At 45.2% G+C, this 58,975-nt stretch overlaps 1 protein-coding gene across 1 annotated transcript; it reads left to right on the top strand.

Moving 5' to 3' along the window:
* The first annotated feature begins 11,736 nt into the window (after nt 1-11,736).
* On the top strand, nt 11,737-53,521 carry SIAH3 (siah E3 ubiquitin protein ligase family member 3). Its single transcript, XM_005028586.6, has 2 exons — nt 11,737-12,476; nt 49,541-53,521. The coding sequence occupies exons 1-2, from the start codon at nt 12,042-12,044 to the stop codon at nt 50,132-50,134; spliced, it is 1,029 nt and encodes a 342-aa protein (XP_005028643.2). The 5' UTR covers nt 11,737-12,041; the 3' UTR covers nt 50,135-53,521.
* The last annotated feature ends 5,454 nt before the right edge of the window (nt 53,522-58,975 follow it).

Raw genomic sequence — 58,975 nt, 5'->3', positions numbered from 1 at the left:
CTTTGTGTTAACTGTATTTACTCCTCCATCCGATGTAAGCTCTCTGTTTAAACCCTCTTGGCATGTTCTCTCTCTTGGTATTTCCCGCAGATCCCTGCTTCACTCCCCTCTCTCTTGGGCTTTTCCTGCCCTAACTTTGACTGAAGTGTGATGGGAGCAGAAAAATGGCCCAAAAACTGCTGTATGGGGGTTCATTTCTCTTCATTCCCATTATTCTGTTAAGAACCTAGAGGCCTGACCTTGACATAGGGCACCAAGTCATGTCCTCTGCCCAGTGCCCCACAGTGTAACCATTGCTTTCTCTCATGATGAAGTAGGAGGGAGATTGCTCTGCCGGCTTAACCAAAACAAAACTTTTCCTTGCTAATAAAGCGAGCAGACAGGATGAGAAATCGTTCCTGGGTCCCATCTGCAGAGCTGTTTCTAGACTGCAGCCAGAGGTGATGGACTGACAATTTTTTCTCCACAGAATTAGGGACTTTCGCTGTCTGTGCTGATGTTGTGCAGGTTTCTCCTTGAGAAACCCAGAGCCTGAGAAATAGAAACATTTTGGAGCTTCTTGGCAATGAAAGACTTTCAGATCACGGAAAATTGTTGAGAATAGCATGTAGTTGAAATTTTTATTGAGTGGAAATGCTGTTTTTCATTGGAAAATATCAGGGACAATTTTCTTCTCCACTCTAGCGGATCGAGTCGCACCTGAGCTTGAGTTCCTTTTCCACATGGCTTTGTTTCTGTTGATTTCGCCTCCTTTTCCCCAAAATGTCCCTGTTGCACTAAGGCTGGCAATGCCACGACGAGGCAGCAAGGGTGCTCACAGTGCTTTCAGTGCACAAGGGTGTTCAAGCAGCCCAGATAATGGTGTCATTTTGTGGTTCCCTGGTGTTGGGATGAAACCACCTAAACAATTCCTCATTTACTTCTTCGGTCTGAAATGCAGAGTGACCCAAATGACTGCAGGGAGCTGTGGGCTGTCTTCCAGGCTGTCTTCCAGGCACCACCCAGGTTCTGCAGGCAGCAATAGCTCACGTACTCACCACCAAGCTGCCCCCATGCCCTCTTTGTCCCATGCACTGTCACTTAAAAAGCACCAGGACCTTCATCTGAAGTGCCATGACAGCATGGCTAGGGTACAGGTGGTCCCATTGCTCCTATCTCATTAAGATCCACCACCTAATGAAATTGCTATTTGCCACAGATGGCCACAGATTATTGCTTATTTACCTTACAAAATATACAAATAGGCTGGCAGGCAGAGGGTTAAGAGAAAGCAGCGACTAAGTACTTGTAAATTGATGTAGTGGCCTGAGGGTATCTCTGCTGGTAATAAAGTGCATCTCATAAACAGATCTGACTCCGTGCTATAGTCCAGCAAAGCAAAGTGGAGTGGATCTGTCCCAAATTAACTGTGAATGAGACTGACACTCTAACACAAATCGAATGCCCCTAGGGCTCTGCTTACATTAATTACGAAGCCTTAGAAAATGATCTAGAAGGGCTTCCTCTTCTCCAGGAGAAGCTAATTGAAGGGATCTACAAGCAGTGGAAAAGGCAGCGGTGTGAAAAGCAAAAACCATTTAAATCCTCTTTCCTCATGCTTTCTCATGATGCACACCAGCAATATTAACAATTACTGCTAAGTGTGAATTCATCTGGGGGCTATTTTCCTCCTCTACAGCTCTCCCTGTCCAGACCTTCAAGAAGAAGTCCATCCAGAGCCAGAATTTACTTTTTTTTTTTCATTTTATTTTAAAGGAAATGAATCTGGCAGCCAGGACAAGGTGAGGGGTCGGCAGTCATGACTCTGTCCCACACGGGTGGTGACACCGTGCCAGCATCACAGGGACAGCACAACCGTGCACGGCTGCATTCAAAACTGACCACAGGAAGAGTGGCAAAATGGGAAACATGAGCTGGAGAAGTCCCTTACTGTCATCTCAAAAGGTATAAAGCTGGGATAGATTTAAAAAGTCAAGAAAAGCCTCACAGCAACCCCAGCAGCCTGCCTCCAACAGCTGGGATACAGATGATTTCTAGTGTAGTTATTTTTCCCCATGACATGGCATGATGGATGTCCTTTGGGATGGCTCTGAACCCACAAACCCGGCAGTACAGAGGGATGAGCCAGCGGGGTTCTTGCAGATGATGAGGGTGAGAGAGCTCTGCCAAGGCACGGCGTCTGGTCCTGCTCCTCCGCCTGTGTTTTCTCCTACAAGACCTTACCGAGCATCACGAATCAGCAGAGGAATAACAGCTCGGTGCGTTGATTTACACGCAGCTGCATGGACTTGCCAGATTCCTCCAAGCTGTTTTGACGACAACATTTAATGTTTTACATGCTAAGCCACATGTGAATATTAACCACTTCGGAAATCTCCCCTTCAGCAGGCAGAAATGCCAACAAGGTGGAAACCTGTGGACTTCACACCCAGGGACTGAATGAGATTTGGAGTCAAAATTTTCAAATAAAAATAAATCCTGATCTGAACTTCAGGATGGCAACTTGTCACTCTCTGTCCTTTCTTGTGATGGGCTCTTGAGGAGCCACAGGATGGTTTCTCATGTGCTTTGGCTCACCAAGCCACCGCATCAGCAGCAGAGGGTGGCTCTGTGCCTTTTTCTCCAGCTCTTGCATTTCTAATTTAATTCCAAAAACAAAGGATGGCATCTATTCTTTATGCTTTGTTAAGTAGCCTGTTAGGACTTTTATGATTCGACTAATATTTGTGTAGGTTTTTTTCATTGTAAGCATCAATCCAATGGTGACATTAAATAAAAAGTGCAGTCTCTTTATTGATTTTCTCTTAGTTAAAAACAAACATGTCATATATAATCGAGATGTACGCTGCCTGCAGACCGTAGAGGGCACATTTATAAAACCATCGAAAGAAATAATTAAACAGAATATATCACTGCCACCTTTCCAAATCATTTGAACAGGGATGTTACACACATAAAACGCTGATAGTCCTTCTGGCAAACTTTTAATACAATCATTTGGTTTGCACTTTAAATGTCTGGCATATTTTAACCCTGGAGATAAATTAATCTCAGTGGGATTGCTGAGTAATTAAGAAAAGTATCTCTGATGGGCTTGCTTCATACAGAGAGGTGAAATAACATGGGGGTATTCATTTGATGATTTGATATCTTTACATTAAAAGGAAAAAAAGGCAAACCCCGAGGCGTGCCATTGTCGCACAGAAATTGCTTTCAAACAAGTTGGGTTTTCAGTGTTGGGTGTATCACGGTTTTATAAATTGCCATTTAAAATGTAAAATACCCTGCATCCTGAAATGAAGTCTCTGGAGACCCCCCAGAGATGGATGGTCTTTGATGTTTTGTATTGAGCTATCTGTATGCTATTTTGCTGGGCACTGAAGGCTCTGATTTTGGGGGGTAAAAAATGCCAAATTGAAATTTAAATACCGAGTCCTACCCCCGAGCCCGACTCACACACCCCCCTAAAAAAAAGAAATCAAACCTTGAATTACTGCCTGACTCTGCGATGGGCCATGATCACTGCATGTGAGCAACACAAGTAATTTTATTCCCAGTGCTATTACACGCACATCACTCCGGGAACTCTTCCCAAGCTGTTACTGCTATCAGAGGGATGCTTTCATAGCAAGGCATTTAATTCATTTAAGACATTTTTAGTTGGACTGGATGATCTTCATAGGTCTCTTCCAACTATCCTATCCTATCCTATCCTATCCTATCCTATCCTATCCTATCCTATCCTATCCTATCCCATCCCATCCCATCCCATCCCATCCCATCCCATCCTACTCCAAATAGCCATTTTGCTGAAAATCTTCCTGAAGGGAGGCTGTGGGAGTTTCCACTTCAGCACCAAGCACCAGAGGTAAATCCCAGGCAGGGAGCAGTAGCGTTGATCTCTGCTGGCTGTGCTGATTTCAGGCTCTGCTTGCTTCTGGAGGGTTGGCTCCAGCACAGGATATGAAACATAGTCCTAGTTGAGATTTGAGACAATGATCTGGCTCTTGGTTTCAACTTGTGTCCTCCAGCATGAAAAGGATGCCAGGAAGTAGTAGGTGGATGTATCTGTAGAGAGGAAACCCATCTCATTATGAAAATAGTTCTCTGGAAAACAGACTTGAAATTAAGACATTAGGCAATTAGGACAGTCCCTTTACATGATTATTTTCAGCTAAAACACAGCGTTATTGCTGGCTGAGTAGTGGCTGCATGAACAGCCCCTTTGACTACAGTGTTTGAGAGCAGGGGTCAGAAGCTCCTGTTAATTGGCTATATAAATAAAATTAATTTAGTTAAATTTACAAAGAAAGGAAGAAAAAACAATAAGGTCTGTTCCTGTGGCTTGCCCCAAAACAGAGGCAACGCCATCCATATTAAAACAGCTCTCCCTAGAGAGCCTGACAGTGCGATGTGGCTGCAAGTAATTATTTGTTTGTGGTCATTTCCAGTGCTACATATTTATAATTTATTTCAGGCTCTGTTGAGCCAAACACCTACATCAGTGAGCAATTACCTGCCCAGATGGAGCAGGTGGGGCGATGGGCTCACCACTACAAAGGCGAGTTATGTCCTCTCGCTCCGAGGAAATAGTGAATTAAGGGTCTGCAACCAAGGTTAATAACTCCAAATATATCCACCGCACCAGGAAGATGGATTATTTATAGGCACATATTCTGGATCCCAAACTCTCACCTCCTGCCCCTCCCCGCTGCTCTGCCAGCATCCTCTGCCCTGTCCATGACTCCAGCTACATTTGAAGCAGGGCACAGCATCACTTTTCCACCTGCCATGTGAAGAAGCTGTACTTCAACAAACCTCCCCAGTGCTTCTCACCTCGGCGTTTGTTGTGTCAGCCAAGGCAAGCCCGATATCTAAGGGGACATCCTGGACATCACAGCCTGTTTCTAGCTCAAAAGTCATTTGTCCTGATGCAAAGAAAGTAAGCAGTGATTGTAGGACATAGCCCAGAGGGCTGGCCAGCTGGCAAGGGCAGGCATTGGTCTGCTTCATCTCTGCTGACATTAGCATAATTGCAAGGGTTTATTAGCCTGAGGCACAGCCCAAAAATCCACGTCTAGTGGCTAGTCCAGGACTAGCCTCTTCTTTATTGATGAGAAGATCCTGAAGGTGAAATAAATGGGCTAAGAGTGAAATTCTGCCATCAGATACCTGTCTACAGCTGTCATTAGAGCACCATGTGTGGACATGGAAGGAGGATTTTGTGCTTAAGGTGAGACCCTTCTTGTTCAGTATCCTTCTTGTTCATGCTTTCTGAGCAAAAATATCTCCTGCACTGTCTCTGACCGAGGTGGACTCAACCTCAACTATCTAAGGTCTGAAAAAATGCCACTCGCTGCCAGGGCGCCAAGTATAGATGTGAAGAGAGTTGGTCCAGGCAGGCTGCTAGCTGGTGCAGGCCATGAGGGATGGATGCCTCGGGTGCAAGCCATGAGGGATGGATGCCACTGAGGCCTGGTAATCACTGTAATAGAGCTTGGCGCCAGGTACTGCCTCCTGTCCACATCACTCTCTGAATCTCCATGCCATTAGCTAATTGGGCTTTGCAGCAATGCCTCGGCAGCCCCGGCATTGTCAGGCATGTTTTATAAATGAGTAAAGACAGATTAAGGAGAGCTGCATGTCCTGCCTGGCCTGTGGTTGTCAGTGGGGCTTGTGAGCCCTGAGATGGCAGCAAGCAGCGAGGTCTTCGGGTCATGGTGGTGGCCTCTGGGCTCACCATGACCTCAGGGGAAGTTACTGCAGGGCTTCGTCCTGGAGAACTCTGTCCCGGGGACTCTCATCTGGAGGGGACACAAAGGTGTTTACACCTTCTGTGCTGGGCGGGCGGCTGAGCACTGGCCCAGGCTGCCCAGAGAGGCTGGGGGGGCTCCTCCTGGCAGAGCGGCACAAGGCGCCTGCACGGGGCCCTGGGAACCCTGCACTGGGGGGGGCTGCTGGAGCACGGCTTGGGGACGGGGCCTCCAGGGCTCCCTGACAGCATCAGCTGTGCTGTGGTGCTGTGAGTCTGTGATGCCACAGCTGGAGACTATGTACAACAGGCTTGACCCCTCTCAGAGCCTTCATCTCACCTGGTTACAGAAAGGAGCACGGCCTGTGAGAGTCGCAGATGTGCAGTCAGTGGAGGTGATTTGGTGGTGAGTCATCCAACCCACTTCAGACATCTGCTTTAACCTGAGATGCCCCAGACCTGCTTCTTCATAGTATCTCTGGAAGCACAGCCAGGTAACTCAGACATCAACATCTCTTAGAGGAAGATGAAAATCACCTCTGATAGCTGGAAAATATTCAGTGAACGTCTTCTAAATCTGCCTGGACCAGATTTTGAAGACAGAAAATCTAAGGCTAGGAAAATGTGAACATAGGACCTGAAACTCTGAAGTGAGCCTGAATTATTCATTATTCTCATGACCCAGCAAATAAGAAATGCTCCATCCCTTAAAACCCACTCAGAGTTAGTGGGTGCAGCTGAACAAGCTGCTGGCCATGCAGAATAGAGGAGAAGGAGTCTCCTCCACCCCTCACCACTGGCTCCTGGTGCTTTTTCACTTCAGTACAGGGTGATGGAGGGGGCTATGGTCCTTATGTCCTCTGTTCTGGCATGGCCCAACGCAGTAGGACTCTCCAGTGCATTAGGCTGGTGGTGGAAAGCAGTACGTCCTTTTGGTAATGTGGGCAGCAGGCAGCCACTCTGGATAGGAAATGATGGCAGTTACTTTATCTAATAACAGCACGAGAACGTAATGTGTCTTTATTGAGCTGCTGGCTTGCTGGTGAGAGCTGAAGGAGATGCTCTCTTGGGTATAGCATTTGCAGAGAGAAGTGACATGAGATATTGCCATAAACTCCCCTGCTAATAAGCAACGAGAGGCAAGGAGAACATACCAACTGCTGCAGTGTGAAGGGAAAAATTAAGAAGGTGGCGGCAGCAACCTCCTTCCCCAGGCAGCAGATGTCCCCCAGGGAGAAATTAAGAACTCCCCTCTTGACCCGGCGACTAGAAAACTCATGTACGACTAATAATAATGTAAGAAGGATGTCTTTGAAAGGAACCATAAAAAAAAGCCTCTTGCCATATTATTGTCCTTCAGAGCCAGAGGGGAATGTAGGCTTCTGCAGAAGGAAGATTAGCGTGGAAAGCCCAGCTCAGCAGCTGTACACTGACCATGCTCTGCAAGCATCCATGGGGTGCGGGAAGGACACATCTGAGAGTGATGACCGCATGTGGCTGAAGGGGAAAAGAAAGGTCACAAAGAGCCTCAGCACCGTGAAATCAGTTCCAGTTCACCAGGTTCAGTTTCCTCCCTAGATCTGTAAAATTATCTGTGGCATTTATCATGGGCATTTTAATTGGCACGTTATTTAACTGCATTAAGGACCGCTTCTGATACTTCTTGCCCTGTAAAAAATGGCCTTTTGAGAAAATGAAAATTGTTGCAAAGTTTAAGATCACCTTCTGATTGAAACTTGGCAAGTTCTCTAGGCGTCCCTGCTGGAGCAGGGGGTTTGGCCAGATGACCTGCAGAGATCCCTGCCAACCTCAACCTTTCTGTGATTTCGTGAAAGCATCCCTGCAATTCCAGTGCAGTTACTCTTTATATCTTTGTATAAAGCCTAAATGGATTTTTGAACACGTATTTGGTAAAAGAATTCACTGCTAATAAGGTATTTTGGTAAAGCCAACAGATTTGGACAACACTTTGCTTTGGGAAAAAAAAAAAAAAAAAGCACGAAAAAACAAGTAATTTTTTAAAAGAATAATAAAATAAATTTAATAAATTTGTTGATGTTCTTTTCCACCTCTCATCACTGTAGATACCAGGGAAGGTGAGAGGAGGGAATAACCAATTTGGGCATTTTCCAGGGAGGTTTTCAGTTGTCCTCAGGCAGGCAGCTCTGCCTCTCACGTGGTTGTGCTGAAGTGAGTGGGGTGAAGCCAAGGGGAGGTGTGGGAATGGGATCCATGGGAGCAGGACTTTGCACCCATAGCCACAAAGCCCTGAGCTGGATGGGCCATTTTACTTCTGCATGCATCAGCTGGGAGGAGCGGGTCAGGCTCAGGAAGCAGTGATATGCAGAGAAAATGCATAGAGAAGCTGTGAGAGCGATCTGATCTCAGGTTGGGGGTGCTTTGTAAGGGAAACACTATCCACCTTTTGGTTTGTTCAAGGACATCTCAGGCAAAAGCTGCACCTTCACATGAGGGTGTGTGGTGCCAGAGACTGCCTTAGCCCAGCAAGAGAAAGCACAAAGACTTTTTATATATTATAGAAGCTTATGCAGGAAAATAATTCAAACCGGAGTTAGGATGCAAATTGTTAGTGGTGAAGATAAATCACCTTTGGAAGAACCTGCCAGGAGGTGCTGTGGGTCTCCTTCACAGGAAATTTCAAACCTAGGCTGTGTGGCAGAGATGGGCCTGCACAGCAGTCACATGAAGTGACAAATGCTTTACAGGGGACACACGTTGGAGGGCTACAGCACTCCTTCCAGTTTTAAAAATTGGTTCTGCTTTGCTGATGATGTACCTTCCAAGGCACCAATTCAACAGCATTAAACACTGGGGAAATACCAGGCAGGTGGTGGCCCTGGCTTATGTGCCAAACCAAAATGCCACCTCCTGCAGTCACTGCTGGGGACAAAGCACTGGGCAGGAGGGACCATTGCCCTGAGCCAGTGGGACATTTCTTAAATTCCTGCTTAAAATGCTGGGTGGACAGCAGAGGAAAATATTATCTAGCAGTGCAAACACCTCTCCTCAAAACCTGCCGTGAGACCCAGGAGAGCAGATGGAGCTTCATACAGTAAGTTTGCATCCAAAGGATGAGGAATGCTGCCTGATGTCCTGGCCAGCTCAGGGGAAATCCATCCTCAGCGTGCCCCATTCATCCAAAACTATAAAGGGAGCTGGGGTGACGCGCTCAGATGTAGACACTTACAGGAGAGGTGCCAAAGTGGCCAGAATCCTGCTTCTGCAGCTCCTTGCCAGGTGGAAAATGGACTTGGCTAGAAGTGGCCAAGGGCTTTTTTAAATAGCCAGCTAGCATCCCTAACAGGCAGGGCTGAGGGTGTAATAGGGATCATCCCGTGGATGTCAGTGTCTTGCACAGGTACAGGGATGGGAAGGAATTTGGGTTCACTGTGGCCGCAGTGTCTGGTGGGGCAGGAAGGGAGCAAGAACAGATTGTAGGAAGGTCACTATCCAGAAGTGCCCAGCCAAAAAAATAGACATCAGACTGAAACCAACTTAATGTTCAGTTTTGTGTCTCCTGGACTCTTGGCCTGAGAATTTGCGTGATTCCTGGACACCTGCAGTTTCCTATAGGTGGTTCCCTTCCATCGTGGCAGCTCCAACCAAAAGCAAATTGGCAAAGTGGAAAGCTAGCTGCTGTATCCCTGGGCACATCTCCATCTCATGTTTCTTTTTTATTTTCTCTCTCTCTCTTTATTATTTTTTTTCTGGTGTCTCAGTGAATGAAAAATTTTAACCCTGACTTTTGAGATCCACAAGTTTTTTATGTCTGGTTGGTCCTATGAATATGTTAACAGTATGCAGCCACACCAGTAGTTGAACTGTTGGAGGATTATAATCCATTATGATGATGTCCCTGGAGCTGCTAATTTGGCAAATCTGGGTCGTAGCAAGGATTTAGCCAAGGGTCTTTTGCTGTGCCATGCAACTCGTATTACAGAATGAATGCCCTTGGAAATAAAGACTATAATCTCCAGAAATGAGCAGTAAGCAGTTAAACAGGAGTTTAACTCCAGCACGTGGACTTGTTCTTCCTCTCTCTGGGTACACCAATGCAGATAAATAAAGCTGACCTGGTCCCAGACCTGATTTGAGGCCAGGTAGGGCAGCAGACCTTGCCTCCACCAGCCTGACTCAAACTGATGGAGTTATGCTGGCTGAGAGCTGCTGGGCAGTTCCTTCATGTACAAGCAGAAGAAGGACCTGCATTCACCATGCAGAGAACCAGGATGGCCGGGTGCCTCCCCACGACCTTCACAGCACCACCCAGCCCAGCAGACGTAGCCTCCAGCCTCTGACCTCCAAGTCTCTGAGGCTCTGGGTGAGAGCAGGAAGTCTTCTTCTAGGATGTCTTCTTCTTTAGGATGTCTGAAGATGCACCCTAATGCAGCCAATATCTTGGTGTCTTCTTTACAATAAAAACATCTCTTATTTATTTATTTATTTATTTAATTTTTAATTTTTTTTGCAAACCCTCCCAGTGGCGACAATGACCAGAAATGCAGAGCACCTTTTGCTCATTCAGGACTTGAGCGGCAGAGTGCTTGCGCCTATGATTTGTAGGCTGAATTTTACTGGTTTGAAGTGTTTGTGCAGCCACCAGCTACAGACTGGCAATAAATAAATAATAAACAGTCGGATGCCTGCAGTTACTTTGGGAACAGAGGAGAGGATACATTTAAGCAAATCAATTCGCTCGCTTGTCCGTAAGCCTGCCTGAAAATATTCTCCAAATCTCTTCCAACGCTGCAAAAATTATCTCCTCATCTACAAGTGAATGCTAAGAGCTGCGAGATCCATATTCCTCCCATCTTTAATGCTTTTGGGGGGAGGTTGTGTCGTCAGCTGTTCCGCTATTTGCAAAATCCCACTTATTTATCTGCCCAAGCCCCTTCTTTCTTCTTTTTATGTTATTTTATTGTTTTTACGCCCGGGCTCTCTGCAGTCTGGCAGAGCTGGTATTGCAGTATTGATTTAGGAGCTTGCAGTGGTGACAATCCGGTTCCAGGCTGAGACTGGTGCTGTACGTGGGCTGCTCCGTCCTAAGCAGAAACCTCACCCCCAGAGCAGGATCATGTTTAAAGAGAGGCAAAAGAAGAAAGGAAAACTACTTTTAGCTGCTTTGAAGAGGGGGGAAAGGATTACAAAGGCTAAATAAGCCATCTGAGTACTTAGCTAGCAATCCTAAATAGCACCCTAATAGGAAGTTCTGGCAGAGAGCTAATTAAATTAGCCCTCTTTGATTTATTAACAAGCAGAACAACACATCACACAGGATTGTCCCATGAAATAAATGTGCTTTCTGATTCCCTTGCCTGCTTCAGTGCTTTTGCCTCCTGGAAAACCTGGTCATGAGGAACCCTGTTTAACGAGACCCAGTGCCTTGAAAAGGATCCCTGCCCACCAACACAGACACACGCTGGTAACAATCCGCAAAAGCATCTCATTTTCCTTGTCCTTCCCTAATTTATATATTTTTTTTAATACCTAGGACAACCCAATGGCTAATTAGTCATTTCCCAGCCGCTGATACGCAGATGAATGACAAGCGAAAGCCTTCAGCATGTTTAATTATTCTGTTGATCCAGAAGCCACTTGTCCCCCTGTGCAAGTCCCTCTCCGTGCGTGTGCCCTCATGCATCATGCATTTCATTATTTTGAGAAGCCAGCTCCGTGCCTTTCCACGCTCTTGCAGTTCCAGCATCCAGCAATCGCGTTCGGTGTCCAGCGGACCCGATGCAGCCGGTGTAAATCAAGGGGAATGTTGCTGACTTGGCATGGAGTTATACCAAGTTGCACCAGACCCCAGACCTGATGTCTCCTATACTTTTTTTTGGGGGGGGTGGGGGGGCGCATTGTCTGCGTGCTGGGAATGTCTCCGTTATGAAGCAGCAGAATGCAACATTTAGAAAGCATCAGAGTGATAAAAACCCAAAGCGAAGCCTGCAAATGCACAGGCGTGAATCTATTTATATAGCGAGCTCTACTTCTGCTTAACCCCTGCAAGGAGCTGCAACTCTCTCTGCATATTTGATTTTCTTCCCGGGCTGCAAAATGTAGCCTGCTCCATCTCATTTCGCTACTTTCCAACAGTTTCGCTGGTGGGCTTCTTCCCTACCCCTTCCATTTAGCTCCGGCATGAGGGCGCTTGCTGCTAAATGAAGCCAATTAATAAATGGAGACGTTAAGCAATCAATTTCGCCTGCCTATCTCCCCAGCCTCCCGTACGCCCGGCTGTAATCGCAAGATAAATGCGATGTGCTGATGTATGGTAATGTTCAATAATACATTCTCCGCCAGGCTCAATTCATCAGGGACTTTCTGGAGGGGAGGCATTCGTTATTGGCTGTCTCCGGACCTCAAGGATAACATTCCTGTCCTTTCCATTGGCCGCCCCGCTGCTGCAAGCCTCTTCCCGTCTTGTTTTGATGATGAATATGAAGGCACGCTGAGCCGTGCCGGAGCGCAGCGCTCGCCCACCGCACTCCCTCCCCGGCCTCAAGGACTTCAGGGGCTGCCTGGCCGCTTCCCCTGCCCGCCGCCGGCAGCAGCAACGACCAAAGTTGTGATGCTTTTCTTCACCCAGTGCTTTGGGGCTGTCTTAGATCTCATCCACCTGCGGTTTCAGCACTACAAGGCGAAGAGGGTTTTCTCGGCCGCCGGGCAACTTGTCTGCGTCGTCAACCCAACGCACAGCCTGAAGGTGAGCCAAAGATGGTTTTTTTTCCCCTCTTCCCGATTTCTTCTCTCCCTAATCCCCAACCCCCCTCCCGCCGGCGTTTCTCTACCCGGGGATTGAAATGATGCTCCGGCAGCAGAGGGAGAGCGCTGTTACCACCTCGCAGCCCTGGCGGAGGGGGTGTTTGCATTGTCCTTGCTGCAGGAGCCACTTCAGAGGGAAGGGAGAGCATCCCGCTGCTCAAAGCGGTCGCGGGAAGTCGCTGCTCCCCAAATCACCAAAGTTTCCCTGTTCCTTTCATCCCTGTGACAAGCAGGCATGTTGCGAGCCTTTGGGGAAAAAAAAGAGAAAAAAAAAAAAAAGTTAGTTTGATGAATTAGCATTTTTTTTGTTAAAAGGGCTCTGGCACAGCCAGTGCTGCTGGTGGTGTGACAATGTGCTGCTGGTTAGCAGCAGGGAGCAGGGCAAGAGGCCCCCCACACACAGCCCAGGGGTCTCTGGCTGTTGGTCGTGCTCACTTTTGGGGCGAAAAAAAGCTGTTTTTGCTGCCGAGGGGAGGCTAAAGGCATTCCTGTGGTGTTGAAAGCCTCCTTCGTCCTTTGCAAGGTGAAGCTATTTTAAGGTGGGAGAATACATTTGCCTTAATGCAAAACTATTTATAGCCCCCATAAAACATTTCTCTCACTAGCACGGTTCTGGATTTTTACTGACAAAGTGTCAACAGCTCTGCCTATGCCAGAACACTGAGGCTTTCATGTAGCGGAGGGGGGGGGGGGGGGAAGAAAGTGACTGGGAGGCTTGAATTACTTTATGATGGTAGCAAAGAAACAACTTCACCAAAGTGAATCCTCTCTTGCTGGAAGCAGACCTGACTTGCAGAGTGGCTGATGCAAACTCAGGAGGGGATTTAATTCGGGAAAACTCATCTCTGGCTCTGCTTTTCTGCGCCGGGAAGTCTGCTGGTGGGGTAACCCCCACCTCGGAGCAGCATCCCCCCGGTGCAAACAGCAGCGCCCTCTAAAAAGCAGATTTCCAGAGTTATATCTGCAGGCTCAGGCAGGGAGAGGTGGTTTCCAGCACGACAGCAGCTTGGGGAGGATTTCCAGTGAGTGTTACCGGCCGACAGGCACTGTGAGGGGATGCTGGAGTGCAGGCTCGCCTCTGGTGTCATCACATCCTCGGCCACCGCTAACATGAGCTGCTTAAAAATCCCGCAGCCCTGTCATTATCTTAAAGGGATCTGCCTGCCCAGATGGGTAAAGCACTTTGCAGAGAGACAGACCCGCCTTCCCGAGTGCACGGAGAGATTTGGTAATGAATGATTCTGTACTTGACCCCTTTTATGTGACTCTCCCTCTACTTTCATCTCTAATTTTAATTATGAGGAAAACAAAAATCTAAGCAGCAAATGGTTATTGAAGGTGACATTACAGTGTCTGTCGGATCAGACACCCCACAAGCACACAGAGGGGTGTCCATTGGTCTCTCCCCTGGTAACTAGGACAGGACCTGAATTTATCTGTTCACGTCCTCCCAAGTTGCAGATTCACTCCAGCAGAACCTGCAGCATTTTGCCAGGAAAAGTTGATGCTTCAGCATCAACTGTTAAACACATGGGGCTTTTCAGCACATTAAAATCCCCGTGGCCAAGCTCTTCACTGCTGGGACTCAAAGCCCAGCAGAGAGATGAGCAGCCTCAGTACTGTTTTGGTGGCTCTTGAAAGCAGGCAGGTGGGACAAATTGACAGGAAACCTTGGTTGGAAAACTCAAAAATCAAAACCAAGGAAGCCACCTCCACATGAAGCAGCCACCCCATCTTCTCCTTCCTGGCCATGGAGACGGGTCACCTCCAGTGGACAAGGTGTTTTGTCCAAAATTTGGTGTCACAGACCAGCCAGGTGACCCTGCTTCCACCCTGGGGCTGGACCTATTCCTCCGTGGTGGCTTGCAGTATTATGACTTCTTTGGTGTTTCAGAGTCTGTTATTTCTAGCCGGGTCATTTCGTCTGTAACATTTTGTTGACAGCCCCCAAATCTGTCTTAACAATTGACAAGTGGAGTGAAAACTGTATTAAGGTTTGTGGTCGATGAATACGAGCCTGCTAGGAAACGAGGGCCAGGAGCAATGTCATTCCTCTCCGTTCCCTTCAAGGCTTAAATGTTTGTGCTTACCCCAGAGCTGTGCTTTTTGTGAAGGGATCACCTTACCCTGGATTTCTGCAGTGCCCCAGTGAGGGGGCTCCGGGCTAACTTGGGTGAATGCCCAGAGGGACGTGAACAGCAGGACCCCTGCTGCCCAGGGGGGTGCTCAGGAGGTGTGGTGGCATCCAGCTCCCACCAAGGACACCATGAGCATGCACCAAGGGATTTGGCACCATGTGAAGTACCTGGAGAGCAGCAGAGGGCAGGGGAGCCCCCATCCATCCTGCACAGCACAGGCTTGCAGTGCAGCCATGGCCAGTCGTCCCCACAGGATTTAAAGGAATTAATTAAGTTATGAGATGATGCATACGTGAAGGAGGGCATAAGCAGTTTAATCTTACACTTAAAAAGGTTTACAACGTGGTTTATTGGGGCAGTCTGTGTTCCAGGTGTTTTCTAAAGCCAGAAGAAAGTCTGCGCTGAGTTAGGGGAAGGGTTTGAATCCTGCCCTACCAGCTTGGCTCTGCACAGTGGCCAGCCAAATAGCGTTGTAATTCAGTTAATCCCCAGCAGCATTAAAGTGCTGTGGTGCATTATACCCCCACGAGACTTATTTATATATGTCCTCTAAGGGAGGAGATGGGCACTGAAACATGCGACTCACAACCCCCCGCCATCCTCCACCACCATCTCAGCACAGGTACCGATTTAGGGCTGGGATCTGGGGGCCTAGTGGCATTTTCCCATCTGAAACAATAGGATCCTGATAACCAGGGTGAGAGGGGCTTTGGCAGCCCCCTGAAGCCTGCAAGCCCAGGTTCCTGTCCCAGCTTGGGTACAGATGCAGCAAGCAGCTGATGCTGGGTACCAGGAGCTCTCCCCTCCCCAAACCCACTGACCTGGAGCTCGCAGACCCACACATGTACACCACAAGGGGTCCACAGCACAGGGATCTGGTTGTAGGGTGGCACAGGCTTCCCTTGGAGCCTGTTGGAAAGCAGAGCAGCTTCCAGCTTCAGCATCAGAAATCACAAAACCTCCTAGGAGGATACAGAGGGAGGGGAAGAGACATTTCCAAAGTTTCTGTGCTAATACTTTTAATGTGTGTTAACTGGTGCTCCCTGGCATGCTACAGCTCTGGAGACCCCCCAGCACACTTTTTCTCCATATTTCTGAGGAGGGGACACTTAGAAACTTTTCTCAGAAAGAATCTGAGATTCTTAAACAATCCAAAAGATGGAGTGTAAAGGGAGCACGGCATCCCCAGTGCCTTCCTCCATCAGCACCTCTTGGCTTAGGGTGGAATGGGGTAAAACTGAGAATCCTGCAGTATTTTCATGGGGAAGGAGGGGCAGTCTTTGCCCAGCTTTACCCAGGACTGAGAGAGGCAGTGGGAGATGAAGACCAGCTCTTCTGGAGGTGATGAGGACCACTGCTGTCCTGCAGTGCTGGCTTGTGCCTCTCCTCCACCTGCTCCCTCTGACCATGGGAGCTATTTCTCAGCCCAGCTGTGCACGTAAGTGCTTTGGAAGTGAAAAGGACGGAAGTTGGGAAGTTAAACACCTTACCAGGCTGCTTGATTTTTCCTTCTTTTCAGTTTGTCTTTGTTGAGTGCCTTTTTGTCCAAGCTATTGTTGCATTCTCGTGTTGCTCATTGCTGGTAACACAAAATCCTGAAGGCAAAGATTTCCTTGTCTGTTACATAACAACCTTAATTTGGGCTTTTTTTTTTCTTTTTTTTTTCTTTTTTCTTTTTTTTTTTCTTGTACTTCTGCTGAAGGAAATCATCACTAGCTTCATTGCAACTTCAAGTCTCTTATTTGTCTTTAAGCTCCTTCAAAAAAAAATAAAATAAAAATTCAAACACCAACTTGTTTGTTGACATCAATTTGCATATTGGCTGATGAAGTCCCATTTTAAAACAATCATCGGCAAGACAGGGAGTGCTGCAAAATTAAGAGATAGGTTGCAGTCACCACTGTCTGATCTCATTAGGAAGGAAGCCAAGTGCCCTACACGCCTGCAACTTGCTATTTTGGTGCACTGGGCAGTGGTTCCAGCAGGCAGGTCCTGCTGGTGGGGTCATGGCCATTTGGTGTCCACCCAATGTGGGGAGCCACGATCACGATTCATTCATCAGTGCTGCAAAAAGATCTCTCTGCCTTGATTTGGTGGTGCAAAACCACCTTCAGCATCTTCCCCATGCTGCAGCAGCAAACAACTGAGAAGGACAGAGGCTTCAACTGGCTCTCACAACCCCCCACCAAGCTCTAACCCCCAGGCATCTTTGAGGACAGTGCTGTAGGTAAAATGTAGGTAAAATGGTAAAATCTCAGGGCTGCATGGGGATTTCCTGAGAATTTACTCTGGGTGACCTGCTGCTCGCAGCCACCTGCAGCACTGCTCAGCTCTCCTGCAGCGCTCTCGTCTAAGGAGGGAAGAGCACTCGGGCACTGCAGACAAATTGCCTGACACGTACACGTGTACAATTTACAGCAGCTTTATTTATTTAGAGGCATTTCTGAGCACCTTATATAACATTAATGGGTTTATCTTTAGCTCTCCCTCTCCCCTTTAGTCTCAGCAACGGCAGGAAAGCATCTTCGGAGAGTGGCAGAGACCTCCAAGTGCTTTGCACATTTATTTTATTTATTTATTTATTTTAGGTAAAAATACTTGAAACAACTCTGGAAAGGGATTAACCACTTCTTTCCACACCAGATGTGGTGCTTTTAGTTCTGTTATTTTATTTAGTTAGCTAGTTAGTTTTTTCTAGAGCAATTTCACCCTGTGCTGAAATACCTTTTCCTTCCAGTATGGCCTCCCCAGTAAAAAAATAATAAATAAATAAATCATTTGCACAGCTCAAGAGCTGTTGCTGGTATCTTACACATGGAATATTAAGCTTCAGAGTGGTTGGAGAATTACCTACCAGCCTCTGGGAAATGCATGGCAGAGGAGAGACACGGGTCCTTGTGAATATCTTAAGCACAAGATCACACGCTCTCTCGCATCAAGTGTCAGCAGGAATGGGAAGAGAAATAGAGGGATAGAGCAGAAATGAGACAGAAAAAGATGAAATCAGTAACTTCCCCTTGTGCAGAAAACAAATAAACACTTCAGACCAACAAGGAGGCGGCTGCCACGGAGCAGAAAACCACATCAGCAGCGGGTGAAAATGTTCTTCCTCTCTCAGGGGCTGACGTGTGGCAAATAAGCCAAATAATTAATAGGAGTGAAATAGAGTGACTCACCACCACGTGGGGTTTGTGTAGGGCAGCGGGGACAAGGGGACAGCTGAGGTTACCTTCACGTTGAAATGTGACCAAGGGTGCAGTATTGGGAGCCCGATCCCAATTGGAAAGGGGGGCACCAGGCTGGTCAGGAGGCTGGGGCACAGCATGCAGGAAGAGAGGCTGAGAGGACCGGGCTTGTTCAGCCTGGAGAAGGAAAAGGAATTTCAGTCTACAATTAACTAACCGAACCATATAGAGAAGGCAGAGCCAGTCTTTTCCCACAGATGCAGATTGGAAGGACAGGAAGGACCAGACATAAGCCAAAACAAGAGATATTTTGACTAGATACAAGGGGAAAAGCCTTTCCCAGGGGAGGGTGTGCCACTAGCACAGGCTGCCCAGAGGGTCTCTGCCATCTCCATTCTTGGATATTTTAAAAATCTGATGGGGCAAAGCCCTGAGCATCTTGACATAGCTTTGGGGATGGACAACACAGTGCCCTGAGGTCCTTTCCAATCTGAACTGTTCTGACCCTACAATCCTACATAAAAACAGAGCTTGGTGCACAAGGAAGGGTACAGAATTACAAGGGTCTCAAGGGCAGTCTTCAATGTTTGCATCAGCAACAATCAAGACAAAGTGTGGGAAATATATGAAAATAAAGAAGACAGGAGACAGACTGATATGTGGGAGGTACTCGGGAATCCAAGGGTCAGCACAGAAGGTTGGCACTGGTGGAAAAGGATTGAGCTGTATCAGTTACATAAGTATCTGACAATTTAAACTCATCTTCTAAATCCTTACAGTAGTCCGAAGCCCAGGGATATTAGCAGTTAATGGAATTAACCTGGATTGAGAAGAGGGTCACCATGGCAGACAAACAGTGGCAAAAAGAGTAAGATATATTTCAAAATGCGCTTTGGGATAAGCACCCACATTGGTAATTACAAGCAATATGAAATAAATCCTGAAGGGGAGAGGACAGACTGTTCAACATCTATCTGTAAAGGCTTCGAACCCTGGCACAACAGTAAACATGTTCCTAAAGAGCACTGAGAGACTACCGTGGAGCAAATAATCCCCTCAGCCAAATCTGCCTTTCATTCTCCTTATGGGATGGTTGCCAGCAGAACAAACTTTCCCTGGGTTTATTCAATTAACTGCTTCATGATTACTTTCCCCCTCCAGCAGGATCCCTAATGCTTCAGACCTGCTTTTTGGTGCGTGAGTTGTGTTAATTAGCTGTGCAAAGAGGTACAAAGCAGAGAGGCTGTGTAGGTAGTGTGATTTCCTTTCCCTGCCTGGATTTTGGGCTTGCTCACAGAATCACAGCATGATTAGGATTGGAAGGGACCTCTTGTCCACATCCTTGCTCCAGCAGGGCCCCCAGCGCAGGGTGCCCAGGGCCCCATCCAGGCTCCTTGTGCTGCTCTCCCAGGAGGAGCCCCCCCAGCCTCTGTGGGCAGCCTGGGCCAGTGTTCCCAGTAGTCATTATGTGGCCAGAGGTTTGTCTGGCTTATATAATTTCCCCTCTGCCATTGTTATGGCAAATGTTTTGGGGGGACCACTTTACCCCTGGTAAGTCAAGTGGTATCCCCCATAAATAGCTATCTCAAGGCATACACACAGGCTCAGACCTCTCGTTCTGTAGGCTTTTGGGACTGGGTGGAAAGACGTTTTCCATAACCACATGCCAACATCAGTGGAATTCAAACACAAAGAGGACAGCAATACAGCACAAGCACTTTCCTTGCAAACAGAGGTGTCTTTACTTGCAGGCAATTCACGGCTATGCCCACGCCGAGATTTAAAGTGTTGCAGGAAAACAGATAGAAACACTCATGGGAATTCACAATGGCTTCATCTGGTTTGTCCCATAGAAGCAAACGGGAAGCTTTCTTCCAGATGCAATTCCTGCCTGGAATCTCCCAAGTCTAATTCATACGGGAAATAATGCTGCTTTAAAAATAAATGAAACTTTTCCTGTGTTTCTTCTGTCGCAGAAAACGTTTCAAAAAGGCGACTCAAAAATGTTAAGGTCATGCAAGGTTGCACAAACATAACCACTGGTTTGTAAATAACTGATTATAAAGGCTGAATTTTCTTTCAGGCTGTTGGTAAAAGATGAAAGCACTATCGCAAAACAGATCTGAAGCCAGCTTAATCTCCAGCAGCTTCACAAGGCAATTGGAGATAATTTAGTGTTGCAGCTAAACACAAGCTTACTGGGGAGGCATTTCTTAATAATTTTTAAGCTTTAAATGTTTTTTCTCTCTTTTTTTTTTTTTTTTTTTACTTTTCTTTTTTCAATAATAAGCCAGTGATTAGGAAAAAAACATCCTAGTTCACAGATAAATCCAGGCTGTATCTGGGCATTTTGCTTTGTGCTGCTTTAACTAAAGCAACTTTAATTTGCCAGAGACCAATCAACAGCCTATAGCAAAGAGAACGCAGTTTGATGAAGCAGATGTTGGGGAAGGAAGACCTTTTCTTTACTCACTCATAGGGAAAATTAATTGACGCCGAAAGCAAAATTTCAGCATTTTTTGTAATAGTAACTTTTGCTTCTTGACTTTTACAGCACAGAAGAAACTTGCAGATCAAGTAGCTTCTGTTCTGCTTTCCATGAAAAAAAAAAAAAGGGGGGGGGGGGACTTGATGCTCGGATCAGAAGTTTGCTGTTCTCTGCCATCAGGTAGGAGGTTTGGGATGGAAGACAAAATACTTGAATCCTCTGCCATAGGTTTAGCTTCTGTATGTGTGCGAGGGGCCCATCTGCAAAAAACAGCCCTGTTGCCATAAATCCTGTGAAGCTGCTGATGCTTTTGGTGTCAATGAGGCTGGGGTGTGTGCTCCTCCAATCTCACGGTGGAGCTGTAAATATGTAAGGCTCAAAATGTGGATGCTGAAGCTTAATAGTAGCCACCTAAGTTTATTAGTTTGTTCATTAATCACTTAATGATGATCATAGCCTGTGTGACCTTGAGTCACAAAGCTAGCCCTAGCCTTATCTAGCAAGGAATTAGCTATCCCTATTGCCATTTTTGGAGGTGAGAATATTTTATACTTCTGGAGATCAAATTCTTAAGGACTTCTTAAATTAATTCTTCAAAATAAGTCTTTAAGACTGACGATACCTGCCTTCATGTTCACGTATCTTATATAATAACAGTAAAATGTTAGAAGCCCATTTAAGACATCTTCTTGTACTTAAGAGAGAGCTTTAAAGCATGTTAAGCAATTCATGTGTTTTTCAGTGACTCTTCAGCAATAATACATTTTAATCATTATGGAAATTAAATAATCTCAGTTTGGCAGGCTGGAGAAATGAGCTGACAGGAACATTGTACAGTTCAGCAAAAGCAAATGCTGAGACCTGTACCTGGAGAGGAGAAATCTCATGTACTAGTAGATGCTGGGAGCCAGATGGCTGGAAGTGATGTTTGCAGGAAAGGTATCAGGGATCATGGTAGACACTGTCCCTGGGGGTGTTCAAGGAAAGGTTGGACGTGGTGCTTAGCGACATGCTTTAGTGGGTCACACTGATGGTAGGGGGGTGGTTGGACCAGATGATCTTGGAGGTCTTTTCCAACCTTAATGATTCTATGGTTCTGTGTTACAATGATGGGAGGCTAGAGCCTGAGCTGGAAAATGTCATGTGGAACATGTGGAACAAGGTGGATAAGGCTGAAATTTGAAAGGTCCTGTAGTTTTACCACCTAACCTAACCCACAGAAGTGGCCTCAAAGAAAGCTGGAGAGGGACTCTGTCAGGGAGTGTAGTGATGGAACAAGGAATAACGGCTTTGAAGAAACAGAGGGGAGGTTTAGATTAGGTATGATGAGAGGAAGAAACTCTTCACTTAAAGCACAAACTGCACATGGGAATTAGGGCTGAAGATGCATCTTGCTTCTGTTCTTTCCCATAAATTAATTTTAATTACCTAAAAAACAGTGTTAAAAATAAACCCAGGGCACAGGATGGGTGGTGGAGGGCAGTCCCTGTGGCTGAGGGGCAGCCTTTCTCTCAGGCAACCCAAGTACCCTGGGGGACCCAGCCCCAGAAAAGGGGTCTTCAGCCCCCCAACCATCTTCCTTCTTCCACGTGAGGGCATCTTCCAGGCATAGCCATAAAGCTGATGGCAGCGTTGGACCCACTCATGGAAATGAACCCTACTCGTCACGCAGGCCCCATCCCAAGCATTAGCTTGGAGCCGCCAGACAACATGGATATCCTGCAGACTCACCTGCAAGATGTCCCAGCAATAAAGAAATCTGTTGTCAATTCTCAGGGGTTGTGTGAGTGCTTCTTTCCCATCCCCCAGCCCTGGTGCGAGAGGTGGCATCTCTTCTGCACAGAGCCTTGAGGAAGAGCACAAGACAGGACCCAGTCTCCTTCAGGCTGCTGCGCTGGAGTGACAGGAGGAGTCCCCAGGGGCTACCACATGACTTTAAATTTGTGAAAATAGACTGAGGGATGAAAATAGTAGTGTGTAAGCGATTATAGGTGGCTAATTTGTTATATTAGGAGTGAGTTTCTATATCGGAGTAATTGGTAACAACAGACATGGAGAAGACTGAGGGACTCAGCAACATCTTTGCCTCCACCTGCACTGGTAGACGGCCTTCCCAAGTCTTTCATTTCCCTGGAACCATAGATGGAGGCTCGGCGATCAAAGTCCCACACACTGTAATTGAAGAGCAGGTTCGAGACCACTTGGTGAATCTAAGCAGGTACAAGTCTATGGGACCTGATGACATGAAGCTCAGGGTCCTGAGGGAACTGGCTGATGGAGTTTCCAAGCCTCGCTTCATCATAGTTGAAAAGTCCTGGCATTCAGGCAACGTCACTGATGAGTGGAAAAATGGAAACATCGTGCCCCTACTCTTCAACAATGAGAACAAAGTATTGAACAAAGAGCACTACTCTTCAACAATTAAAACAATTATTAGACATTTCTTCTTGGAAAGAGCAGTCAGGCACTGGGACGGGTTGCCAAGGTTGATGGTGGAGTCACCGTCCATGGGGGTGTTCAAGGGAATTTTGAATGTGGTGCTTAGGGACGTGGTTTAGTGGTTGACATTGGTAGTAGCGGGATGGTTGGGCCAGATAATCCTGGAGGTCTTTTCCAACCTTAATTTTTCTATGATTCTATACTGTACTTAGAAAAAATAAAGCACTTTAAAAGCGTTAAGTAATACTTTGAGGTCTCATCAATCCACGGTTAGCATGCAGCCACCACTGGGAGGGAATGAAGGAATCACGTTGTCCCAGCATTATGCATCACAACGCCCCTGCCTGCCTTCAGGAGGGAAGCAGAGGATGCCCACTCCACCTGGGGCTGCGGGAGGACATGGGGGCAGACAGAAAGCAATGGTGAGAGGTGAATACCATGAGGCATGCATAGCCGTCTAACTGCCCTTCTGGTAGAGCACTGGGTTTTCAGGTTGGATCTGCACCAACATCTGGACTTTTTACTACTAAAGACAGAAGAATCGGAGCCTTTTTGCTTTCGGTTTCCAAACAGAGTAAAAATCATCCACCTGTTTTGAGTTTGAAGGTGATGCCTTGGAAAGGCATGCGTCAGTGCAGTGACCTCTGTGCTTTTCCCTAGCAAAGCCAAACTCTTGGGAAAATAACCATAAATCACCTGGGATTCACCTCCTTCCTGTGCTGCCCTCATTGTTAACGTGGACATATCTTTTGTACCTCCTCTAATCCAGAAGTGATGCTTGGGGAAGCAATAAATGCCATACCATGTTGTGAGGCTCCCGCTTTTCCAGGATTTTTATCTAAGCATAATCCATTTATGTTATTTAATTACCATGAAGCAGCTGCCTTATATCATCTAAAAAACATCTATTTGCCTTAATTTTACAGTATGGTAATTAACTACCAATGACTTATTTAAAACATATTTACAGAGGCATGTCAGAGGTGCATCTCTTTTTCATGCCCAGTAAATGCATCCGCAATAACCAATTTGGTATTTAATTAGCTAGCTTATGAGTTTACCTCTGAGAAAAAAAAAAAAGAAAAAAAAATATTTCAAAGAATGTGTTAGCTATGATGCTTAGTAGGTTTTGAGGGAGAGGATGCACCAGCTGCAGGTCAAAAACAATTTTTTGGCTTTATTATGTTACAGAGTTTTGCTATGCACACAGGCTTAACAATGTTATGGCCTTCACATCATTTTTAAGTTCAACTATTAAATACACAGCAAATCAATATGCAATAGAACAGCATTCATTAAGTGGACCATAAATCAACCTTTCTGTTGACACAGTAGGTACCAAAGACTTTCATAAAGCTCCTGGCCTGTCACAGCCAAAAAAAAGGACACTGCTATCAAGAACAAACCATTTCTGGGTGAAGTGATGCACAGGCACTAACAAATATTAATTGGGAAGGGAATTTGTGTCTGCCAGCATGGCTCTTCAAGGGTTCCTTGAGGAACGAGTTAAATGTCTACTCCATTCCTGTAAAGTGCTCAGGGATATAGTCCTCCTGGTACCAATCTCTCATGTGGGGGTCATCCCACTGTCCCTGGGGATCACCGAGAGGTCTCAGCCACCAACCCCAGGAACTGTGGGGCAGCACATTTGTGCCTTCCTTGACCTAAACAAGGTGTGAGTTGCAAGACAGCATCTTCAACTTCTCACCAGTGACTTTGTGTTCTCACAGCACGGTTCATCCATTGCTAAGGAGAGGCATATGGAAGGGGCCTGCAAAGCTGGAGATGGGTAGGCAAAAGTAGGGTTCCCGTTTTGAAACATCACTGACAGATCAACAGGGAGAAGCTTTGGTGCTCAAAGCCAAAATCCTTTTTCAGGAGCTTAAGGCCATAACTTCAGGGCCTAGATGTCTTTTAAAAAGGTCTCCAGGGTAGACACAATGTTGATAGAGATCACAACATGCCTACGGGTAAAATATGATAGAAATGACACCATCAGCAGAAAAAGGACTACACTTGATTGCCTCAGAAGGATTTTGGGGAAACTGGGGAGGAGCTGTTCAGTGTTTTTTGTTTGTTTCTGAATGTTAAAGAAACAGCAGCAACTTGGCATCCTCCACAACAACCTGGCAATTCAAGTATCCCTCCCCTCCTGCTCAGGGGAGCTTTGATATTCCCACAGAAAGGTTGCGTCTGTTGTAAAACTCAAGCTAACTTTGCTGGGGGTGGGTGAAGCAATGAAATAACCCCAGAAAAATCAATCGCAGCTAATCGAGAGCAGAGGCTGGTATTGATTCAGTGAGACTACCCTTCCCTGGGATAGTTTTGCAGTAGTCTTGTGTTCCCTCGGTGCTCTCTGCACCAACCCATTCCCTCCTCAGCGGCTGTTCCCCAAGCTCCTCTCCCTTCCAGCATCTGCAGGTGTGGTTACAGCCCATCTCAGCTGCTGGATCAGCACTTCTTGCCCTCTGAGGCGTCATGAAAGTCACCCCAGCTTGCAAAACCACTGTCTGCAGCGGTGCTTCAGCACTCTGTAAAAAGCAGCAAAGTCTGCAAGTTGCCACTTATCTCATGTGCCAGAGTCTCAGATCTCTGCACACTTTGCCAGACTGCTGCTTTTACTTTTCATCCCACAACAACACCCTGACCTGTCCAATTTCTCCAGCCAGGAGCAGCCAGAGAGCACCTCTCCCTGCAGAGCATCTACCCTTGGAGCATCTCTTGTCCCGCTCCTTGTGGGACCAGCTGTAGGCTTTCCACTCCCTCATCCTTTTGGTACCAGCCTTAATGTCCCATTTCTAAGTGAATATTGCAGCTCCTGTTTCCAGGGGCTGGATCTTCATGTGCTTCTTTTTTTTTTTTTTTTTTTTTCTCATTCTGCAGCAGAGAGGCAATGGCTCATTGGTCTGGAAAATATCATGCTTGCCTTTGGCAAATAGCCAGGCTTTCATCAAACGTTCCTCAAGTAGAAACCCCTAGCCTGCTTATAAATACCATTACCTTCACTTTAGAGCTGGAAAAACTAAAGCCTTTCCGAGGTTAAAGCAAGGTCTGTGCTGCAGAAAGGAGAAGGTCCCAGTCTCCTCTCTGTTAATGAAGGAGGCGTCCTGAGTAATTCTGTGGAATGAGAGATGAAACCTCTTCTGAAGTCAGGGAAAGTCTCAGGGGCTCAACGCTTACAGGTTCACACCTCGTATGAACAGAAACAAGGGGATTTATTTTATTTTATTTTTTGAAGCTGATCAAAATAGATATGATTTTGAAGGCACAGAAATCCATTAATTATGCTGTTTTAAAAGATAATCAGTCCAGACACCTGCTACATACAACAAACTGAGATATAGTGCTAAAAGAAATGACAAGTAAATGTAAGCTGATTGCATTTATAGACAAGAACATGTGCCCCTTAGAGGACAGACCCCATTCCTACCTCCCCTCAAAGTTCATGAACCACGAGCTTTGTGAGGACATTTCAGTTCCTGATGGGGTGCTCATGCCAGCCCCAACAGCCTAGAAAATAAATCGTGAAAGTTACTTTCAAGTCTGTGCGGCATCATCTCATCGAACTTGTCACCCAAACCATAGACAAAACAGAGATGCTGTTGGGTCTCCAGGGGCCAAAGTGCAAATTTCATGCAAGATGCCTTCTGTTTGCCCCTGGGCATCACTCGCAGGATGATGCTTTCCAGCTCTGCCTCTGCTGAGTGATAGCCATAGAGGAAAAAACTGCAGCAACTGCCTTCTGCTGCTTATTTATGAGGAAAGGGGGAAGTTTTGGCTGAATTACATCTGTGGTAGAATTTACTTAGGACCAAATGGCAGCTGAGTTTTACGTTTTTCACAACTGGGAGTGCATTATTCTCATTTCCTTGAGATTTTAGCCGCCTTTGAACCTGGAGAACTGGTGTCCTCTGGGGTTGGGAGCTGGAATTGAATAAAGGCAAAAGAATGGAAATGGGAGGCTGTTTCAAATGCCAAAAAGGGAGGCTGGATTTGGGTCCCTTACTCTGGATGAGTATAGTTACTTCCCCTTGGGCAGAGGATGACCCAGGACAGGAGAGAAAACAGCTCTGAAGCTCCGTGTGGCTCCTTGGCCCTTCTGCAAACCCAGCTCTCCCGAAAGCAACAGGGCAATGCTCCAGCAGGTGGTCAAATCTGCATTTTTCTGATCATTCAAATTCACAACGAAATTGATGATAGTGCAGGGCTTGTATTTTTCTTTCTTTTTCTTTTTTGTTTTTTTCTTTAATACAGCAAAGTGGTCTGCTATTAATGGGCATGCATTAAACTGCTTGGCACAGCATGTTCAGCGCCGAGAGCAGGAAATGATCATTTCAGGGCCCCTGCAAAGAAAACCTGTTGAAGTGTCTTGGGGTAGAGTGAAAACCTAGTACTTGGGGATTAATTATCTGGAATATAATGAGGCCAAAAGTCAGGTAGCAATTAAATCTCTGTAGATGGAGAGAGTAGTTTCATAATAGACTTCAGTGGTGAGGTTTAAAAAGTTCCTACTCTCCCATCTCAGTCTGTTACCAGTATTACCATTTTGGGGGCTGTGCTGTAAACCAGATTGCTGGAATGATCTGCATTGCAAAATCCTTCAGGGGATTATATTTGAGCTGTGGCATTTCAAGAACAGGCTCAGGTTTCTGCCAAATTGGAGCAATGAAGAAGATGTGTGTGCATGTTAAGCGTGCGTACATGCATTTATTCACATCTCCGTAAATGTGTTGCAGAAGTGATGCTTGCACACAGAAAGCACAGTATCAAAGTCCAAGATTCACTGGTTAAGTCTGTGACGCTAAATAAAGGAGGAGTAGGGACCAATCTCTTGCGTGAAGTTAAATGCCACTGGCTTCTCCACCTGGTTACGGTTAGCTATTGCTGTAGCAACTTCACCTTGGAGAGATGTAGCCAGAGTGGTCTGAGCAGAGCCAGGGAGTGAGCTGAAAACTCAGCCATGAGGACAACAGGGAGTCCAGTGTCCAGGCTCACAGGTTGATCTTTGGTTGGACATCACTGAACGTCCCCAGCTCCAGACACTGTGGTTTTTTTCTACAGTAAATTGCACTTTGAATAAGTCAAAGGGTAGTCCTGACTATAAGCTTTTTCCTTATTTATGTTAATAAATATGTGAGTGGTTTCTATGTGAGAAAGAGGTGCTTTTAAGAGAAATGTGGTGCATGACAAGATTCCTGACCACAGTATCATCTGCCAGATAGCTGTCTAGTTTGCAATCATCAAAATCCAGTCCTATTCCCCATTTCATCCAGGCCAGTTTTTCTGCAGAGTTCGTGTTTCTCTCTGAGTACAATAACCATATCACTTCAGTTATTGCCTGTCATAGTAAGGAGATCAGACACGCTCCCTGACTTCTCTATACAATATATCAACGGTGGTTATGTAAAATATTACAATAAATTATTACATCAAACAGGATGCAGACAACAGGATTAAAACACTGTGGCATGACACATATAATATGAAAGTATAGGCGTGTTGCTTGACTAAGTATATGTGTATATATTAGTTTGTATGTGGGTCCTAGGAAAAAATATGAGGAATTGGAGACCATTTTATTTATTTATTTTTTTAATCAAAAACCAGAATATAACCATCCAGGGCTTGAAGACAGCCACTTCTTGTCTCTTACAAAAAGTCTGGTGGTTTTCTTACAGCCATGGAGCAGCTCTCCATCACATTTTTATTTTTTTAAGCTATAATGAGATCAGCCATAGCTCAGCTTCCCTTACCTCTCTGCAGGCTTGTATTAATGCAGACGTTCATGGAGAAGAGATAATGGTTTAAAAGCTCTAATTTTGTTACCCTCTCCACCATCTGAGCTGATCCTAATGTGATTAGGAAAGCCGTTTCTTACTTAGGCAGGGTCAATTTGTCCCAGAGGAGGCAGGGAAAGGAGACACTGAGGGTGCCAGAGCTGGCTCCATACTCAGAAATGTCAGTGTGATGGCCAGGAGACTTTAACGCAGTGTCCTTCACCACATCCAAAGGCAGGGGGGAGTGACCCACATTAGCTATTCCTTCTTTATTTGCATTTATCTGGAAGCAACATGCTGCCATGTTTCCGTAAGTGCACTTTATGCAAAAAAAGACGCTCCCAAACCCTGTCACTGCAGTTGCACCAGACCAGGTTGGGTTTATTTATCACTTGGTCCCTCCTCAGTGAGGTGGAGGGCAGCAAGAAACCCAAACTGCATAGTGCAGCAAGCTGCTAAAGTGATGATGCAACACGTTTGCCTGCCAGACCTCCAAAGCATTTTCATCACACACAGACGGACCAGGAGATGCTAATACACTCATAAGGAAGCTGGCTGAAGGCCAGAAAATAGCAGGTTGCCAACAGACCCTCGGAAGCTCTTGTGAAATAATAATAGCAACTGGGACAAGGAGGGAGCCCAAAGGACATCTTGCTGCAGTGTTGGCCAGTGGGATTAAGTTTGTGTAATTTTTTAAAGATGGTGTTACCCTGTGCCTACAGCCCCCTTCTTCATCCTGGCAGCAGGCAGATGCTCACCATCACACCTGAAACATAAGCAAGCTACCACAGCATGAGTTAACCCTCATCTGCTGGGATGAAGACCACAAATCCAGTCTTCACTACCAGCTCAGCCCATTTCCTTGGGGGTGTCTCCTTCAAAGCCAGTGTGCCAGGCTTGGCCTCATGCCACTCACTTCTCAAGAATTTATTTTCTGGTCATCCTGACACGAATCCCAAAATAACCCTGGCAATTCCAGCTGACGGTGCTCAACACCGCTTGCTGCTCACACGGTTCCTCCATTGCATTCAACTGTTACGCATCAAGCGTTTCCTGCTGCCTTTTCCCTATAGGTGTTCCTCTTGTAGGGCTGGGATTGCTGCTGCCATTTGGGCTGATCGCACATCTATCAGTGGTGGATGGCAGGGACCAGCTCGTTTGTTGTTTGTCACTTCTGCCTTGTGTTAGTGTTGTTTCATGAGGTCCTTCCCCACCGCTGAAATGAGCACAGAGATGGCTTGGTGCTCTGGGCTGTCTTTTCCATAAACAGCACAAATGTGTTTGTTTCCAACTGTGTCATTCTCAGCATTACAGAAATGTTCACATTCCTGCTTTTTCTGTCTTAGCTTTGGGTCACACTGCAGCTTAGTTTGACAAACTGCTCTTCAGTAAGTGTGAGTGCCTCCACAGCTGGTGCCATTCTAAGAGGATTTGGGGGTTTATAGGAGTAATATCACCAAGACCTTATACAAGGTGGGAACACTTCTTCATGTCTGATGCAATCAGGTGTTATAAACTTCCAGTAAAATAGCTACTTTCAGGTTGTGGCTCTTTGCCTGCTCTGTGGCACTGGAACCCTGGAAATGTCATTCCCATTTCAGCATTTTTCAGTAATGCTGCCAGGTGGACTAGAGGGTTTGATTTATTTCATGCAAACATCTATTTTCTGGTCTTTTCCAGAATCTGGAAATTGAATTTCTGGATCCATTTCCTTTCGGTCTTCTGTAAGATGTATTTGCCCAATTTGTTGTTTCCAGTGGATTAACCCTGCCCAGCCACTAAGCACGCAGCAGCCATTCCTTCCAGCAGGGGCTGGGAGAGAATCAGAAGAGAAAAAGAGAAAAACTCATGGGTCAAGATGGCAGTTTAGTAAGTGAAGGAAGGGGAAGAAAAAAGAGCAACGATACAAAAACTACAACTCACCTCTTCCCACCAGCAGACTGACGCCCAGCTGGTCTCCAAGCAAAGGCCACTTTGGCAAGACTTCTCCCAATTTTATTGGTCAGCATGATGTTATGTGACATGGAACATCATTTTGGACAGCTGGGGTCATCTGTCCCAGCTGTGTCACCTCTCAACCTCTTGTCCACCCCCAGTCTGCTTGCTGCAGGGGCAGGGTGAGGAACAGAGAAAGCCGTGATGCTGTACAAGCACTGCTCAGAGACACACAAAACATCAGCTTGTTATCAAAACAGTTTTGGTCACAAATCCAAAGCACAACACCATAGGGAATACCGTGAAGAAAGCTCATTCTTTTCCAGCCAGACCCAGTTCACCCTCATTTTGATTTCACTTCACGGTCTTGGTGACTTCTGTTTTCTTGTCCTTTGTTCTTCTCCTGTGCCAAATACAGAAGATACCTGGCTAAATGCAAGGTTCCATTTTACTGAGTGGAGGGAAATGGGCACACCTAGGTTAAATGCAAAAGCAGATCAGAAGACAGACTCAGAGACCTGCTATCTCCTTTGACTTTTAGCCTATATTGGCTAGCTCATACGCCTGCAAACCTGTGATGTTCAGTAAGATGAATCACATTTTTCTTTGAGTTGTTTTGGAATTCTTTCTGTGATCTCCAAACTTTGAAACACAGAGTATGGAAATGTTACCAGACTTCTCCTGTTGAGATTATAGATACTGTAGCCCAGCAGGCTGTCACCTTCTACTAACTAAATAGTCTAGATCTTCGGAAGTATTTTGTTTTTTGACTTAGTAAAATCTGAATTTTGTTCTATTTAAGAAGTCTCAACATCATGGCATGCCATTTGCAGCACTTCCCACTTGTGTGCAAGTAGAAATACAACCATGGCTGTATTTTTTACCCCTTTGCCTCTGTGGTTTCCCCTATACACCAGCAAATCAAAATAAGTTTCTTCTTTTAATTGGTTGGAGACAGGATGAAGATGAAGAGAGGGTATATGAACAAAGAAACTGATTTTTCTTCTATTGGTCTTGCTGGTTTTCTACACTGGAAAAAGAAAAGTGTGACCCTTCTTTTCTAGGTCATCTTTGTTCAGGCACCCTTGCTATGCACAGACAGACCCTGGAAGTAGGAGGATTTACAAAACTTTGAAGTATTACACAGTTATTTATTGGCTGATACAGACAAGAGAAAGCTGGAATTTAATGTGCTACCAGGCTAAGCATTAGTATGCACAATGTCCCAGACAACACACCTGATGAGTCCTTGCTGGCCAGGCAGTGAGCCATCAGGTGGGGCAGAGCATGTCTACTGCATTGCTGCTGTGTTTCCACTTTCCATCTCTCTTTGTGGCCTCCTAGTACTTTATTATTTCCCATGTTGATGTTTTTCTTCCTGAACACTTTATCTACTGCATATCCTTGCCTCAACTTCTTCTGTTTCACCATTCTCATTTTGTGAGTCTCTGCTCTGCAGGCTCTCCCAGTTTCTCCTCAGTGGTCTGAGCCGAGAGTGTGTAGCTGGGCTGAGCCAGAGCCAGGAGCTGGACTCTGGGATCACAAAGAGTGGTGTTTTGAGGAAGAGAGGAACTTGTAAGTGTGTCAGGGCATAAATGACATGGATGTACCCATCCGCAAGCAATTTTTTTGCTGAGTGCCAAGATCTCGGTGCTGGTGAGGTCGTGTCTTATTACTGAGAGGTCATGTCACCATCCCAGGCTTGCATGCCACTGGTATTGTCTGCACCACAGTTAGGGAACACCCATATTAGCATTTCAGACTGCATCCTTGCTCTTGCTGAGCCTAGTATCATTCCTCTCACCCCTTCTGCAGCTACAACCAACACCAGGCTCAGTCCCATTAGCAGGGGAATGACAACCTAGGAGGCCACCTTGCTCAGCTCAGCTTTGTCCCACTTTCTCTGGGTGCAAAATCAGGCAGTGCCACACTCCTTGAAGGTCTATATCCTGTATTTAACCTGTGAGTGTAGTCAACACAAGGTGACAGCGTGGAAGGCAGAAGACACCACTCCCTGGCAGCAGCTTTCAGTCTGTTTTTCATCCACCACTTGCAGAAAGACTTTGAAAATAAAAATCCCTCTCATGGGATGGGAACCACATCTCTTGCTTCCCACAGGAGTGCTCTAAAGGTAGGAGGGATTGGGAACAGTATCACACTGCACTGTTCCTGTTGAAGTGAAGTCATCACACAGCCAAGAGAAGCTTCTTGGGGCTAGAAGAAACATGAGTCCTTACCTACGTCTCTTTGGATACAATGAGCTTCAGCTTGGATTCTTTCAGCTACTGTCTCCTCTAAAACACAATCCACAGAAACTAGGGCTAAATCCTAAATTTATCTTCCCTCATGTCACTACCCAAACTGTGAAAGCCTCCACAGTCCCTGTGCTTGTAACAGCACTGCTCAGTCAAGTAGGAGCAATGGCTACAGTGGTGGCTTTGTTCAGCCAAGAATTTGGATTTATGGTGGTTCTCCCTTTCCATACAGTCCTTCACGAGGTATCTCTTATATTTAGCACTGGAGAAATAATAACAGCAGAAGTAATGAGGGTGGCACAACAGTAACGCAGCCATGTGAGAAATGCACTGCTCCAGCACAAACGAGACCCATTTCGGCTGCTCAGCATCTGCTGCTGTCCCCCAGAGATGCAGCTCCTTCCCCAGCGATGTCTATGAAACCTTGAGGTGCCTCTACTGAAGCACGATGTCCCCTGCGTGCAGCTGAGCATGTTCAACTGAATGTGACCCTTCGCCAGGTGTCTGTAGCTGTGCTGATGGGATTTGGATGTATAATGAGGAGCCAATTTTATTTGAGATACCCTTGCTCCCGAGTGCCAGTATCAGGAAACAAATGACATAAAAGGAAAGTAATGCAGTCCTATGCCCGTACTATACACTTAAGATTAATTCCCTGTAACTGAAACTGATTGTTCACATAAATCTCACCCTGCTTTTAAGCTAGGACATAACCTCAGCTTAATTGATATTCGTGCTTGAAGAGAAGACAAAGAAATCAATTTGGCACGTCGAAAGAACCTCTAGGTTTTTCACGGAGAAATCCTTTCCCCAGCAAATGAGCTTGTCTTTTTATAGGCTCAGGTTTGTGAACACAGATGATATGGCTCTAACAGTTACACACGTAGATGTAGTTTTCCTTGGTGGGCTTGGAAATAAAAACGCCGTCTGGATATATCTTTACAGTGGTCTCCTCGGCTTTCACATGCCCAGGCACATGAAAACTTGCACAGATAACTCCCATTCTTACCCTCACTATCTAGCTGTTCCACAGTAAAGTGCACATTTATAATTATTTATTACTTCATACACAATCAAGACCCATGGTAGCACTTACTAAAATGTAGGTATGGCACTTCTATTCCTGTTTTAATATTCTTTAACTGTTGCCCACCCAGTGACATCCTCAGATTCAAGTTAAAGTGCCCAAATTAGGTAGGGAATCTCATTTTACCATTGAACCTGCAGTGTGGGTACATCAGCATTAAAAATATGAATATATGACATGAGAAAGCTCAGCCCCATTTCTGGCTGAGCAGAGTCTGGATGGGGTTGCCCACGTACCTTCACAGGCACATCCACCCTTAAAGCTCTGAACCAAGCAGGAGAAAGAGCAAGGTGTCCGTGCTGGGTTTTGAAATGAGCTTGTACAGCAGGTTCGCTGCACGCTTATCATGCCTTGTAACGCGCACTGCCTCCGTGTCCTACAATTTATGTGTTAAGTATTTCTAATATAGCAGCTGCATTGATTTCAAGGGCAGTTTGCAGAGCAGTGCTCTTCAGCTGACAGGGAAGGTAAAGCCCGAATGCCCTCTTCTAGCCGCAGAAGGGCTGCGGTGCAGCTGAGGAGCTGAAACTGTTCCAAAAGAGCTGCTGACACCGCATGCACTTGAAGGAAGGGATGCTTTTTTTTTACATAGTTCCTTATAAAAACACACACGTACCTGACATGTAGCTGCATCTTGACATGAGATGTCAAAAGAAAGATGGGAAAGGGCTTATTACTTTTCCTTTCCAAATGCCCAAGTGCTTAGGGAAAGTGTCAGAAGATGACCCTGAAGGCTGACAGACTCAATGCAACCATTAACCTTCAAGCACCACATGAACTCTCCTGATGTGACCGCACAAGCTGAGCCTTCTTTGAGCTCAGGAAATTTAGGTATGGCTGTATCCACCAAACCACAGCAGGCCAAGGCCCAGCCACCTGCTGGCTGCCATCCATGATACATGACGGCCAGCACTCTCTCCACATTTAACCCATGCCAGCAGGTGCCTCTCCTAAATGGTGGCCAAGGGCTGGGAGAGAACAAGGACTGCTCCCAGCAGGCCACACCATGTGAGTTGTGAGTTGAACCACTGAACCACCTGTCCACAGGGCCAGGGAAGCCTGTATAAGTGTAGCTTAGGCTAATAAATTAGAGATAAGGCCTGAGTTTGAGGTTTGGGCCTTGACCTTCTATACCACATGATCCTTGGCATGCATTCGGTCTGCTCTGTGTCCCTTCAGGGAAAGACTCTAAGCCAGGTTGTGTCACCTGAGATGGTGACACATCCGTCCCCATACCTCCTTTATTTGGCAGTTTAGGCCTCGTACATAAGCCCAGTGCATCACTGCCCTTTATAGGCTGCAAGCCCTGCTGAAAACAGGGCTGCTGGCTTTATCACATGGAGTCTTTCACATAAGGGACCACTAGGTATAGAGTTCATCAGCCAGAGAGTCAGTGTCAAGGTACATCCTCACACAACAAAGAGGGCAAATGGAGGTACTCCAGCCATCTAGCTGAGATCCTAAATGTGTCTGAGTTCAGAGTGGGATGCTGACAGCAGCGTGGTTAGAATAGTGTTCAGTGAAAAGTAGTGGTGTCAGTAGGAGAACCTAAACTCATAAAAACAGCAATCTTAAGAAGAACATAGGGAGATGGGGACATGTTTGAGGCAATAAGGGGACAAGCCAGTGTGCAGTCAGACAGATGGACCAGAAAGAGGCAGAATTAAAAAAAAAAAAAAAAAGGGGGGGGGGGGCGGGGTGAAGAGGAAGCTTGGGAGCCAAGGCAGGGTGGGTTTCATGTTGGCTAAAAGTGGGAGCAAAAAATCAAATGTCTGTATCTAAGCTCAGCTTAGTCCTGCTCAGCACCCCTTACAGTTAGTGGAAAGAAACAGCCTGGTGATACCAGCATCAGGATAATGCCAGGCTGAACTGGAAGGGCATACTAAACTATAACTTTGCCATTTTACAGCTACTGATGATCTGAACTGCAAATTGTGCTATTTCATATATAGTCTTCTCTAACTTTTCCACATATGTTTTTCTACCAACAGTCAGCAGGGCAAGGCCAATTGCAAGGATCTCCAGCAAAAACACATCTGCAAGTCACTTTGGGGTGATATTGATGTCACTGATGTTCATTTTTATGTTTGACTGTTAAGAAATAGTTGTAGCTTACTTCATATATTAATGTAATATTAACTCTTTAACTTCCACTCCTCATCCTGAAACATTCACTTTCATCTTCTACCATGATGTCCACTGCTTGGCATTATGGTTGTGTTTCCCCTTCCCTGCTCTTTTACTGTCCTTTTTACTTCACCACCCGGGTTACATGGCCTGAAAATTTAGTAGCCAGTCATCACTGTTACCAGTGTTTGACACCTTGCTAAGGGCAGAAGAAAATAAAATATTGAGTGATAATAAGTGTAAATGAAACACTGAGCAATATGGCAGATGACCGCAATGATGAGGTTCTTGAATCATAACTTTTTTTTTCCTTGAATCATTCTCAGTTCACAAGGTCATCCACACAACTACTGTGAAACCTAGGGCAGTACCAACCCACAGCTATTTAACACAACACAGAGTCTTCTCCATAACCTATTGATTTGGATGATCCCTGGCTAGTTTAAGCCACAGCTAGTTTAGATCCTGTACACCTCTGCTGCTGCCAATTGCCATTCTGATAAACAGCAATGGAGCAAAAAGAAGAAAAAGCATAAAATCATAGAATCATTCAGGGCCGGCTCCTCCAATTACTTAATGTATCCTCAATAGCATTGCCTCTGTAATATATCTGTTCATAATCAATACTTGGTTATAATCTCAGAAAATGGTGCTGGAGCAAGCCCAAAAACTAAAACAGATCTTCATGTAGGAAAAAAAAAATAAAAAAAAATAAAATGGAACAATGAAACAATGGGCATAAATGAGGAGAAAGCTCATGTGGGAAGCAAAATGGAGATGTGACTTACAGGTCTGAGTCTGCAATGCTGACCTAGCAGCCTCGAGAGTCCTCCAGAGAGACAAAGAAGCTCTGGGGAAACAGAGCATTTTGTGATAAATGAGTTGGGACTGCAAGGACAGAAAAGGAATGGGAGCTTTCCCATTATAACTGCATCAGCACTTTCAGTGAGAACAGGTTCTCCTTTGCCTCCCCTGAAGTTAGCTGCTCACACCAGTGCTGACAAAGCCCCAGAGAGGGGTAAGGTAAACTATCTGCATCCTAAACTGGTAAGAACTGGGACTGCTGAATTTGCAATGGCAGAGGCGCTGTGTTCCTATGGCCTTCTTCTGTGCTGGAGTGCACTGGCCTAAGAGCTATGGATGGAAGAAAACAGTGAAGATACAAAGTCCTTCACTGATCCTTTAGCTTTTGGTGTATGGTCTGAATCTGAAGCTCTTCTTGACGTGTAGCTTCAAACCACAACCTTGCAGAGCCTCTTGTTTCCTGTGCTTTCCTGAGCCCATGAAAACAGGACAGCTAGTTCTGCTGATGTGCTGCAGAAGAAAGACCAGTCAGCAAGAGGTTATAGTATTAATTTCCTTCCATTCCAGTGCTAAGATGAAACCCTAAAAGAAAGAGGAAGATACAACCCAACTCTACAAAGTAAGGGTAGGATACTTCTCAGAGTATCTTTTTCTGTCTATTGATGCACTAAGGAGACATCTATGATTTAAGGGCCTTTGGACAGTTTTCCATCTTGCATTAGATTAGAAAATTAAACAAATAAACAAACAAAAATTAATGACTAGCTGATAGTTGCTTAAGGGGCAGCCTATTCTTACAATTCTGACAAATTCTTTTTCTTCAATACATGGGACAACGTTGGCATGACTGGAAATGCCTGGTGCATTGGGGTAGGTTGCAGGGAGGAATGATGCTGCTGGATCACTGATGGCTGTCAGATTTAAGGGTCCAGGGTGCAGCTGGAGTCCAGAGTCTCAGACAATGAGACCACAGATCACTTGTGTGATGTACAGCCTGCAAACTGTGAGGGCAGGAGGGGATGACCAAAAGCTAAATACATCTTGACATGAGACTCAGCAGGACTTCTAAGGTCTGCTTTTGCCTTCTCATAGCTCAGAGTCCATATGAACAAGTAGGTCATGATGTTCCATCAAGCAGAACAAGCAAGATCCATGGCATTCTTTGGTATTTCCCTTAAAACTTGAAATTATTTGTTTCCCAGCACCGAGGATGCTTTTGAAGGAGATCAGCTATGTTACTTGGCAGCAGGGACCAGCCTGCAATCAGCATCATGCTAAGTGTGCAGGCTCTGGCAAGGCGGCTGGTGTTAGGAATGAGCTGGCCTATCCATTTACCTCCTTTTGATTTAAAACCTCTTTGGTGTGCAATTTAGCTGCAGGTAGTGATAGAAGCAAAAGGCCCAACTAAGTATGTGGTTAACTGTTCCTTTGTCTGTGTGAAATCTAATTCCTGGTGGCTAGATTGCACTTCCAGGTAATAATGGAAGGAAGCCAGTGCAAGTGGCAAAGTGGAAAGTCCCGCTGGGCTCCCACAATTCAGGCCTAGAGCTCAAGGTCCTGTTGTCTCTGGGCTTTTCCCACAGGCAATTCCAGAAAAAGCCTCTGGTACAGGCAGTGTTCACCTCATTATCAATTCAATTTCTGTGACAGCCCTGCTAGGGCTCTTAATTTCATGTGTTAAAACAACAAATGAGATGACCCAACTGTAATCTCTAATAGGTATCATGGGTCAGTAATCATTCATTTGTTATAGTGCCTCTCACCCGAAGGACGGAGATGAAAATTTGTCCTCCTAATGGCAGGAGCTGTAAATTAGTTTTATTTCACTGTTAAACCTAGAAGCCTGAAAATTAGGATTCCCAGTCCTTATCCAGGAAGAAAATGTGTCAGCTCAAGGGGTTTTCTGCATTAGGCAAATAGGCAGCTCATAATCACCCATTAAACAGTCACAGTGGCTGTCTCCCACCACCCTTCGCTGCTCCGAGTCATGACTCTCCTGCTGTACTGAACGTGGGAAACTTTCTGGGGCTGATGTCCAGTTCTGGACGGTGACCCCAGCTGTACTTCTACCCAATGAAAAGAAGTGAACATCTCCTGTAGCCACCACACAGTAGTTTCCTCTTTCCCCGAAGATGGAGATGCTCAACATGGGATGACGAAGTGCTCTGTGGAGGTACATCTTATCTCTATATTAAGGGAGCCTCAGGTGAGTAGCTCAGATTTGAACGTCTTTCTTTCTGACATAAAAAGGTGAGTTACTTGGTTTTACTGTGGATTTGGAAACTTCAGGGTGAGCCATCGCTGTATACTCATAGGGTGAAAGTAGGGAAATGAAGAGTTTAATGACAGATGGAAGATATATTGACACGACGTGGAGACTTGTAGGTGCCTAACAGCCTTCACTAAGCAAGTAGCTCCTGCCTACCCCGCTATATCCCCAACCCATTCCAGTGGCTTTCCTAGCCCAGCCCTGCTCCTGGGGCACTTCTGACCACTCAATGACCAATTCATCCCACCAGGACAGCATGAAAATGGGCTAGTAAATCAGTTTTTAAAAAGGGAATCATTTTCTGCTGGTTTAGGAGGCTGAATCAACTCACCAAGTAGGTCAACAAAATGGCAGAAAAATAGGAGGCAGAAAGTACAAGAGCATCTTATTTGATAGCTGAGACGTCTTGTGAAACCGCTCCCTTTCCTCCACTGGAGGAACCCCAACCCCAACCTTAATCCTCAGGAATGGTAAGTGTAGGATGGAGATCCAGAGACCAAAGCTGACAAAAAGAGCCCATGGTGCTGCAATCAGACCTACACAGCCTAGCCAGTGGATTTTCAGCAAGGGTCTCCCCAGCTTTAAAATTAAGTAGACTCTATGAGATGTGGCTCTGTTGGGCAATGGGTGTCTTGCATCTAGATTGTTCACCGTTTCCGAAAAACAACATCATCACCCTCTGGTGATATCCCTCTTGCTGGCACTCAGAGCAGAGGCAGTGGTGAGGCCAGGGGATGCCAGGGCTTTCCTTCCCCCAAAAGACTGTGCTGCAGGTTGGGAAGCATGGTGACTGACCTAACCTCTCCTGGCTAAGGAAGACTTTTGTCTCAGATTTAAGGCATTTTGACAGGACAGGGTGGAAAAAAATGAACACGGTCGTTCTCTGCTCTGCTAGTTCTGCAGGAAGAGAGAGCACTGCAAACCTGGGAGATGTTGGGCTGGTACCTTTCCATAAGCCTGAATGTTAACTTAGAATTTTTTATTATTATTATTATTGCTTTAAACTTCGACTCTATTAATAGAGATAATTTTCCTACCGTAGGTGGAACATTGTCTTTCTGGCTAAGTTGAGCCTCTCTTTCTGTTCTTTCTTTCCACCTGCATCCTCCCTGAATGAAGAAAACTTCTAGAAGAACTATTCTTTGAGAATTTGAGGGGGAGGAAAAAGAAAGTACAAGCTATGATTTGTACAAAATTAAAAGAAGTATTTGTGATACAAAACCAAATGTGTCCACAAAAAGGGATGTGGAGGAGAAAGAAGAGTTACTCTGAGTACAGCATGATTTATTTCCCTTTCTGTTCTCTTTCTAATGATCCCAAAACCTGAGCACAATCTCCACCACACAAGGCCATATAAGATGTCAGTGGTGTTGCATGCCACGTGGTCTCTCTCTGCTCCACCTACGCTGCCCCAGCCCAGGGCAGTTGTGCATTACCCCATGACAGCTGCAAGAAAAATGCAATGTATAGCCCATAAAGCACACCCTTGGCCCTATTTGTGTGGTTGGGATGGGCTTGGAGACATTTCTCCCACCGAGAGAGGTTGTAGGTTTGCTCAGCAACCACCCCCTCATCTCCTTCCAGCAGATCCGCAATGCCTGTGCCGTCCTTCGGCGCTCCTGAAAGAGCAGTTAGTGAATTTAAATGTCATGTAATTGTGATAGCTGGAGGTTGCCTGATGGAAGGGAAGCATTTTGATTGTCTAGGGGTGGATTTGGTCTAATTATCTCAGATGAGACCAGCAAATCTGCTCTTCTTGGAGACATGCTGTTACTGTAGTAACTTGTAAATGAATATTGGATGATGAGTTATTAAAGCCAGTCTGAACTGGTAAGTTTATGAGCACAGTGGGCAATCATTTCTTCTTCTTCTTCTTCTTTTTTTTTTTTTTTTTTTCCTTTTCCATATTAATTTCTTCCTCGGTGCGAATGTAAAACACACAATCAACAGGTCAGATATAGGGCTCTTATGAACTCTGCCTTCCCTATCAGACAGAGCAGATGCAGCCAGGAACTACTTTATCACGTTGCTTTTAATTAAAGCCTTTAATGGTTTTGCACTTTGTTAACAGGCTTTATACAAAATACAAAGTGGATAAAGCATGAAGTGAATCTTAAGATAACTCTACGTTTTGGATTATCTCCTTTTACATATGTAGGCTGCTCACTGCATCACCCAGAGCCACAACCAGCACTGCATCAAGAGAGATCTGCTGATAAGCAGTGGTTATATACCACTCTTCTGGAACAAGAGCTGATAACATGTACCTTGGCTCCTGATTCTTTCCCTGTGTGACCAAAGGGGATGGTGTTTAGAGGCATCACCCTTGCTTTGAACAAGATATAAAATCTTTATCCTGTCCAAAGAGAAGAGGGTAAACATCCCCATGCCCCTACCTATCAGCAGCTGTAATGCTACACCAAATACTCTGTACTGTGGTTTCTTGTTACTGCACTGTGCCCAGTCCTAAAATGCAGCAAAGCGAATTCAAGTTGCAGTTCAGGTCCTGAGTGCACATCTCACCCTCCTGCCCAGCTTCTCCTAAATCCATAATGGCTCCAGCCCTGCTGTGAGGCTGGGCAGTCTGCCACCATTTGCTGCTGCAGAGGGACCCCCAGAACTGACCTGGAGAGGCAAATGCTCAAATTATCTCTAAACTTCCAAGAGAGGAGGAAGACCATGATTCTGACTGCCAGCTTCCCAACCTTTCCACCTCTGGTAGCTGCAGCTCAGGCTCTGGGGCCTGAATTTGCCCCCAGCAGCCATCTGCAGGTCAGGGAAGCTCCCTGTGTGGGAAGCAGAGTCTGTCTACACTCCTGCCATGGTCATGATGGTAGACCAGCTCCTGCAAAAGAAGACTTACAACCAAAACAGCCTCAGTTCAGATCCTTGCTTGGGTGCCTCTGCAAAGGTCTTAAAGGGTAAAGGCAAGAGGACCCTTGTGGCCTTGCTCCCATTTGCAGCTTTGGCTGAGGTGGTTTGTCTCCAGCCTGAAATCTGTGAAGTTTCAGAAGTTATCCACATGGGAGGTTCGTCAAACTTGGTTTTAGAGCAGGATAGATGGAGTTCATGACCTCATTCCACCCCGCTGATGTCTTTGCCCGGGTCTCCCTAGGAAAGTCTGTCTGAGACAGAAATGCTTTAGTGTGGAGCCTGTTTATATTTCATTATAATTACGTTGTTTGCAATGTATTGAAGAATGTCAAGTTTCTTGATATTTTCTTGCTTGCATTTCAAAACTGCATGACAGTTTATGTTGAAAAGCCTGATTTTTGAGAAGCAAGCAAGGCATTTTAATTCAAGAGTAATGTCTTTCTTTCCATCTGGGATATGCTGAAAATGCTGTAACATATTTTTGTTACATCTATAGCTAACACAAAAAAACAATTTTCCTTTTTTCTTTTTTTTTTTATTTTTTTTCCAAAAATATCTCTGAAAACGTGTGGCCTCAACTAAAATTCAGGGTCCTCTGCTGCCAGGATGTGTGGTTACCACAGTGTGGACGCGGACTAAAGCAGGATTTTCTCTGCATGCTCAGAGGTGTGTCATTAGCATGAGGAGAGCCATTAACACATACTGTGCGCCGTGTCAACAAGTCATGCTTGATTATGTTGCAAAGTGAGATTAGCAAAATGAGCCTGGAGTTGTCCTCTCGCTGCCACTAGATAGTGCAGAAAACAACTACTTCCCCACTGCCAAAGCCACAGCTATTATTCAGTACTTAAGAAATTCAACTGATGCATTCATAATGAATAGGATTCTGTGTAATTAAAATTTTAAATAAATCCCCAACATGAGCCCTGGTCTGAACTTCTTAATTTCAGATATGGAAGTAGAGCTTTTGACTAAATAGGTTGAGGGCTTTTTTTTTTTTTTTTTCTTTTCTTCTCTTTTCTTTCATCTGAGAGATTTACAAAATCTCATTAGCATACTAAAAAATAGCAGAGGAGAAATTAACTGGAGACCAGGATTAAAAGACTCACTAGTTTCTTCATGTCACCTTTATAGCTCCTTGGAGCATCTGTCCCTGTGTGGTGGGTGTAAGTAGCATGGGGGTGGATGTTAGTGGGTGGCAGAGCTTTTATGAGGTAGAAAGAAGCTGAGAGTTAGGAAATTATTGAAGCAGTTTCCATACAGATGAGAAGGGACCAGGCTCTCAAAAAAAAGACAGGTAAAAGGAGGAAGATGGTAAGAAAAATGAGTAAATAACACATTTCACTGCCAATTTGTTTAAGTAGAAACTCTGAAAGTCACTGTGGAGCTCTCACCAAAAGCACCTGCTGTGGTTAAGGGACCTGGGGGGTAGAATCCGACACTTGCTCTTGTTAAACTTCATATTGTTGGTGATTGCCAAGGACAGCAAAAATAAACACGTTGTCAAAATAAATGGGATTCCATCCGCCAGGTCCCACCTGCAGACTTTTTTTAAATAAAAATGTACCAGGATGGTTTAGCCTGGACAAAGCAATGCGTTTTTACCCACTGCGTTATTTTCAGAAACGCCTGATACAGATCTGCAAGTGTTATGAGTTTATGTACGATAAGGGGGGGTGTATTTGTTTGTGTATATGTATGTGTATTTTAATATATACTTAAAGTCAGTTTGAATCAAGTACTTCCTATGAAGACGTATTATCCCAAACAACTTGAGTTGTTGTTACCAAGTCCCTCGTAATTCAGCTAAAAAGCTATGGTTGAGGAGGAATGGGTTTGGATCCACAGAGGAAGCAGATACTGGTTCCCTCTCAGGAGAAGGATTAAGCTGCAGTGTCCCAGGGTGTGCTAAAGCTGGACAGGGGTAGAGAGGGAGCATTACCTGCTGGTCTGGGATGGCTGTCTTGTCCAGGCATTCAGAGTTCACCAAGCAAACAGCTCAGGTTTTATGTGAATTAATGAGCGTTTAAAAGGATGTGTGTGATCCCCAGATAAAATGCAGTTGCACGGGTGTGAAGTGTCTGGAAAATGATGATTACTCACAGCACCTGCTTTGCTTTCAGGAATGTTTATTGACTAGGCAGTGAACGAGTCATTGTCCTCACTCCTTGAGATCTTCTTCTCAGCACTCGCTGCAGTGTTCACAGGCACATAAAGCTCATTTTTTGCACACGATATGTGTTGCTGTAACTAAAAGTATGAATGAGCCATCTAGGCTCCCTGTCTGGCACTGGGGAACACTGGGAGTTGCAGAAAGATGACATTTAACCTTTTATTTGAAGAACTGAGCAGCAGTATTTCTTCCACAATCTGTCAGTGCTGTCTGCCCTCCTTTCACACCACACCCTCAGGGTGTGGGTCCTCTCCCATGGGGTGAGAGGCCTGGATTCAATCCTTCTCTCATCTGCAAATCAGGACTTTAATTGCAAGGAGCTGGGTTGCTTGGGACAGCCTCCTGCTTGAAGAAATGGGGGCTCAAGGAGTCATGAAGTAGCTGGTATCTGCACCCAACAGGATCAGGAGCTCAGCTGGCCAGGGTTGCTGCCTCTGTTTCCACTGTTTACACCACAGATGACTTAAAGAGTTTGCTAGATAAAACACAAAAGATCCCCCACGCAAGAAGAGTTGTACCAAAGCCCTTTCTCCTGAGTGGAGGCCCCATCTTTGAGGCTTTGAAATCTGAACTCAGAGATTTTTGTGTGTCTTCTCTACCTCTTGTTGACTCTGCTTGAATTTTGGGGTTCACGGTGACCAAGCTCCAGTGCAAATCCCACCAGTTATCCCACACGTGGCTAAGGCATTCCTAGGCAAATTCCTGGGAATTTCAATCCTTTTCTAATCAAAGTCTTTAACTGGGAAACTACTGTGAGAGTGGACAACACACACTGGTTTTCAGGATGTGCTAGATTTTATTATTTTTTTCCAAATTTGCTAAATGGATTAATAACCATGCTTCAGACAAGCTCTGAGTAGATTTTCTATCAAGTCACTGGTGACCAGAGGTGTAACAGTGCAAAGGACACAGGGATTTACCCCCATGTGTGGACAGCCACCCATTTCTCTCTCCACATACTATGTTGTCTCCAGTACAGCAGAAGAAGCCTGTAGCGCTACGACTTCCTCCTGTCCAAAATGGGGCTGCCCTTATGCTCCTTGATTAAAAAATAGAAAAAAAGAAAAAAATTAAAAAAAAAAAAAAGGAAACATGGATCTGCCCTGAGGATGGGAGTGATCCCACCTGTGTGCAGAGAGCAGTGCACAGGGGGACTTCCCTTTGGTCTGTCTTGAGATAAAGAGCACTGCACTCTCGAGCTCTGCATGGGTTGTAAAAGGAGCTGATGCACTTCAGACTTAGCCACCCACTCCTCAAATGTCAAAGTTAGAACAGATGAGTCATACCTGGAGCAATTTGTTGAATTTTTATTAGAAAGTCTATAGAAAGGATGGGGCAGGACCCAGAAGCACTGTGTCCCAGGTTCAGACATAAGTGTGTGTTTAAGAAAAGTGCCGTGCATTTGTAAATTGCTCTTTGCCAAATGTACAAAGAATTACACTGTAATAAGCTACATCATTAAAAAGAAATTGTTCTGTGAGCAGCAGATCCTGCTTTCCTGGGGTTTCGTGTCTCGTGACTGGATTATCGCAGGTCTAATGAGGAGTACTCTGACTGAAGCCTTTTCTCCTGCTCATAAAGATGCCGTCTCATGTGGATTTTCTGCTGTCTGATATTACATTTGGACTCAAAGTGCAGTTGTTTAGGCTCTCTCATATTTGAAAATGTGATTTTGCCCATGTGGCAAGCTATTCTTCTCTGGAGACACAAAAGGGTCGTAATTTTCAACCCTGCTGCATCTTTTCACAAAAGCAGTCAAAAACTAAAGTCTTTGAGACTTCTATCACATGGTTAAATTTGACTGAAATTGGCCAACAAGATAAAAGATTATTGAGAATAAGGTTGAACTAATAAAACAATGCAATAAACTTAATTTTATTAGGTAATCAGGAAACAAATTATAGAAAGCAAATATTGGGGAATCTTAAACATGTAAAAAAAAAAAAAAGTCCATAAATATTTAAGTATTTAAATGCACTCAAGGTGACCATTTTATGTCTCTTTTGTCTTTCAATTTTAGAAGTTCAATTCACAGCCATATGAAAGACCAGCAATGGCACAGGCACCCGAGTAGTTCCACTTATCCCCCAAAGTGAAATAATAGTTTTCTGTGAAACATTTTGCACAGAGATGGGGAAAATTAAAATCTTTCTGTCAGATTATTACAAAATTCAGTAGTTAGAAACAGGAATGTTGAGTGATTCAGAAACCAGATTTTGCAGATTATTCTCACCTACTCTGGGAATAAAAATAGATCATCTGGATTGTGCAGAAAATCCAGAATTTTCAACAAACCTGAGCTGACTGAAGTTAGAGCAAAAAATCCTTTCCTGAAGTGATTCATGAAAAATTTTCAAAACTGAAACACGCTGAAGGGAATTCTCATTTGTTTGTGCACACACAGACACAAAATAAATAAATAAAAAATAAAGGAAAGATGCTAGATACAGTGAATAAATTGATCACTGAATATTACTTTTCCAGTTTTTGAGCCATGAATCATGATTGCCATATCACGATTTTGACGACACTTGTATTTTCTTACCTTGAGTACAGCTTAGATGGATGAGCTACCATTGCTGTCCAAGCTTATCAAATTAGGAGAATGCATTTTTAAATTCAATTACATCCTCAGTGGAAATGGTTTCTCTGACTCTGATAATCTTTGGAGAGGAATTATACACAGTCTATAAAGCTTCGCATTTCAAAACCTAATTTTGAATGTTATTCAAGAGGTTAATTTAAGATTCATCTTCCAAAAGAGGAGTTAAATAAAACTCATAGAAGGCTGGAACTTGTCGAGTGGTTGAGAGGTTTATCAGCATGTGAGTATGAGTTCATTAGTTTTAATTAGTATAATCACTAATGTTGCATTAACAGTTTGGTGAGAGAAAGTAATTGCTCACACCCACTGTATTAGATTGGGAGATTAGAATTCATTTTACGAGGCAATTAGCATTTCAGGGATTTTTTAAAAAGCTTTTACGATCTAGCATTGCAGTAGCTTCCTTCACCAAAAGAGTTTAAATTAACCATAACTTTCATCCTAATGGGATGCAAAAATTAATGTAGAATTAAGCGTGAACCACTCCTCTTCAGCAATCCCATCGCGATAAGCAGGCAGCTAAAGCCACAAACCTCGATTAGTTTATAATGACCTGCTTTATTTCCCAGACAATGATAGTCATTTATCCGTCCTCAATTCATTATCTTGTTGAAAAGTTTATACTCCTGAATTTTACACGGCAAAACAACTAAAAAAATAAGAAAGCCAAAAAGTAGGACAGAACTACTTCAATAATAATTTTCCAGAGAAAAAGCTATGAAGTCCAGTAACAGTGCTTAGATTGTCAATTATTCTTCATAGCAAATGTCAGAGGAAGTAGAAACATCTTCCTTTAGTGTCTTGGGAAGAGCCATGCATTATGCAGCAGCAATCATAACCCTGCTCTAGCTGTCACGTCCCTCAGACAGCTACTGACAAATGGAGATCCTGAATGGACACCCAGAAATGGGTCATCCTGGTTGGCAAGGAAGCCCCAGTTATCCAAGAGTTTGGACAGCTGACCCATGAGGTTGCCTTCCAAAATGTCCTGGAAAGTAAAAATGCAAGTTTTGGGGGGGAGGAAACTGATGGCAGTAAGAACCACTGTGGAATTTGGATGTGACATTGAGAAGGATGCCTGTTAGATGCTAGATCCATGCTGCTCCTGTTTTTTTGGGGTACAAATGTTTAAATGAGTAGACATGGGGTAGAAAAACTCAAAACACAACATTGAGATTATTTACATAGATGAGGCTAGCAGTTGAATTTTCATTTTTTTGGTGTTTCTTTTGGTTTATGGGCAGTTGTAATGGTGTAATGTGGGAAAACAGAGCTTGGACCTCAGGTATGGCATTGCCCCCGTAGTGACTGCCCCCAGTGCTGCTCATGGTGGAGTACTCCCTGCACTCCCCACTGCATTGCATGGGCATGTCTCATGGCTTGCACCTCCTACATCTTCTTTTCCAGGCTGTGAAAATATGTACATGTCAGGGTTTTAACCATCCCATATTCTCTAGCTTTCCCTCACAGGTACCTGTATAGAAACCTCCTCAATCTTTTGAGGAAAGATGCTAATAAAAGTGCAGGCTATGAAGAGGTTGGACCTATGCATGGACATAAAAGCCTTGGTTTATCCCACCTAACCACTCCAAGTTATAAGCCCACAGCAAACTGCAGTCACTCTCACTTGGGTACCTGGAGAATTACAGGAATCTTCCTAAAACATATATTAAAACAAAATGTACATATTTATATATGTACCCTTAATTTTTACACTCTTTATAAGCACCTCCAAAGCAGTTCAGAAGGAGACAGTGTCCTCCTATGCATAAGCACCTAAAATTGAGGAACAGACAGACAGACTGGATCTCAGCCTCGGTCACTCTGGCAGCAGCCGGTGCCACGTTTTGCAGGTGAATTACTCCAGCTAAGGTCTGAATCAGTCGGTGGAAAGGGCTGCATCCCTCTATTGACTGCAGAGACAGTCTTAGGTAACCAGGTTTCTGTCTCAGAAGGCTGAAGTAAATGCTTAAAATTAGGTAGGATGAATCATGACCGTCATGCTCGTGCCTGAGGGTTTGTCTACGCACAGAGTTATTGCAGCAGAGCCATTACTCTTCCTGAATAGCATTACATGTGGACACACTTTGGGTTGAGTAAGACTTACTCATTTCTTTTCAGCGATGTCCGCCTGACAGAAGCAGTGCGATTTGCTTCTTAGTCCTCACATGCAATCGTTCTGCAAGAGCCTCTGCCTTTCCATTTAGCTGCCTTACCTTAATCCAAATTAACTTTAGCATAAAAATGCCCTAAATTTGCCATCTATCCACCTTTGAGAGCCGTTTAAGATTTATGTAGGAGAGCTCATCAGTTAAGCACAAATACATTGACCAGAAAAAAAAAATGAAGGCACCGTATACAATAAAAACTGACTTTTATTTCACAAATTATGGGTGTTATAAAGCATATCATTTCAGGAGAAATGCCTGTATTTGCCAGTGTGTTTCATTAAAGAATAATAAAGCCATACATATTTCATTTCCTTGTTCTGAGCTGCAAGAGCCATAACTATATAAAATGCCCCATGCTGTCCTAGTATTTTTGGGCTTTTCTTTCTTTTTAATCAGATTTCCCCCCCTGAACTAATGAAATCGCTCTTTAAACACATATATCACTTTCATTTAAAGTGACTTATCATGGCTCAAATGGATTTCTCTCTTCTCCTGGAGAGCAAGGCAGCCGCCAGCACCTTTTGCCGTGCAAATCCAGGCCTGGATTGCCCTTGCTCTCAGTCTGGTTTCAGGAAGTTGGGTTCCCGATGTTGACTCTGATGCTGTTTGAGGTGGGATATTGTGTACCTGCACGTGTTCCTTGTCCTGCTATCACGTGTAATTTCTCTCTTCTCGCAGTATGCACCGACCCGCTGCGCAGCCGCGCAGACGTCCACGGAGCAAGGCGGCCTTCCTCCCTGCCATCACCACGAGGCCGTGCACGACCCCCAGCTGGTTCCCTGCACGTGCCCGCTCTTCTCCTGCCCGTGGGAAGGCCACCTGGAGGTGGTGGTGTCCCACCTGAGGCAGACCCACCGCATCAACATCCTTCAGGGGGCAGAGATTGTCTTCCTGGCCACGGACATGCACCTGCCCGCACCCACAGACTGGATCATCATGCACTCTTGCCTTGGCCACCAGTTTTTGCTGGTCCTCAGGAAGCAGGAGAAGTACGAAGGCCACCCGCAGTTCTTCGCCACGATGATGCTGATCGGCACGCCGACCCAAGCCGACAACTTCACCTACCGGCTCGAGCTCAACAGGAACCAGAGGCGCCTCAAGTGGGAGGCGACCCCCAGGTCGGTGCTGGAGTGCGTGGACTCCGTCATTTCGGATGGGGATTGCCTCGTGCTGAACACTTCCCTGGCTCAGCTCTTCTCCGATAATGGGAGCCTAGCGATAGGAATTGCAATAAGCACCAGCAAAGTTCACAACGGCGAGGCTGAAATGTGAGGGGAAGAGGAGGAGAAGGAGAAGGAGGAATCACGGTGCTCATGCTGCCTCGTGAGAGCCAGAACTTGCAGACGTTTTGGGGGGGGTCTCAGGTCTTTTATGGTATTTAGTACTGGTCCACAGTGGGCATTATGTAAACATCCTGTGGTTACGGTCTCTGTGTAATGTACTCACTGTTTTGTTAATACAATTTTATGAGAAATTTTAAAGAGGCTAATCCATTTATTGGCGCCCTCCCAGCAATATTGGAGCCTTTTGGGTTAACACTGCTCTCCTGGAGAGTGCACCAGGGGTGACCCAAAGAAACCTTTGGCCTGAGAATGCCATGAAAATGGGTTTCCTTTGTTGTCTGCCTGATTCGTTTGGTATTAAGGAGGCCCCCATGCCTGGTAAAAGGTAAAGTATTCCACCAAGGTACAGGAGCACCCAATTTGCAACAGGTTCCTTCATCACTGATTCAAGAGCAGCTTCAGAGGAACTGGTGCACTGCAGTGAATGACCTCAAGTGAATAGAGTTGCAGCAGGTTTCAGACTGTCGGAGGAAGTTTGTGCCTCCCCCCCCACCTTCTTTTTGCACCATTTACTGACCTCCTTGTGGTTTTTCCACACCAGCACCAGAGATTTAACTTTTGTGCTATGACCACAACCAAGCCCCAGCGAGTTTGTGGCTTCAGAGCTCCCTTTATCTCCTGAAGAGGCAGCGTTCACCAGCCAGACTGTGAACATTTCAGAAGAAAAAGTCATTCTTTCCACTGAGCTGGGGCCTTGGAAGCTTCATCCTGCATTAAATCAGCCACGACAGCTAGTGGGTGGTCACTGTGAGCATGGCTGAATCTCATTCATGTGTCACGATGCAGTGAGAGTCCTGATAGATGCTCTGCTGCCAGGATGGAGATAACCATAACCTACAAACAGGACATTCACCTTTTTATCTACTGTTTCCTCATGTACTACAAATGAGATTTTCAGAACATGAAGTGGCAGGAAGTCCCTAATTTGTGTACTGATCTTATTATTGAATTCTGTGCCCCTTAGCCCCCCAGCTTGTGCTGCTAAGTATTGGTTGATTTAAAACAACAAGGCTGGAATAGCTGTTTGCAAATTGGCTATGAGATTTGAATGTTTTCCTTTAAAAAGGACCTTGATTTTTTTTTTCTTCTATATACCTGTGGGGTTATGATGGTCCCTTTCTTCTGCTGAGTGTACAGACAGCAGTGGTCAGAGGCACTCCTCCCTTGGGTGGGGGGTGAGTGAGCTAAGAACAGTCCTCCATCATTTCAAAAGGCATCTCACATAGCCAGCTTTGGGTAGGGAAGAGCCTTGATGCCAATCTCTCCCACCTGCTGCTCTCCTGGGAATTACTATAAATGATGCATGAAGTAAAACAAATTGCAATTTTCCTGAGAAACGCAGGTAGTGCACCTTCTGAGTTACCTCCTCACCTGGGCTTTCATAGCAGGTCGCCTCTCAGAAGGGAGCCAGGACCTCTTCAGTAGGCTGCTCATGACCAGATAAGAATGGAGGCTGAGGTCTGAAGAAGTCTCGGTCCCTCTAAGAGTATGCAGAGACATACCCACACAGCTCTCCCACCTCCAAATCCTGCAGGGGATGTGCTGGTTTGCAGCACTTCACTGGAACATGCAGGCTTCAGAGTGGCTTGCTTTTTCCCTGAGATGTTAAATATTCAGAACCAGCAACTGCTGCCCTTTCCCTAAATGATGGTAATAAATAAATCATTGGCATTTTTGTGGACTGAAACTGGCTTCTCCAGCTCCTCTGGCAAATATTCTGCTGCTGAACTAAAAGCAAAAGCAATAAAACACGAAGAAAAACAATTCCTCTAGCTTAAACTTCCCGAGCTCTTTGTAGTGACCTAACATCAAGCTGCTTGTGCTGTCCGATCACAACCAGCTCCAGAGGAAGGTGTATTCCTCAGGTGTTCACTTGTTCCAGACCATTTACTTCTCACTCGTTGGCACCTTTTCTTGAAATGAAGAACGCAGTGTTTGTATTTTGGGGCATGCCTCTCTCCAAAGAACCAGTCTATTTCTATCAGGATGAACGTGGTGGCAGCAGTTCTCTGGGATGGGCATCTCCATCCCTTGCCAGTGTCCTGGTTTTCTAGTTTCTGTGGTGCTGGAGGCCCGGTGGAAGTCTGACCTCTCCAGCACAGACCTCCTCACAACTCACACATCCTCTTGTCTCCCTCTGGAGCTGCAATGCCCCAGCTCTGGCAGGGATTTCAGAAATCCAAATACCTTTGAGTGCTGATGAAAATATGCCCAGGAAGACTCCCAGGACAGAAAAGGGGGACACATTTAGGGAAGAACAGAACTATGGGTACCCAAAACCAATCCTAATAAGCATTTCCACATAAAACTCAAAAGCTTAAGGGTATATTTAATGACTTTTCTACAACGTAAGACATTCTAATTCCTTCATAATTCAAAGCCTATGAGCAATTCTTCACTGCCATAAAGTGAAGGTGAACAAATATTCTGCATGATGGGACATAAATCCTGAAAAGCTGGCAAGTAGGATCAACAATGAAATTTGGTTTACATGCTCTCTTTCAGTGCCCATAATGTAGCACTTTTTACAGCTCTCTGATCATGGCTGGAAGGCACTTGTAACTTGGTTTCCCAAAGGAGATTCTGAATTGTTAGGTTCTAGAGTTAATTTTGTACTATAATATTTTCTATCTTTATAATGTATTATGACCAGTCACTCCAAACACCTTCAAAAACATGACGAACACAGCTTTAAATCTCCATGAAGTAAGGAATTACCTTTATTCTGATACAGATGAAAATGAGATCTTGCAAAAATTGCTACACAGGTGTTGTGAAATTCTGCTTTCCTACCTACCTGAGAGTATTGGTCCTATTTTTGATTTATTTATTTATTTTACATAGACAAGATAGGGTATTTAAAAGTTTTTACATATTTGCGTTCATTGACGGATTTTCGTCTGCCTAGATTAGCAAATTGTGACCATAATTTCATCAGGCTGAGCCAGATGGATTGCCACCAGACACACTAGAAAACCTACTCTGGTTCTTCTGCTCTATCCATCAGGCACAGTGTGAATGTTAATGTCAGGTCCGCAGTAAAACAGCATTAGTGCTTTTAGCTCAATCCCATTATGAATTAAGCTCGCATCATATATCCACGACTCCTTATAAATCAGCTGAAGCGTCCCGGGTCTCATCATCTTCAACATGACAAAGGATCTTGCTGTGTGCAAGGAAGCAGTGCCAGCCTCGGGGTTTGCTGAGAAGTAGGGCAGTAGTCCCCTTCCCACTGGACTGCGATATCATATCCTACATTTCAAGCCATCCTTTATGAATACAGGCCGCTAAGCTATTAAAGAAAGGAGCGATGGTAAATTCTGGAAAATGAAAAGGTTATAATAAAATGAATGGGCTACAATAAATTGCTGGGAACTGCTACATGACTCTCTCTTTTGGGCTTCAGAGGAATTAAGGCTGATTGACAGCGCTGCAGTATAGGTGATTTATCTGCTTTTCCAGCCCATAATACAGCTGAAGAACACTTTGATGGGAGTGGGGTCTGTCAGAAAGGACACAGAGATGTACTTCTGCTCCGATGGATCAGAAACAACTTTCACACAGAGGAGCTGCAACTTGTGAACAGTCCAGACACAAGCAAGAGTTTTTATTTATTTATTTTCAATAGAATTAGTGCTGCATGCTCACACCAGCTGAGCAAAGGGCAAAAAGCAAAGCCTGTATTCTGCTGCACGTACCATCACCAGAACTGTTAACAAAAAGTTCTGCCCCCAGCAGCTTCCAGATGACCCTGAGGAAAACCAGGGGGTTTCAGAGTGGGGTAGCACAGGGCAGCACCTGCGGCCAGCTTTGCTATCTTTCCCCCCTATAGCTCTCACTAAGGTAGGGAAGTATCAGCTGAAACCACCCAAAAAGTCTTTGGAAGAACCGAAAATTACATGTATACCTCCTACCCTTTGTTGTGACTCTTCTCACCTAGTCATTCTTTCCATCTCCACAAAGGCAATAGATTAGTGCATAGCTTCTTTATCCCCCTTTTGGCACTGTCCCTTCACAGCAGACATGTGAAGGATTAAGCAGGCAGTGATAATCTTCAAGAGAAGGATGAAGGCATTCATTCATTGCAAAAATGGCTGTTTCCACAGTACTTTCTTTCACAAAGGGATACCAGGCTCCAAAAAGGAGGCTAACATACCTTAGTGGGAGGGAAATGGGAAACACCAATTACAAAGACTGCTGTCTTTCATGTAGAATGAGCTTTATATCTTCCAGGTACTGAAAATCCTCCCGAGACACTGCCTATCTGAATACATCACTTAATCTTGTAGAAAGCCCCAGGACTGAGGGGTTCGTGCAGTTAGAAATTGTATCAAGTAACCTTATTGAAGACAAATGGCTTTGAACTTTCATGGCAACAATGACGAACTGCTTTAACGTCGATGTAGTGCAGGCTGGAAAAAAAAAAAAAAAATTGGGGCTTCTAGACAAAGAAAATAAAACTTATTCAAAAGAAAATGTGAGATGTGGGGCAGAGTCTTAAAAGCACTTTCCTTCTTGCCACAGACTGGATGTCTGCTTAGCGAGAGTCATTTCACTGCCAGTCAAGTACCACTGGCTTGAGCTCAAGAGAAACGCAGATATCCTTGCTTTCTCCATTAAGGGAGACCACTTTAAAAAGTCAGCAAATACAGCTAGGCATGAAACAACTCTGGAGAGGATCTTGTTTTTCAGACTGGACTGCCTGGCCAGCAGACTGTGGGGACAGTGTTGCATTTCCTACTCATTCAGGTTGAAGCCCCAATCTCATTTGGCCTGATAAAGAGCTGCAAGCACAACCGATGTAGACATTTCCCTCATGTTACAATCCCTACTTCACCTATAGGAAATAACATCTGTCAGGTAGCTGGCTCAAAGCCTTAGATGATTTTAAGACTGCTCCCTAAAAAACTACTAATATTGACGGAGATGGTTTTAGGGCTTGAGACACCGAGGCTCCACTGAGGCTCTGCTGAACTCACCAGTGTGTATGCATGAGAGGGATGCCTCTGCCTTATATCTTTGCCTCTCATAGCAGGAACACAAAATATACCCACAGGGATCTGTTTGGTTCTCTTCTAGTAAACCTTGGCAAAGGACTGGACCACAGAACTGGATGAGACACTGGATGAGTTTTGGAGATGCTCAGCCCAACAGTAGATGAAATCAATGATAGTCCCTCCCTTAGCTTTGAGAATTAAATAGGATCTTGCACAAAAACATTAGGCTGTTTCAGATCTCCATGAGAGGGCTCCTATTTTTGGATACAGGTTCCTCTCCGGCTTCCGACAATGACAGCAGGCTACAAAACATGGGAGGTCACACTGTGTCTTCCACAGTGGGGTCCTGAGCCTCAGAAAGGTCTCTGGGAACTACAGTAATATAAATAAATAGCAGTATAATACAGCAGCATAAAATAATAATACAGTGAGACCTTTCATGGCTGATAACATCTTTAAAAATAGCAACTGATTCTGAAGGGGATCATTACTCAAAATGAGCTCCAGGTGATGGCTGTGCTTTTGCTTTATTGAGATGTGGAAGACGATATCTTGAAGAGTGACAGTCTCAGGGCTACCCTGATTACTCAGTGAAATGCTGAAATGAAAAAAAATGAGCTAAGAGAGTCCTGAGTGAAGCAGAAATATAGCATTGTTGCCTCTGGGCAGTGGTTTCTCGTGACGTGTCCTTGGGAAAGGATTTCCAGCTGCCAGAGAGGGCTGAACTTTGGCGCATGATAGCCCCCACTCAGCCGCTTCTGGAGTATTTTCAAAGAAATATTTAACTGGGACTGCAAGAAGAGGATAAATATCCACCGAAAGGTGTGACCAATGTGAGAGCTGCCAAGGAGATTTATTCAGCCTCCTCTGGGTAAGCCTCAAAGCGGCCACTCTGCTGGATTGGCAGAAGGCAGGGACAGCCCCGGGTCTGAGGAGGGCTGGCTGGATTCCTGACAGCCTGTAAATTGTGGCTGTTGTACAGCAACTCCGTGTGATACCTCCAGCACTGAAAAACAGTGGGGATGGAGCCTGGGCCCTCCAGCGGTGTGCATTTGTACCAGCTGGTGTTGGCTGTGGGTTACAGCAAACTCACCAGCTCTATACTGTTATCTGGGAGGACCGACACATGTTGATTGTTGGTTGTGCATATAGGGGAAAATAATATTAAAAACACATCTGCATTTGATCTGTCCTTAGAGTATTGAGGGTGAGAACTTAACCATGCTGTCTGTGCTGGGCTGCATCACACCCACGTCTCCTGATTGCTCTTCCTCCACCAGCTGAAAACCTGGAGGAACCAGAGCCAAGTCACCACAAGCATCAGAAACCATCCTGGCATTACAGTCCCACCACTTTACTAGGCTAAGCCACTTGTTCAGCCCATAGCGGTTCAGCCATCCATCCTGGAGCTAACCTAACTCTACAGATCACAGCCATCTGCAAGACTGACTTACTGTCTAGTGTGATAAACCCCATTTTCCTCTCCTGATTGCCTCGAGCAGACACAACAGACACATCTAGAAACATGTCTGAACCTGCACAGCCAGGGTAGGAGCTACACTGCAGGTGAATGTTGTCAGTGGGACAAAAAGTCACCCAAAATCTAGCTTAACTACAAGTGATAGAGTTCACCCATGGCTGAAAATGAGAAGAAATGGGAGGATTTTGATGAGGACAATTATAGAAAAGTGTCTGAAAGCAAACGTGACAAGAAAATACACTCCCAGGCTAAAGGTCAACATTTTTTCCTGGATCACCCTTTAGTTTTGGTCACTATGCCCTGGCAGAAGGCAGACACAGCTTGGCTTTCAGACCTCTTTGGCTGGGCAGCAGCCAAGAGCAGCATTTACTCATTACATGTAAACTGAGCAAATTGCCTGGGGAAGAGAGAGAGTCAATAAACATGGAGCCTCACGGCACCGTTTGCACAGAGTGACCTTTCGAAGTATAATTGCATGTTAAAAGACTCGATGGCAGTCATCCCCCATCTGAGAAGTGCTAACTGAACTGGCTTGGGCTCTTATTTGTCACGAAACAGGAGTGTGTTGGGACAGATCTGTGTAGACCGAGGCTGATTTTGGCCCCCACATGAGGGCCTGCGGTTCAGGAGAGGCCCTCCTGACTCAGCTGCACAAATGTTTGGTCTTGTGTCCTCTGGGGAAAGGCAGAGAAAAGAGTGGTGATGGTGGGAAACATTTTCATTGTCACTAAAATGCCTGTTGCTTACTGCTCTCTGCTCATTGACATCACTTCAGCCAGGGGAGGTTTTTGATTTTGGTCACGGTGATGTGCGATCCTCAGCATCGTCATCGGTCGCTCACATTGCAGCCTTCAGATGAAGCTCCAGCTCAAACACAGGTGGGTAGGGGGTCACCATCCCTGAGGAAGAAGAGCTGGTTGTATCCTCATCATCCCAGCAAGAGGGGGAAGAAAACAACTCAGACATCAGATCCCATCCCCTGCTCCCCTACTGCTGATGTTGAAGGGTGAGCCCTCTTGCTGCCACTGCAATCAGACGACCTAAATCCCACTCACAACACTGGATCCCAGTGGTTCCCAGTGGCTGGCACCCCCCATGACCATCTCCAGTCCTGATGCTCCTGAACACCCTGTCATCAACATCTATGCTGAAGAGCCCCCTTCTAACTCCTTGGGTGCCAAAGATATTCAGTGTAAGCACAGCCCTAGAGCAGTCTCCTTCCCTGGCAAGCTGCCTTGCCTCCAGAGCAAACACCTAGCCTACAAAACTCCTTATTCCCCCACAGGCAGCAGCTCTGCCCCATTGCAGGGCTCAAAGATACTCAGTTCAATTCTTTACCAAGTCTTCCTAGATGAGGAAACCTTAAATGGCTCCTTTCCCCACTGGGATTTTAGGCTTAATTAACAAAATGTATATGCTAAGCATGTGTTGTCACTCACTGCAGACAGTGATCGAGGCAATTTCAAGTCACTCATGGTTAACCCTGGTTTTTGCTGCTGAGATGGAGCCTGTCCATGCTGGTTTGCAATGCTGCATGGCTGCAGGTGTGCAGAAAGTCCCAGCAGCTCAGGGCAATATTAAACTGCAGGACAGCTTCCCTCATTTGTCCCTAATGAAACCACAGCCTGTTCTAGGCTTTTTTATTCCTGTGATGCTTTTAGCCCCTGCTCTGCTCTGTGAGACACTTTTTTTTTTTTTTTTTTTTTTTTAGGGAATGGTTGCATTTGTCACTGTAATTGCACAAGACTTCTTACTCCCAAAGGGTTAGGGGATCCTGGCTATCTCTTCAGCCTTGTGCTAGATGCCACATGTCATAACACAATGTCATTTCCCAGGACAGACACATTTAACCCTAAGGCAAACTAGCACAAGGCATCACAAAACATGCAGCAGGCAGAAAAACAGCAAGAGGCTGTGAGACAGGATTCCAGTTTCAGATAGAAAGAAGCATCAAGGAATGCAAGGAGTGCTTGGATCTGAGCTCCAACTGGAAAAGTGGGCGATTCTGAAGCACTCCGAGAAGAGGAGAGGATCTGGAACATGAGGACTCCATGATTTAATTACATGGGTCACCTAATCTAAATGCTTAATTAACCTCTGAGATGCTGAGGTGTGCCCATCTGTGAGCATCAAAGACAGTACCTGCAAAAGCACATTTTTTTCCTTTCAAAATTCAAACAGCGTCATTGCCCTGCTAATGTTAATTAACAAAATTAATCCTCTGAGAAACTGAATCTACTTATTTTTTTGCATGGGCACTACATGGCTATGCCACTTGAGACCCTTATGATGG

The sequence above is a fragment of the Anas platyrhynchos genome, chromosome 1 (genome assembly GCF_047663525.1).
Source record: "Anas platyrhynchos isolate ZD024472 breed Pekin duck chromosome 1, IASCAAS_PekinDuck_T2T, whole genome shotgun sequence".
Classification (NCBI taxonomy): Eukaryota; Metazoa; Chordata; class Aves; order Anseriformes; family Anatidae; genus Anas; species Anas platyrhynchos.
This window is presented reverse-complemented; position numbering and strand designations above follow the sequence as displayed.

What these genes read in the sequence shown, in the direction of transcription:
- SIAH3 (XM_005028586.6), top strand. Translation starts at nt 12,042, where the DNA reads ATGGTAATGTTCAATAATACATTCTCCGCCAGGCTCAATTCATCAGGG. An exon ending in ACCCAACGCACAGCCTGAAG is followed by an intron (nt 12,477 to 49,540) that starts GTGAGCCAAAGA and finishes CTCTTCTCGCAG; the next exon opens with TATGCACCGACCCGCTGCGC.